Here is a 72,089-nt window from a genome sequence, read left to right on the forward strand (position 1 = left end):
TGGATCTGTGTTCCGTGCTCCTATCTCTTCTAGTCCTAGGCTCCGTGCTCCTGAAGGCCCTCGTCCAGTCCGTGCCTAGTCCAGTCCTATCCGAGTCCTGTTCATTTGCCTTTACCTGTCCTTGTGTCTCGCCCTACCCAGGAATTCCACACCCAAGCCATGTCCAGTCCTGTAGCCTCGTCTTGTTCTCACCTAGTTCTGGAGTCCGAGCCCGAGTCAAGTCCCAGGTTCTGGGTCCTAGCCCAGTCTCTGGCTCGGAGTCCATACTCAAGCCTCAAGACCGAGACCCCAGCCTGCCTCCAAGCTCAAGCTTCAAGACCAAGACCCCAGCCTGCCTCCAAACTCAAGCCTCAAGACCAAGACCCCAGCCTGTCCAGTCATATCCAGTCCTGTAGCCTCGTCTTGTCCTCACCTAGTTCTGGAGTCCGAGCCCGAGTCAAGTCCCAGGTTCTGGGTCCTAGCCCAGTCTCTGGCTCGGAGTCCATACTCAAGCCTCAAGACCAAGCCCCCAGCCTGTCTCCAAGATCAAGCCTCAAGACCAAGACCCCAACCTCAAGTCTCAAGACCTCAAGCCTCAAGACCCCAAACCTGTCTCCAAGCCTAGAGCCTCAAGACCCCAGCCTCCAGTCCTGCAGTCATGTCATGTCCATGCCTGGTTCTGGAGCCCGAGCCCAGGGCAAGACCCAGGTTCTGGATCCTTGTCCAGTCTCTGGCTCGGGGTCCAAGCTCTAGTCTGCATTTTTGTCCCTGCTCCTTGTCTGTATCCTGTCACTTCCCTACTCTAGTCAAGTCCTGTTCCTAGTACTTCAGTGCCTGTGTCTTGCATTTGGGTCCGCCATCAACGCCCCCCATTGTGACATCCACATGCTGAAGTACTTTTTGCTCCCAGTTTAACTATGGTTCAGAGAGATAAAAGTATAAACCTTGAATAAACGACTTGAGCTCCATTGACCTTGGAAAGTTAAAATGTGACTTAATCATGCTTCTTAAAATAATAAAGGAATTGAACTGGGTGGAAACTGAAGTTATCTGCTTTTGTGGAGTGAAATTCAATATTAGGGTCTATATATTGCAGAACACGATTATAAATGCACACAGCAACCTTGGGCATGGACCTACCATTGTGAGGTCAGAAACCCTGATATCTTGGAGCTGAATGTGTCAAAGTGATTTTGCGCATTGTTGAAAACTGACAGTTTTTCCTGAACCAATCAGGCTCTTGGGATATTGCCAGCAGTATCTGGGTTGAATGTGGATTGTGGAGACTGCTGTTGGAAACTCCATGAGAGTTTTGGCAGACAGTGAATGCAGATCAAATAACATGACTAGAATACTGGAGAATACTGATGGACCAGACAATAGTCCATGGCCAAATTAACTGTCACTGATGGTAATGGATTATGCCAATGAAAGAAGGAAGGTTTAGATCTGTGTAAAAGAAAAATGTAGAAAACAAAAAGGTATTACAAGTTGATAGCGACAGTTAGATCCTCACACACCAGCTGCTGAAATTGGAAAATCATTGACAACGTCTTCATGATACGTCCAGTTACAGCACTGAGAATAGTGACTCTAATCTTTTGCATTTATGTGTCCAAAAATTCAACAAGCTAGAGGAACAGGGGGTGAGGAAGAATGGTACTTTGATTACCTTTTACTCGAAGCCAGCTGTATGCTGTAAATGCCCTTAAACAAGGGTAGGTGTTCCATGATTCCCCAAAAACTCTCCATGCCAACTTTTCTGTTGTTGTTACCCCTCCCTAACCCATGCAATTATATATTCCTGAAAGAATAGAGGACATATGAGGGGTAAGTTTTTTACGCAAAGAATGGTGAGTGCATGGAATGGGCTGCCAGTGACGGTGGTGGAGGCGGATACGATACGGTCTTTTAAGAGACCCCTGAACAGATATATGGAGCTCAGAAAAATAGAGGGCTATGGGTAACCTCAGGTAATTTCTAAGGTAAGGACATGTTCAGCATAGCTTTGTGGGCCAAAGGGTCCATATTGTGCTGTAGGTTTTCTATGTTTTCTATGAAGTCTTGCGTTGCTCTGTGCAACAACATCCAGCATTACCCTTGTCCGTCCAGCTTGTTACAAGTGAAAAGTGGGAAGGGTGGTGGAGGACAAGGGTATTGGAGATTCTATAGGAGAAACCCTGGAGAGATGGTACATGTTGTTGGAAATGAATGCTGTTTAATTAATGCAGTGATAAGTTAATTCTATAAAGCAGACGGCTTTGTGCTGGGTGAGGCAGAATCTCTCAACTATTGTTTGTTTTAACCTATCTGGACAGGTGGAAACTACTCCAGTAACTTCAATACACTCAGATTCACTTCATATTTTAATATCCCAAATGGTTTTACAGGAGTATAATTGGGGGGAAATGCTGCTGTGTTGGCAGAAAGGATCTATTAGTTTAGTTGCCCAAACTCTGGACTAATGGAGGATGGGAAGTTGGAGGAGTTTGAACAGAAGGAATGATGAGAGTTAGAGGAACCCTTGGAGAATTGTTTCATGGGAGCAGGTAGTAGAGAAAGGGGAGTGAGGCTAGGGAGGGATTGCAAATTTAAAAATGAGACTGATGTTCTATTGTTGTCCAAGTTATTGATGGGTACAGAATCAAAGCAGGTAAATGGAATGGGTACAGATTCACCTTGATTACATTGAATGGTGGGGCAGGTTCACATAGAACCATAGAACATTACAGCACAGAAACAGGCCTTTTGGCCCTTCTTGGCTGTGCCAAACCATTTTTCTGCCTAGTCCCACTGACCTGCACCTGGGCCATATCCCTCCATACACCTCTCATACCTGTGCCTGTCCAAGTATTTCTTAAATGTTAAAAGTGAAACCGCATTTACCACTTCATCTGGCAGTTCATTCCACACTCCCATCACTCTCTGTGTGAAGAAGCCCCCCCCCCCCGCAATGTGGCCATCAAACTTTACAGCTCGTCCCGTGGAGGGTCAGACACCCTGAGCTAATAGGCTGGTCCTGGACTTATTTCCATTTGGCATAGCTTGCATATTGTTGTTAGATTGTTTGTGGTTTTTGTATTGCTATATTTATGCTCTATTCTTGGTTGGTGTGGCTGTAACGAAACCCAATTTCCCTCGGGATCAATAAAGTGTATCTATCTATCTATCTTAAACTTTTCCCCCTTCACCCTTAACCCTTGTCCTCTGGTTTTTCAACACATGTTGAATAGTTAATGTCTTTCCATATTTAAAAGTTTGGCAGATGTCAAATAAAATTCATAGACAATTGGCTATTCCTAGTTTACCCTTCTGTGCTGCAGAGAGAATGAATGTTTTGTTTTCATACCATGAGAATTGTTCACTATAAACTTCTGTCTCTGTCCTGGGAATTATCAGGTTATCTTGTCTCTGAAGAAAATTTAGAAGCTTTTGTGATAATTTGTCAAACTTGTTTCTACTGCACAAGCATGCCTTTGTGTCAGATATCCTAGGCTTTAATTCAAAGGCTACAGGTGATATACACACCTTCAGTGACCACTTCTCTATTCTAAATCCTCTGGATTATTTATGAAAGATACACATTCACCTCCTTTGTTCTTGGTTGAATTTCAAAGGGAATAGAAAGTGAATTAGAGATCTGCTTCAGTTCCCCGTTACTTCTGACAAAATAGGATGATGGGGGATTATTTTTGTTTCTGACAAGAGTCTTACATTGATCCAGGTTTAGTAGTACTGAGATTCATCAAAGTTTTTTTTAATTAATATTAAACAGGTGTAGGGTAAAATCTGTAAAGACATGTAAAATTAAATTCCATTTCTTATCTGTCATGTTGAGTAAATTGGTTGTGTAATTTATAAACTAAACCAGACTGACTCTGTCATTACATCCAGCATCAGAAGTGGCACATTACGGTTGGATCACCTATCTCTTTTTCATGCTTAGCTTATCTGCCTAGACTCACATCTCAGAGTCCTACAGCTCAACTTGTCCATGGTAACCAAGATGCCCATCTATGCTCGTCCCATTTGCTCGTGTTTGACCATTTTCCTTCTACACCTTTCCCAGCTCTGTAGCTGTCAAAATGTCTTTTAAATGTTATTATTGTACCTGCCTCACACAGATGTACCATGCTCTGTGTGAAAAATATGCCCCTCAGGTTCAATTAAATCTTTTCCCTTTCGCGTTAAACTATGCCCTCTAGTTCTTGATTCCTCAACCCTGGGTAAAAGACTCATCTATGCTCCTCGAAGGATCACAAGGCATAAGAGCAAAATAATACCATTCAGCTTATCAAGTCTGTTGTACCATTCATTCATGCCTGATATTTTTGCAATACCATTCACCTGCTTTCTCCCCATAACTCTTAACCCCCTCACTAATCAATAACCTAACAATCTTAAATATACTAAATGACATGGCATCCACAGTCCTTCGTGGCAACAAATTCCACAGAAATTCTTCTTCATCTCGGTCTTAAAGAGATGTCTCATTATTTTGAGCCTGTATCCTCCGATCCTGGACTCTGCTATTAATGGAAACATCCTCCCTACATCTGCTCTATCCAAACCTCTCAGTTAATGATTGTATACACCTCTATAAGATCACCCACATTCCAAGGAATAAAATGCTAGCCTGCCCAACCTCTCCCATGTTGATGCCTATTTACTTCTAGACTTGATTATTCCAAACTTCTCTTCATCTCTGCATAGATTTTGTTGCCTGTGTTCCAGTTTGTACCATGCTCTACATTTCTAAATGCCTAAAACTCTCTGCCTCTTTGCCCCCTTCCAGCCACTCCTTGTAATGTCCCTCTAATTAAGTTTTGGGTTGCTTGCATACAGCATGTACATTATTTTGTGTCTTGGTGCCTGCACTACTTGATAAATCTTCTGTTTTAATGCAAACTTTTGATATATATCACTTTCCAATAATTACAAGAATCTCTTGTGTCTTATCCAGTAAATTAAATTTGATTTTTTTTTTGACTTCCCGGTTTGTCAGATCATTTGTACGTTAATATCACTTTGTGTTTCATGAGAAACAAAAAGTTGACAAAATTGGCACAAAGGGCACATTGGAACAGAAAAAAACCCAAAGCCAGTTATAATTCAAAGTGGTCAAAAGTGCAGGTCGTGTTGCGAGTGAATGCATAATGTCACCATTACAATGGATAATGAGAGATGCTGGGGCAAAGGCAAGAGATTGTGATGAGTAACAGAAAAAAATAACAAAATGTCACATTTGCTTAAACATCTGGATGCGAAAAGAATCATCAAAATCAAAGCAGTTAAGGCAATTGCTCATCTTTGAAAGCAGGGGCTGAGGTAATGATGCGGTGGAGTTGCAGATGATGGCTGACGGTGAATACCTTCCAACACCTCCTCACAATATTGACAGGGAATTGGAGCACTTCCTTGCATCAGTGAAATCTGGAAATACATACTTGCTCATTCATTTAGATCAGAGGTTCCCAAACTTTTTTAGGTTACTGGCTCCCTTGGGTATGAAACCACAGCAACCCTGCACACCCTCCCTTTCCGTCCATTGCATAAAAACTATAAAGAACTTTGATGTATGATGCACAGTGAAAGAAAATAGGAACTGCAAATTCAAAGCAGTGACAAATAAATTACTCAATTCTATTTAAAGCTACAAGTAAAATTATTTCTTGATTTAATTACAGTAAAAACAATTTTCAACAACAATTTAGAGCATATATTAGTAGTCCAACTATTCACTACTTCATTGCTTTTTCACCTTTCAGTGAGATGGCTGGGCTTGGTGCAGTGATATCAGCTTCTCAACATCAGACTGACTGTCACTCAGAAGGAGTCTCAGATCCCCACATTCAGTAATTTGCAGTCAGTTTTTGTTGCTTTGAAAGAAGTTGGGCAACTGCACTGAAACCATGCTCCACTAAGTATGACATTGGAAAGGCAATAAAGAACATGCAACACACATCAAAGTTGCTGGTGAACGCAGCAGGCCAGGCAGCATCTCTAGGAAGAGCTGCAGTCGACGTTTCAGGCCGAGACCCTTCGTCAGGACTCATTTTGACTTTTTTCTACAGTGGAGTATAGCGTTCAGAAGTTTCTTTCTGCAATATTGATATGATTTTTTGAACCTCGTCATCAGCTCAAAGTCATTTTGTAGTGAGATCAGTTCTTCCTCCATTCTTCCTGTTAATTCCTCATGACAAGTGGTCAGGAATGGATTTATTACCCAATCTGGAATTTGGATCGAGAGAAGATCCTGAAATCTCTCTGACATGCCTTTATGCAGCTCACTCAGATGGACATAGCATAACTGAAGATCATCATCTGGTATTCTTTCTTTCTCCTCCAACTCAGAGAAGCTCAGAAATTGGAAAAGTTCGTGACAGCCAATGTTGCACTTAAATAGAGTAAACTTGGACAGAAATGTGAAGACGACTGATTTGACTTTGATAAAATTTGCATCATTTCTTTGCAATTGAAGATAGGTTTTATGAAACTTTGCAAGTAACTCTGACAAATAAGCAATGTCATGCCTAATATTCTTGGGTAGATTGCTGTATGAAATATTCGAGACTTCAAAGAATTTTATCGTAGTTTCAAAAAGTGCATAGGATTGTCTCAGGCAGTTTCCTTTTGAGAGCCGTTTAATTCTGTGTGCAACAGCAGGCTTTCAAGCTGTTGGTCATTCTCAATACAAAGCTCTCAAAATAGTCAAGAATCGAGAGCATGGGACTTGATTTTACCGCTGTGATAACAGTATTTAATGATTTGTGCAACCAATCTCTTAGATTTTTTGTGACACTATGTTGTCGGTGAATTACACAGTGAATGGTAAGTATGTTAGGAACAACTTTTTTCAAGAAACTAATAACTCCATGGCAGCATCCTGTCATTGATGGTACCACATTTGTTGCACAAGCAAGACTGTTGGTGAATGGAATATCCTTTTCTTTGAAAAATTGTTCAGCAACACAAATTATTGACTCCCTCTTCATATTTGTTTCTCATCCCCTTGCAAATAACAACTCTTGAACCATGCTTTCATCATCTATGAAGCGAACGTAGCCAAGAAGCAAACATTTGTTCCCTGGCAGAGGCATTTCTGTTGTCCTAAGTATGTGGCACAATGTGCATTCCACATATTCAGATATTTCAATAGTTCATCTTTGAACAGAATTGTCACTGAGTAGAATCGCTTTAATTGTTTGACCTGGTGACATATGCTAAACCGTATTCAGAACTTTCTTTACTGCTGGCAGAATCAGTTCTTCTCCAATTGTATGGGGCTTTCTAAATTTAGCAATGAGCAATGAAATGTTGTGTGAAGCACACAAACCATCACTGTTTTGTTGTGAAGTGCTAGCAAACATGTTTTGAAATATGGGCTACTGAAAGGCAGTCAAGACCATTCGAAAGGGCAGATTCTTAACTTTGAACACCATACCCTAACTCACAGGAACTGTGTCATTATGAGATTAGAGTATGGGACTCATACTATCTAACACTAGACTATAGTAGCGAATGGCAGTAACGTGCGGGCCGGGTCCGGAAATTACACGATTTCTTCAGTCCAGTTTTCTGGTATGGCATATATAGAAGTGCCGAATGTTTATAATAAGTAATTCACTTCTTAAATTAAGCCTGTAATACCTCAGCTGCCCCCCTTGCTACCGAACCCCACCTTAGAAACACCCACAAACCCCAGGAGGGGCAGGGCGATATTGCCTACTTTGCGATCCACTGATTTAGATGTTGTCTGTTATCTTCCCACATTGCAATTCATCTGCAATTTAAGTGTGCCCATATATGGCATGAATCATGCTGAGGAACAGAGCAGAGTTTCTGTGCTTTCACAGACCTTTCTATCCTTCACGTTTTGTTCTGCCTTATTCTGCCTGGTTTGTTCTCGCTCTCTCTTCTTCCTGATCCTTGCCTGAGTGAGTTTCTCTTCATTTCCCTTTCACTGTATATATCCCCGTGTTCCTTCCCCCTTTGTACCCCATGTTACTTCCTTGTGGTTTTTTTTCTATTTTTTTGTCTTTATCTCCTTTACTCATTCTCTCTGTTGGTAGGCCACTGTGAGTTGTCCCAAGAGTGTAGGTGAGTGGTAGAATCTGGGGGCAGTTGTTGGGAATGAGGGAAGAATAAAATGAGATTAGTGTAAAAGGAGCCGTACAGGAGCAAGATAGATCAGCTGGTCGAGTGGTGCCGCAACAACAGCCTTGCACTCAGTATCAGCAAGACCAAGGAATTGATTGTGGACTTCAGGAAGAGGGAGTCTGGAGAACCGACACCAGTCCTCGTCGAGGAGTTGGTCGGCAGTGGAAAGGGTGAGCAGCAACAAATTTCTGGGTGTCAACTTCTCAAAGGATGTATCTTGGGCCCAACACTTTGATGCAATCACAAAAAAGGCATGCCAGTGGCTCTACTTCATTAGGAGATTGAGGAGATTTGGCACAGAACACTCTAGCAAACTTTACTGACGCACCGTGTAGAGCATTCTGATGGGTGGCATCACAGCTTGGTGTGGAGGCACTAATGCACAGGATAGAAAGAGTTTGCAGACGATTGTAGATTCAGCCAGCTCCATCAAGGACGCAACCTTCCAACAAGGACACCTTCATTAGGCAGTGCCTCAACTAGGTGGCATGATCATTAAGGAACTTGACCACCAAGGACACGCCCTCTTCTCATTACTATCATCAGGGAGGAGGTGCAGGAGCCTGAAGACCCACTCTCAACATTTTAGGAACAGCTTCTTCCTCTCTGCCATCAGACTTCTGAAGGACCATAAGCCAAACACCACCTTATTATTCCCCTTTCACAATATTTATTTATTTATTTGTTTGTTTGCTTGATGATTCTTTGCAAGCTGTCCCCACCTTATACTCTTCTTACATTAATTATAATAAACCTACTATCTTACTGGGTGGTGGGGTGGAGGTACATCTCTACCAAAGTAGGTGTAAAGTGCTCCTTCCCTCCACTAGCCTGCAGGTCACCCTTGGGCAAGGTGTAGCACCTGCTTAGCCACCCCCCACGATCAGGGTCATGTAAAGCCATGGGGGAAGTAATGGATGGTCATATGAGCAGCCGGTGCACATCACAAATCCTGGTGATGGGACTACTGATGCCAGGCAGACGCTCCCTAAAGAGTATCGTTAATGGCTGGATTTATCTGTCTTGTAAAGGCACTGCCAAGAAGAAGGCAATGGCAAACAAATTCTGTAGAAAAATTTGCCAAGAACAATCATGGTCACGGAAAGACCATGATCGCCCACGTTAGACAACATGGCATATAATAATGATGATGACGATGACTAGTTTATGTCTAAGACTGGCAGAGTTACTAACAAAGTTCTTTTAAATATCAGTAGCACTGCAGCGCTACATAGAGCGGCAGCACTATCTTCTGCATACTGTTTTCTTTTTACTACCTCCTTGCACTTAAGTATGGCGTGATCTGTATGGTTGCATACAAACACACTTGTATCACGTTATATGTGATAATAATAAGCCAGTACCAATGCCAATGCCTTTACTGCTGCTCCTGTGGTTTCTCTCTACATCTTAGGCAGGTGTACTGCCCCACAAGCCCTCCACACGAAGCAAGAAGCTTCAGGACCGAATGCAGCCTGCGTGAGTCTTGGGTACCTGCTCCACATAAAGGTGATGTAAATCCATAACTGAGGTCCCAGTGGTGGGTTTGGGGGCTGGGCCGGGCAGCTATCTCATGTCCAAACCAGCTGCAGCCCAGCCACCCCTCAGATGAAGCTTCTGTACCAGTGATGGGGTGATTGAGTTGCTTTTGAATTTATCCTTCAACCTGCCTAATGTTCCTTTTCTATATGCAGCATTCATTCATTTCCAGAAGCCTCCTGAAAGGAGCCATCAATTTCACTGTTAAAGGTGCTCTAAAATGGCAAGTTGTTTTTCTTGATGACAGGTAACCGGAGAAGAAAGAGAACAAAATGTTTCTCCAATAACTCCAAGCACTCCAAGTGCCTCCACAGGTCAATCCCATGAATGTTGCACTGTACTAATCCCCACAGTCACTGCCATCCTGCACAAGTTCTGTACAACAGTGCAGGCAAGGAGAGTGAGAAACAGAAAAGATCCCACTTCTAATCACAAATTCCTACGCTAATGTGTGTGAGTGTATGTGTGTGTGTGTGTGTGTGTGTGTGTGTGTGTGTGTGTGTCTGTCTGTCTTAGGTATTTGTCTGTGTGTATGTCCATATGTCTGTCTGTATGTATGTTCCTGTGTATGTATATCTGTGGCTGTCTGTCTGGTGTTGATGTATGTGTGTGTGTGTGTGTGTGTGTGTGTGTGTGTGTGCGTGTCTTTATGAACGTGTCTGATTTTTGCATGTGGGTTTGCGTGCGTGTGTGTGCATGCTTTTAAGCCTCTTTGTGTGTGGGGGGGGAAGGGGGAATGGGGTTCAATAAACTCATGAACCCGCATGTTAATGTGTGTGTGGGTCTGTGGGTGATGTAGGATGAGTATGTGTGTATAACTGAAGGTAGGGACATCCTGATGTTCAGTTATTAATCTCCTTGATGAGGTCTGCACAATTATATTGTATTTCAGCTGCTTTCTAGTGGAGTGGAGTAAACGCAATGGTCAATGTGCACTGACGGATTAAACAGGGAAGAGGCAAGTTGACCTTTCGCTTCAATGAGTTCAAAATCCCATCCTCCCTCAGCTCTTTTTTTTTAAATCTCCATAAGATGCCAAGTACCAAATTAGTTTTTCTTTTGCTCTGGCCTTCCTTCCTGGACAATTAATGCCATTATTTTCTGAACCATCACTGCCTGCTGGAAGCTGCTAATGAATGTTGAGCTGCCAGTTCCCATTAGAAGGAGTCCCAGCCAAGCCTGATTGACCTGTCAGAGGGAGTTTGGCATTCTGGTTCTGAGGTAGTTCAAAAAGTTTTGTGCATTTGGTGACTGGCCAGGAGCAATAACTGCCCCCATCCAACAGAAATCTGACTATTGGAATCAAAAATCAGAGGTTTGTCCTTGCCTCGGGAGCGGGTTTGACAAAGTGCATCATGGGCATCTTGGTCATCATGGATGAGTTGGGCAGAAGGGGCTGTTATGATTTTATCTGCCTGAAATAGCCAGAGCATGGAAGGTGAGTTTTAAGGTTGCTCTTTGGCTGTGGAGTGGGAATATGAATGACATAAGTGATCTAAGCTGCACTGGAAAATACGTATGTGTGTGAGGATGTGGAGTGAGGTGTGTTTCACACTCAGACCCAGTTGTCATTACAGCCAGGTCTGCTGCCAATACCCCTACACAAGCTCACACACAAAGTATAGCATGGTGAGTAAACTGTTTAAGTTAATCTGTGAGCCTGGAGCCAGAGGAGGTAGAAAAAAGTATTACCTTTGCTATTCATAGTACCTCTGTTATGCATAGGATTTTCAAGTGCAACTAATAGTGAGTTAAGTATTTTAATAGCCATCAGTGGCCACTTTATTAGGTACACCTGTGCAGCTGCTTGTCAGTGCAAATATCTAATCAGCCAATCATGCAATCATAAAAGCATGCAGAACTGGTCAAGAGGTTCAGTTGCTGTTCAGGCCAGACAGCAGAATGGGAAAGAAATGTGATTTGAATGACTTCGACCATGCAATGATTATTGGTTTGAGTCTCTCAGCAACCGCTGATCTGGGACTTTCATGCACAACAGTCTCTAGAGCAGGAGTTCCCAGCCATTTTTATGCTATGAACTCCTACCATTAACCAAGGGGTCTGTGGACCCCAGATTGGGAACCCCTGCTCTAGAGGTTACAGAGAGTGGTGCGATAAACAAAAAGCATCCAGCGAGCAGCAAATAATAGTGGCCACTTACCAAACACCGCACACATCTTTCGGATGTGGAAGGAAACTGGAGTATCCAGAGGAAACCAACACAGTCACATGGAGAACGTGCAAACTCCACACGGAAAGCACCCGAGGTCATGATTGAACTGGGACTCTGGTGCTGTGAGGAAATGGCTCCACAAGCAATATCATTAAAAAACTTACGCCCAGTGCTGACACTGATCCAGGTCTAGAGAAGTAATGCAACTGGAACTTTCACATGGATGAAACTATCAGCTCTGCCCAGACTTGTCATCAATTAATGACCATTGTTTAAAACATCCCTAATATGGAACAAGGGACAGGATTGTTTATCATGTGCCCTGCCTAGTATATTTTTCACAAACAACATCATTAAAGCAAGCTTTACTGTCACTTTTCTCAGAGCTGTTTGTCGGACTCCACTGAAATTGTCTGTCACATTTCTTGCATTGTCTTGGTGACTATAGTTCAAAAGTGCTTCACTGAGCGGTGCCTAGCCACACAACTGTTTCACTAGGCAGAGCTCAAGCACCATCTACGAACTTGCCGATGACACAACTATTGTTGGCAGAATTTCAGATGGTGATGAGAAGGTGTACAGGAGTGAGACAGGTCAGCTGGTTGAGTGGTGTTACAACAGTATGAGCAAGGAGCTGATTGTGGACTTTAGGAAGGGTAAGTCGGAAGAACATACATTGAGAGATCAGAAGTGGGAAGGGTGAGCAGTTTCAAGTTCCTGAGTGTCAACACCTCTGAAGATCTATCCTGGGCACAACATATCGATGCAATTACAAAGAAGGCACAACAGCGGCTATGTTTCGTTAGAAGTTTAAGAGGCGTGGTGTGTCCCGAAAGCATTCTAATTGTTTGCCTCATCATCTTGTATGGAGGGGCACTGCACAGAATCAGATAAAGCTGCAGAAAGTTATAAACTCAGTCAGCTTGATCATGGGCACGAGCCTCCCCAGCATTGAGGACATCTTCAAAAGGCAGCATCCATCAGTAAGGACCCCCATCACCCAGGGCATGCTCTCTTCTCAGTACTACCATCGAGGAGGAAGTACAGGAGTCTGAAGACACACACTCAACACTTCAGGAACAGCTTCTTCCCCACCACCATCAGATTTCTAAATGGCAATGAACCCATGTATACTACCTCACTATTTTTTTTCTTTTTTATTGTTCTCATTTCCCACTACTTACTTAATTTAACTTTTATATTATATATGTATATATATGCACTGTATGTATGAATATATATGCTGTATACATACAGTACTGTGCAAAAGTCTTAGGCACATACATATAGCTAGGGAGCCCAAGACTTCTGTAATTTTATGTACTGCACTGAACTGCTGCTGCTGCAAAATAACAAATTTCACGACATATGTGAGTGATGATAAACCTCATTTTGATATCGGTCTCTATTTTTGCCTGAGGGTGGGAAAGGGGCAGGGAGAGGAGAATCATGGTTGGGAAAAGGGGAAGGGAGAGGGGAGGGAACGGGAAACACCAGAGGGACATTCTGTAATGATCAATAAACTAATTGTTTGGAATCAAATGACCTTGCCTGGTGTCTCAGGGCTGGGTGTGTCTGCACCTGCACCACCCCCTGCCCCTGACACTCCTTTGCTGCCACCTGTCCCACACCCCTCCCGTGGCACTCCACCCTCACCGTACCAAACATCCTTTGCTCCCACTGGATTTACAAACTTGCTCTCCACTCCACGTTGACAAAGACAGTAAGACAGTACTGTGCAAAAGTCATAGGCACCCAAGCTACAGTATATATATATATATATATGTGTGTGTGCCTAAGACTTTTGCTCAGTCCTGTATATACACCAAGACAGCTTTACTCATAAGCCCTTCAATGTGAATTATTACATTTCTATGGAGTAACATGTTTAAATTGGAAAACTCTTGAGAGGAGTATTTCCTGTTAGATTTACAACCTCCAATAATTCTTGTTATGATGAAGATGGGATGTATACAGAGGAGCCTGAACTTGGTACCAAATAAATGTGCAAGTCAAAATAATCAATGGTGTTATCCCAATCCTAACTTCATTCTGCACTGCATTACGCTCTACAAACCTTAAATCATTCTTCACTACTGCTTTCCCTATTCGACCCTCAGCTTTCCTCAACACCTCACTGTCATCGTCACTGCATCTCAAATTCTTCCGTTTGTTCTGCACATCCCACAGCATACGCTGTTCAATGCAGGCAATCTCCGAGTTACATAAACTTCCCTTTCCACAGAACTGTCCCTGAACTGAGTTTTCAATAAGTCAGAATTGAACAATTACATTGAGGGTCAATTAACATGGACATTTATTAATTCTCTTGTGTACTTACAATGGTACAGGATCAGAATGTTGCACCTTCAATGGCCACTGTCATTGGCCTTAAAGTATCAATCAATGATGCATTGTTTGATAAAGTATCTTACGAGATTATTTATCTATCTGTCTGTCTATTTGTTTATGCATTCATTCATTCATCCATTCATTATATATCTTTCTATTTTTTTTGTCTATTTATCTATTTAGAGATACAGCACGGTAACAGACCCTTCTGGGCTAACGAGCCCTCACTGCCCAATTACACCTAGGTGACCAATTAATCTACTAACCCATACATCTTTGGAATGTGGGCGGAAATTGGAGCACCCGACGAGAATGTACAAATTCTTTACAGACAACGGCAGAATAGAAGTGTCAGTTTCCAAAGCAAATGCCTTATGTGGCCTCCCCTTGTAATCTGGCAGCCTGCGTTCTTAAGGATAATGGTGTGTGTTTGATTACTAGGGGAAGGTTACATGTAAACAGGGTTTAAAAAAAAGACTGGTTGTCTTTTGTTTCAACTAGCTGTTTCCCCTATTTCTTGACTCCTGAAAAATGTTTATATTCCTCCAACTAACTTTCCTATCTTGAAAAATTCTTTGAAATATATGAAAGAACTTGCTTAAAGCTGGAATTTTGTAAGTCAGGTCTTCAGTGACCAGGAGAGCCCCTGCACAATTAGGACACCCCTCACTACAATCCTCACTGCATCCCTCAATATAATCCTCATTACACCCCTCACAGTGCTCCTCTCTGCACTCCTCATTGCAATCCTCAGTGCATTTGTGATTAGACACTTCACTCAACTCCTGACTTTACTCATCACTACAATCTCACACCATTCTTACAACTCTCCTCACTACGGTCCTCACTGCATTCCTCACCACTCTCTTCATTACACTACACAGTGCTCACCGCACTTCTTAGATTCCTCACAGTGCTCTCACTGCTGCCTGCATTTTTCACTTCATTCCTCACAACGCTGCTCACATCCTTCGCCGCGACATAATTCAGTGAACTTACGCTACACTGTCCCCTGCAATTCTCTTTGCATTTCTCACAACACAACTTATGTAGCCTCAACACTGTCCTACAACACTCCTCTCTACACTGCTCGCTATATTTCACATTACGCAGCTGACGATATCCCTCACCATGTTTCTTACTGTCATCCTCATTCTACCTCTCCCCTCATTACCCGCAGCAAATGCTGCTTTGCTTCTCAGTTGTTGCCCTCTCAGAAACTTTCACCATTGCCTGTGTCTGCCCCCAGGAACCCTCTGCCCTCACTACCAGCCTTGAGTGACTGCACTTTCAGGATGAAGAAATATCATCAAACTTCACTAAATTTCCGGAATTAAGATTATCAGATGGTTGCTAGTGACATCAATGTTTGCCTTTTCTTTACATCTTCAAGAGACCTTGCTTCAACATCCATCATTACAGACCTTCACCATCCAGGACATGCCCCCTTCTCATTACTACCATCAGGGTGGAGGAAACGCGGCCTAATAACCTGCACTGAATGATGCAGAAACAATTTCTTCCCCTCCACCATCAGATTTCTGAACGGTCCATGAACCCAAGAACACGATCTCATTCGAGCAACACACACAAAATGCTGGAGGAACTCAGCAGCCGGGCAGCATTTATGGAAAAAAGTACAGTCGGCGCTTCGGGCCGAGACCCTTCGGCAGGGCACTGTCTCATTACTCCTTCGTTGTATTCTTTATTTGTTCTTGTGATTTAGGGTAATTGCTCAACTGTAAAATGACAAATTTCTCATCAGGTTAATCAGTGTTAATAGATCTGATTCTGATCACCTCAACAAGTAACATAGCCCGTGTAACAAGAGTGCCTGCACCTTTAAGAAAGGGAATTAGTAATCACTGTAATAAATAAAATGCAATTAGTTTTCCAGCCATTGCTCCAACAGGTAGTACAAAGCAACAGCCAAGACCAGTTGCTAGTTCCCACTGAACAATCTCCACCCTGCACTGAGCAGTAATTAAAGCTACTTATATTAGTGTCCCAGAGTCCAGACTTGTACTGAAATGCATTTTTAATTTAAATTTCCTTGCTTGGACCTGGAGGAAAGCTTGTGAGTGTCAATTAGAGGACAGCGGGATTCAAGGTCTTTTTTAACATCAACAATATTAGGATTGTAGATCTTGTGAAAGAAGGTGCTGATTAAAGTGGGCCAGGGTGATTTGTTTCCTTTTTAATTAAGACCTGAGTTTGCTTTCCTGCAAGAGTTGGTTTTTTTGTTCTTATCTAATTGCTTGGCAATGCTGCTTGTCTGATTTGGGGGATTGTGCTTCCCTCTTAAGGCTGAAGCCAATCCCCAGACGTTGTGCTTTGTGAAGCAATCGGCACTGAGCAGGGAACAAGCTTTTGCCAACCAGCCCGATGAGCTTTCAAAGATAAGAGTGAATGTATGTGTGTGAGCCCTTGGCAAAACCTTGCTAATCAGATTAACCTGTTACCGTGACAAATCATGGAATGCCTCCTGGGGGAGTGTTCTATGGTGAAGTGGGGGGTGTTGAGGAGTGGTTAAGTAATGCCCTGTTTTGGGTTGGAAGCGCAGTTTACATTTAAAGAAACATCTCACTTGGACAGGGTTGGTCTATACCCCTCAAAAACGTCCGAACTGTGGGACTGTGGTCCTGGGAGGCAATATCAAGCGGTGAGACTCAGACACCCCAATGGGCAGCTGACATTTGGCGCAGAGCAACTTTCACTCAAAACGGACTAATCAAATGGCATTTCATTCATTTGACCTGGCTTCATACCCGCTCACCTAAGGAAACTCGATCAATTCCGACCTTCAGATTTTTTATTGGCCCTCAGCCTGTTTGCGCAGGCGTCTGTGAATTTCCTGTGGCCCTGCATTAAGGCGCTGATGATCTAACTGAATGGTATTGCAGGCTCAGGGGTTGGGGGAGTGGGCAGGCCCTGTTGCATGTCCTACTCCTGTTTTATTTTTCCAAGTGGCTGTTAGAATAGGACTCATGAGTTGTGTTTGCTCAACATAAATCACCTTCATTCCCACTTGCAGACATGAAACCTCCATTCATTCATGACGCAGGCATTTACTATATGAAAGGAATGTATGAATGGAAGTCTTGTTGATCTGGCAAGGAAGGCCATATATGGAGAATAAATATACACTTATTTTGCCACACAGATAAATGAAGGAAAATTATGAATGACTGCCCACATGTAAATGCTAGCTTCCTTAAAGTGAGGTGAGAAACTGTATACAGTTAGTTATTCATATAAAAGAGTTGTGACCGAATTCCTCATCACACAAGGGCTCTCCTGTACCTGGCACTTATTTTTCTGGTGAGAGTTGGCATGGACCCGAAGGGTACGGTTTGCATCAGGTAATGTGCACTTCCGGACCCTGTCTCCTCCGCCCCGGGGATGTGCGGGGATGTGTTTAGCATAAGGGTACTTTAGGTCAAATCTGCTTGCTGCTTCCACTCACATCCTGAAACTTCCTGCTCTCCAATGGCTCACAGAAGCAGCTTTGCTGTGTTTTTTTTTTCTGTTCCCCCCTCCCCACAGCAAGTTCTTCGTTATTCTGTTTTAGTTGTTGATTTTTAGCCTTGTATCACCACACCGGAATAACTCATTCCTCTGTTAATCCTTTGTATGGCCTACTTTGTATAATCAACTCCCAGTTTTAAGGTTTCCTTTACAATACAGCTTCCACTTTCAAATCGAGAAGCCTTTCTCCAGCTCTCATCCTTATACTTCCTGTGTCCTGCTTCTCCCCTCTTCCCCAGAAGATTTGTAGGATTAACAAACCAGATGCTGGAGGAACTCAGCAGGTCAGGTGCCGTCTTTAGAGGGAAATGGGCAGTCAATGTTCCAGGTCGAGGCAACCACTAAGTTTCTCCACCACCTTGTTTGTTGCTTCAGGCTGCAGCATCTTGCATCTCCACTCAACTTTGTAAATTTGTTGCTAGTCTGCTTTAGTTGACAGCTTAATTCATATAGATCGATTCCTGTTTGCTGAAAGTAGATCTGATGATGATTGCTTAGATACTGTAGGCATCCTCTTTGGGCCCTGCTTCTGCTTCTGACTGGTCCAAGAACTGGCGATCGTAAGGGCGGATTCCTGACTAGTGACAGGACCAGATTTTGGTGGCTGTAAGGCTGACTGAAGTAACTACAGGCCCTCAACGTGGGGACTCGAGGACAGAGAGATTAGCTGAGCACCAACAGCTCCTAGTAACCACATACCTTTGTAGTGCTTTCAGGAGTGTAAAGGCTGAAATTTATGTTTGCTAACTATTGGCGAAACAGAAGCCATCTTCCTTAGTCCCTGTCACACATTCCTTGCTATTGTATCCATCTAATACACCCAACCATCTCTCTCCATGGTAACCGATCTATCGACCCATCCCTCTCCCTGTAAACTAGTCCATCCTTCTCCATAGCACCAACCCATTCACCATCCCTCTCCTGAGCAACCAAACCATCTATCCATCTCTCCCCCTGACAACCAATCCATCCCATCCATCCTTCTATGTGGTCATGGTCTGCAACTGCTTACAGTTATGGTATCATATTTCAAGATTCAAGGTTCAAGATTGTTTACTGCCATTCTTCAGTGCATGAGTGTAAAGGAGAATAAAATGATTATTACACTGGATCCAAAGCAGCATTAGAAAAATACAATAAGCATAAAGAACATGATAAAAAAACAAAGATAACACAATAAGTATAAATATAAAAGCAATCCTATAACCCACAAAGTACAAGTAACTGATCATATGTACATAAAGTGATGCTAGGTGATGTGTATGTAGTGCTGGTGGACTGGGTTAATGGGTGGAGGTGTTGATCAAACTAATGGCTTTGGGAAAGCAGCTGTTTTCGAATCTAACGGTCCTGCCGTGGATGCTCTGTAGCCTCTTCCCTGATGGGAGAGAGACGAATGGCCCATGAAGCCTCTCCTGAAACCTTCATCCAGGCCTTTGTTCCATTCAGACATGCTAATTTTAATGTCCTCCTGCTAACCTCACTCGATGTAGTTTCCATAAACTTGAGAGGATCAAAGGTTTTGTTTGCCGTGCTTTATGTCACGCCATTCTGTTTTCCCAGCCTTCTGTATTTGCTTCCAGGTGAAACTATCCTTTAGTTTGTAAATTCTCATCCTTGTTTTCCAAATCCCTCCCTCCCAGGCTGAAAATCCTCAAGGCACTTGCACCTCCTACATAAATTCTTCTCTACCTTTCATCAGTCAACCGTCACACTGTGTTTTTAATTGCCAAGCTCTGGAATTCCCACTCTAAATCCTCCACTTATTGCATTCTCTTTCCACCTTAAAGGCACAATTTAAACGTCTCTTCTCTGACAATGCTGTTGGCCATATATCACTTTATGTCCATTGCATCATTTCTTCATTTGGTAATATTTTAGCAAAGATATTTTTATATCCGCTTGATGGCTCTGGTCCTATACTCACTGGAGTTCAGAGGAAGGATTAAGGATAAAGGATCAACTTTATTCACCATATATACCTACATATATTAGGAATTTGCAGTGGTGTGTTGGCATGCAACAGCAAACAACAGCACTCAACAATAATAAAGAATAAAGATTTATATAAATATAAATTTAAAGGTTAAAGTACAGATATGGAATAAATGTGCATAAATACATAAATACCATAAATACAGAATGAGGAAGGATCTCTTTGAGACATACCGAACAATGAAAGGCCTAGCCAGAATGGTCATGAAGAAGATGTCTTCGACTGTGGGAGAGTCTAGGACCAAAGGGCACAGCCTCAGAATAGAAGGATGTCTCTTCAGAGAACAGAGATTAGAAGCAACTTCTTTAGCCAGAAGGTGATATACCTGTCAAATTCATTGCTGCAGATGACCACGGAGGCCAACTTATTGGATACAGTGCCTATAAAAAGTATTCACACCGCCCCCCTTGGAAGTCTCCATGTTTTATTGTTTAACAACATTGAATCACAGTGGATTTAATTTGGCTTTTTTGACACTGATCAACAGAAAAAGTACTTTCATGTCAAAGTGAAAATAGATCTCTACAAAGTGATCTAAATTAACTACAAATATAAAACATAAGATAATTTGATTGCATAACTACTCACCCCCTTCAATATGATGCACTAAATCATCACTGGTGCAGCCAATTGGTTTTAGAAGTCACATAATTAGTTAAATGGAGATTACTCTGTGTACTCAAGGTGTTTCAATTAACTGTAGTAAAAATACACCTGTATCTGGAAGGTCCAACTGCTGGAGAGACAGTATCCTGGCAAAAACTACACCATGAAGACAAAAGAATACTCCAAGCAACTCTGCGAAAAGGTTATTGAAAAGCACAAGTCTGGAGATGGATACAAGAAAATTTCCAAATCACTGAATATCCCTTGGAGTACAGTTGTCAATCATCAAGAAATGGAAAGTATATGGCACAGCTGTAAATCTGTCTAAAACAGGCTGTACTCAAAAACTGAGTGACTGTGCAAGAAGGGGACGAGTGACGGAGGCTACCAAGAGACCTATGACAACTCTGGAGGAGTTACAAGCTTCAGTGGCTGAGATGGGAGAGACTGCACATACAACTGTTGCCCGGGCGCTTCATCAGTTGCAGCTTTATGGGAGAGTGGCAAAGAGAAAGCCACTGTTTAAAAATCTCACATGAAATCTCAGCTAGAGTTTGTCAGAAGGTATGTGGGAGACTCTGAAGTCAGCTGGAAGAAGGTTCTATGGTCTGATGAAATCAAAATGAGCTTTTTGGCCATCAGACTAAACACTATGTTTGGTGTAAGCCAAACACCGTACATCATCAAAAACACACCATCCCTACCGTGAAGCATGGTGGTGGCTGCATCATACTGTGGGGATGTTTCACTGCAGCAGGCCCTGGAAGGCTTGTGAAGGTTGAGGGTAAAATGAATGCAGGAAAATACAGGGAAATCCTGGCGGAAAACCTGATGCAGTCTGCAATAGAACTGCCACTTGGGAGAAGATTTGTTTTCCAGCAAGACAATGACCCCAAGCATAAAGTCAAAGATACACAGGAGTGGCTTAAAAACAGCAAAGTTAATATCCTGGAGTGGCCAAGTCCGAGTCTAGACTTATATCCATTTGAGAAATTGTGGCTGGACTTGAAAAGGGCTGTTCACTCACGATCCCCATGCAATCTGTCAGAGCTTGAGTGGTTTTGTAAAGAAGAATGGGGAAAAATTGCAGTGACCAGGTGTGCAAAGCTGATAGAGACCTATCCACATTGACTCAAGGCTGTAATTGCTGCCAAAGGTGCATCTACTAAATACTCAAACACAAGGAATTCTGCAGATGCTGGAAACTCAAGCGACACTCATCAAATTTGCTGGTGAATGCAGCAGGCCAGGCAGCATCTCTAGGAAGAGGTACAGTCGACGTTTCGGGCTGAGACCCTTCATCAGGACTAACTGAAAGAAGAGCTAGTAAGAGATTTGACGAAGGATAGATTGGAAGAATGGGCAGAGAAGTGGCAAATGAAGTACAATGTTGGAAAGTGTATGGTTATGCACTTTGGCAGAAAAAATAAACGGGCAGATTATTATTTAAATGGGGAAAGAATTCAAAGTTCTGAGATGCAACGGGACTTGGGAGTCCTCGTACAGGATACCCTTAAGGTTAACCTCCAGGTTGAGTCAGTGGTGAAGAAGGCGAATGCAATGTTGGCATTCATTTCTAGAGGAGTAGAGGATAGGAGCAGGGATGTGATGTTGAGGCTCTATAAGGCGCTGGTGAGACCTCACTTGGAGTACTGTGGGCAGTTTTGGTCTCCATATTTAAGAAAGGATGTGCTGACGTTGGAGAGGGTACAGAGAAGATTCACGAGAATGATTCCGGGAATGAGAGGGTTAACATATGAGGAACGTTTGTCCGCTCTTGGACTGTATTCCTTGGAGTTTAGAAGAATGAGGGGAGACCTCATAGAAACATTTCGAATGTTAAAAGGCATGGACAGAGTGGATGTGGCAAAGTTGTTTCCCATGATGGGGGAGTCCAGTACGAGAGGGCATGACTTCAGGATTGAAGAGCGCCCTTTCAGAACAGAAATGCAAAGAATTTTTTTTAGTCAGAGGGTGGTGAATCTATGGAATTTGTTGCCACGGCAGCAGTGGAGGCCAAGTCATTGGGTGTATCTAAGGGAGCGATTGATAGGTATCTGAGTAGCCAGGGTATCAAAGGTTATGGTGAGAAGGCGGGGCAGTGGGACTAAATAGGATAAAATGGATCAGCTCATGATAAAATGGTGGAGCAGACTCGATGGGCCGAATGGCCTACTTCTGCTCCTTTGTCTTATGGTCTTATGGTCTTATATTTGTAATTCATTTACATCACTTTGGCACAAAAGAGCCTTTTTCTGTTGATCAGTGTCAAAAAAGCCAAATTAAATCTATTATGATTCAATGTTGTTAAACGATAAAACATAAAAGCTTCCGGCGGTGGCGGGGGGGGGGGGTGAATGCTTTTTATAGGCACTGTATATTTAAAGTGAAGGTTGATAGTTTCCTGATTAGTAAGTGGATCAAAGTTTACGGGGAGAAAGCTGGAGAATTGGGTTGAAAGGGACCCTTATCGATGGGCTGAATGGCCTACTTCTGTGACCTTGTCCTGTGGTCTTAGATTTACTGCGCTGAAGATGAAAATTGTTGTTCTTGAGTGCACAAGACGTTTGCCTATTCAGTGCAGGAAGCTACAGCTAACAAGGGGTTAAGTGCATGTGGAACTAATCCTTTGCAGACAGTAATGGATTTCTTTTACCTGATTACACCAAACAGCATGTCAGGAAATGAGACAGCTTGTTGTCTGCACATGTGGAGTTCACATGAAACAAACTTGTGCTTTCCTGAAGATTAGGACTGTTGAGAGATATATGATTAATTAGTGTGGAATCTTTGATGCAGATACTAGAAATCTGATTCATTATCCAGGTCTCAAATTCTTTAGGAGGTTTTCTGGTCCATTAACATCAAATATTTGGTATATTAATTTGGAAATGTTGATTCATTGATGAGGATTTTTGATTTGTGAAGAATATTTAATCCTTTGGCAATGAATCTATAATTCATTTTTGAATGTTTGATTTATTCGAAGATTCCTTTATGTCATTGTTGAGGAATCTTTCCTTCATGACAAACAATATTTCATTAATTTGCAATATGGGAAATTATTAATTCCTTGTGGGGAATATATGTTTCTTTGGCATGAAATCTTTGATTCGTTGGCACAGTTTATTATTAGGCTAATTTGGAGAAATTACTATTTTATTGACAGTTAATCTTTGATTTATTGGTAATTCAGTGGCTGGAATCTTTGATACAATTGCAGAAAATCTCCCATTCATTCATTCATTAAAATCCACAATATCTAGGTATATTTGCTCCACCTGTGTGGAATCATGTCTTCATTCTTGAATAATCTTTGATTCATTGTCAATGCGTCAATGATTCCCTGATGAGAAATCATAGTTTCACTGGCGACTAGTCCTTGATTTTTCTTTGTTGAAAAATTCATCAATTGATTGCTTGGAACCTTGGATTTAATGGCATTAAGTCTTTCATTCGCTGGAAAAACATTGTTTAATTTTTAAAGAGTTTTCTGATTCATTGGTGAGGAACCTGCAATAGATTTATGATGTACCTTTGCATACTTAGTGAAGGTTTTCTCATTCACTAACAAGGAATGCTTATCCGTTGATGTGTTGTATTTCCAAGTTAAATAGAAGGGGTCCAGGTACAATCTCCATAAAGCAATCTCATGTGTGACCAAATGTGAATCACAGAAGGATGCTCGACAGCTGTGGCAGGGCTTGAATGCTAGCTCCACTTACAAAGTGAAACTCAGTGACATATGTGACAACAAGGTTTCACTCACAGATGAGCTCAATGCCTTCTATGCTCACTTTGACTGTCAAAACATGGAGGCTCCTTCACAAACTCCCATAGTTCCCCAACAACTCAGAGGCTAGCATGAGGGCATCCTTCAGGAGGGTGAACCCATGGAAAACATCTGGCCCATATGGACTATGATTATGAAGACACATAGTCCCATTTTATTGTCATTTAGTAATGCATGCATTAAGAAATGATATAATATTTCCTCCGGTGTGATATCACAAAACACAGGACAAACCAAGACTGAAAAACTGACAAAACCACATAATTATAACATATAGTTACAAACAGTGTAACAATACCATAACTTGATGAAGAAGTCCATGAGCACAGTAAAGTTCAAAATTTCTCAAATGTCCCACATCTCACGCAGACGGGAGAAGGAAGAAAAACTCTCCCTGCCATGCCGACCACAATCCGACTCTGAGTCATCCGAAAACTTCGAGCTCTGATCAGCTCTCTGACACCGAGTACTGAGCGCCATCTTTGTCCGAACAATTCAACCTCCTTCTCGGCCGCCAAAAACAGGTAAGGCTGGGGATTTTGAGGCCTACCCTCCGAAAGATTCCCGACCACACAGTAACGACAGCAGCGAATGGGCGTTTCAGAAATATCTCCAGATGTTCCTCTGTGCTTTCACGTCCATTCTCCACCAAATCAGAATTGTCCACGGCCCCTTTTTAACAGATACAATATCATTTTTCACCGGAGGGTAGCGCACACGCAGGCGCGCCGCCATCTTCTCCTCCCACGAAATACTAAAGGCCTGTGCTGATCAACTGGCTGGAGTTTTCACCAATATCTTTAACTTTTCGATTCAGCAGTCTTGAGGTACCCACCTGCTTCAATTATACTGGCGCTCAAGAAGAACATGGTTATCTGCCTCAATACCTATCATCCAGTAGCACTTACATCCGTGTGATGAAATGCTTGAGGGGTTGGTGATGAAACATATTAACTCTTGTCTGAGAAATGACTTGGATCCACTCCAATTTGCCTACCTTCATAACAGGCCAACAGCAAATGCTATTTCATTGGCTATTCACTCAGTCCTGGAACATTTGGACAGCAAAGTTGCATACATCAGGATGCTCTTCATTGACTACAGTTTGGCATTCAATACTATCACCTCAAAACTAATCAATAAGCTTCAAGTCCTAGTCCTCAATACCTGCTTGTGCAAATGCCTCCATCAGCACAGATACACCACAAGGCTGTGTGCTTAGCCCCCGCCCCACTTGCTTTATAAGTTATGACTGTGAGGCTAAGCACAGCTCCAATGTCATACTTAAGTTTGCCGATGACACCACTGTCATTATCTGAATCGGGAGTGGTGATAACTAGTCAGTATACAGGAGGGAGACGGAAAATCTGGCTGAGTGGTGCCACAACAACCACCTCTCACTCGATGTCAGCAAAACCAAGGAGCTGATTATTGACGTCAGGAGGAGAAAACCAGGGGTCCATCAGCCAGTTATCATCAATGGATCAGAGGTGGAGAGGGTCAGCAACTTTATATTCCTTTGTACTATCTTTTCTGAGGATCTGTCCTGGGTCCAGCACTAAAGTTCCATTATGAAGACAGCATGGCAGCTATGCTCTCTTCCCTTCTCACTGCTGCCATCAGGAAGAAGGTACAGGAGCCTCAGGACCCACATAACCAGGTTCTGGAACAATTATTACCCTCAACCATCAGGCTCTTGAACCAGAGGGAATAACTTCATTTGCCCCATCACTCACCCTATCACTGAACTATTCCCACTGAACTGGACTCACTTTCAAGAACTCTTCGTCTCATGTTTTCAATATTTATTGCTTACATATTTATCATTATTGTTTTTTTTTGCACTTGGGTTGTCGTCCTCCTGTTGGGTGTGATCTTTTATTGGTCCTATTTGTTCCCTGTATTTACTATGATTGCCTCAAGAAAAGGAATCTCAGGGTTGTACTGTGTATGGTGACATATATGTACTTTGAAAATAAATTAACTTTGAACATTGAACTTTGGTGAGAAATCTTTGAATTATTGCCAAGGAATCCTTGATTCAATTTCAATGAGTTCATGAATCAGTTGTAAGAAAGTATTACTGAGAAATATTTGAATCATTAGTGAAGAGTCTTTGCTGATTTACTGAGGTATCTTGGATCTGTTATTCAGGAATTCCTGTATCACTAGCAAGGAAACTGATTGGGAAAATGACAACAGTTTAATGAAGAATCTTTACTTTGTTGATGAAGAATCTTTCAACCTTTGGAGAAAAAAATCACTGACTAACCTGGTGTAATTCTATAAATCACTTGTGAAGAATATGATTAATTGGGAGAGCACATCAATTCTTTTAAGGGGAATATTTAATTCAGAGGTGAGCATTTATGTGATATCTCCAATTAAGGTAATTCTTTGATTAAGGCTTGATAATTTCTTGATTAAGGTTGGAGGAATATATAATCCATTGGCAAGAAGTTTTAATACATTGGTGAGAAACCTTTGATTGAAAAGGCAGTGAATCTTTTATTCAATGTCAAAGAATTAATGTTTTGGTAAGGATTTGTAGACAGGCCATCTTTAATTTGATGAAGATGACTGATTAGTTCAGTGATGATGAATTTTTTAGGTAAATTTGATTCATTGATGAAACCTTTGATGCATAGAATAATTTCCATTGATTAATTTGAATGCACTCATGAGGGATTATAACTTCCTTTTTGGGGAACAACTAATTCATTGGTGAATGGCCTTTGATTGATAGAACAGGAATCCTTATTTAATGGTGACGAAATCATGACTCTTTGCTTAGCAAACTTTATGGAATCATTGGCCCTAAATGTTCGATTGGGAAGGTCTTATCAAAACTGGCAAGAACCTTTAATTTTCTTTTGGTGAATAATCTTTGGTTGATAGATGAAGCATCTCTGAGTTGTTAGAAGATGATTCATTTGCTTGGAATATTTCATTTGTTGGTGAGGAATTTTAGATTCATTTTGAGGTATCTTTAATAGCTTGGTGAAACCTCTTAAGTCAATAGTGAGAAATATTGTTTGATATGTGAGGATTCTTTGATTCAGTGAAGTGCAGTATCTGACTAGTTGGTGAAGAGCCTTTCAGGGGGAATCTTTAGTTTATTAGTGAGTAATGATTCATATATTAATGAGGACTGTTAGAATAATTCCAGATAGTTATTTTATTCAGAGATTTGAATCATTGCTGGAGAACCTTTGAAGGAAGGGGAAAAAAGATTATGAGAGAAAACTGGCAGGGAACATAAAAACGGACTGTAAAAGCTTTTATAGATATGTAAAAAGGAAAAGACTGGTAAAGACAAATGTAGGTCCCCTGCAGACAGAAACAGGTGAATTGATTATGGGGAGCAAGGACATGGCAGACCAATTGAATAATTACTTTGGTTCTGTCTTCACTAAGGAGGACATAAATAATCTTCCAGAAATAGTAGGGGACAGAGGGTCCAGTGGGATGGAGGAACTGAGCAAAATACATGTTAGTAGGGAAGTGGTGTTAGGTAAATTGAAGGGATTGAAGGCAGATAAATCCCCAGAGCCAGATGGTCTGCATCCTAGAGTGCTTAAGGAAGTAGCCCAAGAAATAGTGGATGCATTAGTGATAATTTTTCAAAACTCGTTAGATTCTGGACTAGTTCCTGAGGATTGGAGGGTGGCTAATGTAACTCCACTTTTTAAAAAAGGAGGGAGAGAGAAACCGGGGAATTATAGACCAGTTAGCCTAACGTCGGTGGTGGGGAAACTGCTGGAGTCAGTTATCAAGGATGTGATAACAGCACATTTGGAAAGCGGTGAAATGATCAGACAAAGTCAGCATGGATTTGTGAAAGGAAAATCATGTCTGACGAATCTCATAGAATTTTTTGAGGATGTAACTAGTAGAGTGGATAGGGGAGAACCAGTGGATGTGGTATATTTGGATTTTCAAAAGGCTTTTGACAAGGTCCCACACAGGATATTAGTGTGCAAACTTAAAACATACAGTATTGGGGGTAAGGTATTGGTGTGGGTGGAGAATTGGTTAGCAGACAGGAAGCAAAGAGTGGGAATAAACGGGTCCTTTTCAGAATGGCAGGCGGTGACTAGTGGGGTACCGCAAGGCTCAGTGCTGGGACCCCAGTTGTTTACAATATATATTAATGACTTGGATGAGGGAATTAAATGCAGCATCTCCAAGTTTGCGGATGACACGAAGCTGGGTGGCAGTGTTACCTGTGAGGAGGATGCTAAGAGGATGCAGGGTGACTTGGATAGGTTGGGTGAGTGGGCAAATTCATGGCAGATGCAATTTAATGTGGATAAATGTGAAGTTATCCACTTTGGTGGCAAAAATAGGAAAACAGATTATTATCTGAATGGTGGCCGATTAGGAAAAGGGGAGGTGCAACGAGACCTGGGTGTCGTTATACACCAGTCATTGAAAGTGGGCATGCAGGTACAGCAGGTGGTGAAAAAGGTGAATGGTATGCTGGCATTTATAGCGAGAGGATTTGAGTACAGGAGCAGGGAGGTACTACTGCAGTTGTACAAGGCCTTGGTGAGACCACACCTGGAGTATTGTGTGCAGTTTTGGTCCCCTAATCTAAGGAAAGACATCCTTGCCATAGAGGGAGTACAAAGAAGGTTCACCAGATTGAGATCTGGGATGGCAGGACTTTCATATGAAGAAAGACTAGATGAACTGGGCTTGTACTTGTTGGAATTTAGAAGATTGAGGGGGGATCTGATTGAAACGTATAAAATCCTAAAGGGATTGGACAGGCTAGATGCAGGAAGATTGTTCCCGATGTTGGGGAAGTCCAGAACGAGGGGTCACAGTTTGAGGATAGAGGGGAAGCCTTTTAGGACCGAGATTAGGAAAAACTTCTTCACACAGAGAGTGGTGAATCTGTTGAATTCTCTGCCACAGGAAACAGTTGAGGCCAGTTCATTGGCTATATTTAAGAGGGAGTTAGATATGGCCCTTGTGGCTACGGGGGTCAGGGGATATGGAGGGATGGCTGGGGTGGGGTTCTGAGTTGGACGATCAGCCATGATCATAATAAATGGCGGTGCAGACTCGAAGGGCCGAATGGCCTACTCCTGCACCTATTTTCTATGTTTCTATATCTTTAATTCCATAGTGATGAGAGATTTATCTAGGAGAATCTTTATTTCATTAACAATCCATTATGTATTTCTGTGAAAACTTTGAACCATCAGAGAATCTGATTCATTGACAAGGACTTTTTAATTCACTGGTTAGGAATCTTTGATTGGAGAAGAAAAAGAAATTCTTCTGGAGGAGTTTTGATTGACCAGTAACATTTGCTTCAATCATTGGTTTCTTTGATTTTTGTAAAGTCTTTAGTTCATTAGTAAGAATTGTTTCAAAACAATCAACCATTGTTTCATTGGTAAGGAATCTTTGATTCCTTCAGTGTTACTTTGGTGCATTTTCTCTCTGGTAGTTTTCAATTATTGATAAATTTACCTTTTCCAGTAAAGGCTAACTACTATGCATACTGTTTATTGAGGGCAGTTCATTGAGTCTGGCAACATTATAAGAGCTTGGGAAATACTACTTCTTTACATTATTATTTTTAATGCAGTTGTATTCAAAGAAATAGAGAAGCTTCCATTTCAGGTGCCCAGCGCCAGCACCCTTCACTCAGAACAGGTAGAAAGTAGGAATAAAGGAAGATAACAAGAAGAAACCATTTGGCCCCTGGTGCATTATCCACTATTTAATCATATTATAGCTTATTTTATTTTACCACATTGATCCACAGTCTCACTTAATATTAAAGATCTATTGCATTGAAACAATATTAAGCATGTTTCCACAGACCTCCTAGGATTCCAGAAGGCGATGAATTCCAAAGATTCACTATCCTCTGGTTGAAGAAATTTCTTCTGGTCTAACTCCCAAATATCCGTCTCTTATTTGAGTCTATGACCCTAATTCTAGACACTCCAACCAGGGGAAAGACCATCCTACCAACTAGCATGTAAAGCTTCATAAAAATTTTGTATGCTTCAACATTTCTCTGTTCTAAACTCCAGAGTAAAGGGTCTGATTACTTAATTTTTCCCTATAGCACAATCCTGCCATCCCATAATCTAATGAATCCTGTGTTGTAAACCTATCTTCATTAGGAAGTAAACCCAATCCTAAACTCAACAATCCGGGTGCGTCTCACCACTCCTCACCCCCATATCATTCTAGTATTTTGTCCTTCCTCTTGTATTCAAAATTTCTTCAAATAATACTCAAAACACTGCATTTTCCTAATCCTTGCTCTACTTGCACAATAACTTTCAAGGATTCATGAGTGAGGACTTGCAATTCCTCATATCACTAATGTTTTTTCCATCTGTCACTAAACAGTAATGGCTCTGCCATTGCTATTAATTAGTGATATATTGTTGCAGTGTTCCTAATAATCAGGTTAACTGGTCTGTAAATTTCCACTTTCCATCCCTCACCTTTCTCAGAGTAAGGTTACATTTGCCGCCTTCTAATCTGTGGGAAATGTCCCAGAATGTAGAAATGTTTAATTGATGACAAGTACATCCATTAACTCACCTGCCACCTCCTCCAGAACCTTGAACTGTTCACCTTGACTTTTTTTCTAACTAATGCTGATTTCTTTTAACTCCTCATTCACTGTGCACTTGTTGTTCTCTGCTTCTTCTGAGAAGTTTCCTGAGTTTTCTTTTATGAAAACAGGCACAACATATTTCTTTAGTTTTTCTGCCACATTCTTATTCCCCAATATATAATCTCTTGTCTGTATGGGAACCACATTTGCCTTCATTTACCTTTAGATATCTCCAGAAGCATCCATCTACTCTCTGCTTTTATGTTACTCAATAGAAGGCTCCCATATTCAACTTTCTATTTCATTGACAGTTCCTTTGTTTTAATAGACAATAGGTGCCGGAGTAGGCCATTCGGCCCTTCGAGTCAGCACCGCCATTCACTGTGATCATGGTTGATCATTCACTATCAGTATCCAGTTCCTGCCTTATCCCCATAACCTTTGATTCCGCTATCTTTAAGAGCTCTATCCATCTCTTTTTTGAAAGCATCCAGAGACTTGGCCTCCACAGCCTTCTGGGGCAGAGCATTCCATATATCCACCACTCTCTGGGTGAAAAAGTTTTTCCTCAACTCCATTCTAAATGGCCTACCCCTAATTCTTAAACTGTGGCCTCTGGTTCTGGACTCACCCATCAGCGGGAACATGCTTTCTGCCTCCAGCGTGTCCAATCCTTTAATAATCTTATATGTTTCAATAAGATCCCCTCTCAGCCTTCTAAATTCCAAACTTAGGGTTACTGATCTTTTTGGCCACATTATAAGATTTTTCCTTTGATCGGTTTCAATCTTTAACTTCTGTTCTATACAGCTGAACCACTTCTCCAGTTGGATTTTGTACCTTAAAGATGTACACATACACTCTGGCCACTTTATTAGGTACACCTGTACACCTGCTCATTAATGCAAATATTTAATCTGCCAATCACGTGGCAGCAACATAATGCATAAAAGCATACAGACATGGTCAAGAGGTTCAGTTGTTGTTCAGATCAAACATCAGAACTGGGATAGTTGGTACCATCAGAGAGTTTGAATATCTCAGAAGCTGCTTATCTCCTGGGTTTTTCATGCACGATAGAGAGGATTTACAAAGGATGGTGCAAAAAATAAACAAAGAAAACACATCCGGAAAGAAAACACATCCGGTGAGCAGCAGTTCCGTGGGCAAAAATGCCTTGTTAATGAGAGAGGTCAGAGGAGAAAGGCCAGACTGGTTCAAGCTTACAGGAAGGTGACAGTAACACAAATAACCATGTGTTAAACAGCAGAAGAGCATCTCTGAATGCACAATATGTCGAACCTTGAAGTGGTTGGACTACAGGTGCAGAAGACCCCAAACGTACACCCAGTGGCCACTTTACGTGCAGGAGGTACCTAATAAAGTGACCATTGAGTGTATATTGTAAATTACGTAAGTTAGCTGTGATCATTTACTATTGTTTTTAATATGGTTTCCTCAACTACCATGGACAACTCATTTCTCACATCCCTGTTTAGATACAGAGTAAATCTCCTTCCACTGAGCCTCTTAGTTCTAGATACCTCTATGAGGAGAAACATCCTCTTGGTATTGACTCTGTAAAGTTCCATCAAAATCTTATGTCTCAATATGATCAACTCTCTTTCCTCTAAACTCCAATGAGCAAAGATTTAATTTGCCTGACCTTTCCTTTTGTCCTATCCCTTTACCACAGGAGTCAACCAAATTAACCTGCTATAAAATACCTCTTTGTAGCTATAATCCTCCTTTAGATAGAAAAAAAAATCAGTTTCCATTTATAAATAGCACCACTAATTGCTCTCCTCTTGGTTCTTTGATCCCCTCCACCCATCTGGAAGAAATCTATTACTCTGCACTTGGTGTGTGCCAACTGGATTTACCACGTGACATCCCATTTCCAACTTAACAGAATCCATCTGAAAGGAATCCTCATTGGTCCTTTGGATAATTCTCTTGAATAATTTCATGCCACAATTCCTTGTGCTTTCCCCTAGGTTTCCTTACAGGTTGTCCTGGTGATTAATTTTTAATTCTTGGATTTTTGCAGCCAAGTGCTGGAGAGTGTACTTAATATCAGCTCACTCTAGACTGAATCAAACTCAGGGTTTCTCCCTGGCATTGAAGTAGTGACAAATTCCATCATCCAGGGAGGTGGAGGTGGGATCAACTTCTAGTGAGGCAGCAGTCTGCAGTCAATGGCAAACAGAAACCATGCCCAAAACCATTGTATTTTTACTAAAAAAAAACGGTATCCATCAATGATAAAAACAGAAAACGTTGGAAACACTCAGGCAGCATCTGAGGAAAGAGAAACGGTTAATACTTCAGTCAGAGACTCCAGACAAAATCACTTCTCTGAAACGTTAACTCTGTTTCTCTTTCCACAGGTGCTGCCTGACCCATTGAGCATTTTATGTTATATTTCAAATTTCTAGCATCTGCACTTGTTTGACTAACTCAATGCAATGAGAGAAGGATAATTACAGCATACATATTATGTGTACTAAATCAATCCCAGTATTGGCTGCAGGTGTGATTGACGGGGAATTACATCATCATTCCAGCTGGGAATAGGCCACTAATTATAGGCTGCAGCGCTGCCCTAAGATCTTGATGGTTTCGGGGAGTTAAAAGATTCACTGTGGAGAATGATTAGGTGCCAACTGATTAACTGTGGCAAAGTGCAGTGCCAGGGGGCTGCATCCAAAATGGAAAAGAACCACATCAAGTTATTTTAATTAAAAATCTATTTTAACCCACCCTAGGCAGTTTTACAATAAAAGATTATTGTGCTATTTGACTTGCACAGTCTGGGCAGGAGGCCAATCCAAATGAAGCCTCCACCATACGTCAGGGACCCATAATGTGCGTCTGGCAACGTTGTTATAGGATGGTCTTTTAAGTGTTGCTTTTGCCTTTCCATCTTTGGTGGTTTTTATGGGAAGGGCTTGTATAGATCTATGTTGCTGTTCTGCTCCTCACTTCCAGCTTGGCTCTCAAGAGTACTATCTCTACTGTTTCATTCCTGTAACCCCTCCCTCCACAAACCTCAGCACATCCCAGACTTCCATCCCACACCAAGATTTTTGCTTTAACTAAACACCCCTAGAAGGACGCAGTCCTGGGTGTAAGGAGGTGAGGTGCCATTGAAGAATCTTTCAACCACACTCTGTCACAGTCTTCCTCCAGTGATCCTGGACATGCACTGGAAGTCAGTGAGGTCCTCCTGGAAGTGTGGATAATGTCGCAACAATCTTACCACATCTGAGGTTGGCAGACTGAGGTGGATTAGGGAATGGTTTCCTATCAGTCCGACTGGCACAGGATTGTGAACCACAACATCCTCTGTGGCTTCCCTTGGGATCAAGGTTGATTGACATTCACCTTGACTTCTGTGATTTCTGGGTTGGCTGGTGAGACCAATGATGGAACAGCAGACTCTCACCAATTGGGCTGAGTGGTGGATGGACCATTCCTTCTGCTTACCTGGGGCCACTGTCAGCCAGATTCGTGGTTCTCACTGCCCTCCCCAATGCTCATTGTCCACTTTGAGTGGTCATGCACAGACTTTTCTGTCAGTCAGTAAGGATGTTGCATTTCTTCAACAAGGCTTTGCACACACCCTTGAATCTTTTCCTCTGCTAATCTCTCTCCATAACTGCGCTGGAAAAGAGCATTTTTTTCATGATTCTGAACAATATATGGATGTTCTTGGTCTTGGGAAACTGACTGTGTTAGACCAAGCATGCTCATATCTTCTCTCACCTACACTGTGAGCAAGGAAGTGTGTGCATACATTTCTAATGCCACCAGCTTCAAGAATATCAAATTCTCAAAGTAAGCAAGTTTAATTCAGTTGCAATCATTCACGTGGGGGATTTCTCATCAAGCCAATCTTGCATCTTCTTAACAGAGAAATCAAAAATCTCTCTATAGTTGCCATTGATGGTGAACATCAGGGCAGCTGATAGGCGATGTACACCCCGTAGCTCCTGCAAACTGGGAGCTAATGGTTTCCTACCAGCAACACACATCAAAGTTATTGGTGAACACAGCAGGCCAGGCAGCATCTCTAGGAAGAGGTACAGTCGAAGTTTCGGGCGGAGACCCTTCGTCAGGACTAACTGAAGGAAAAGTCAGTAAGAGATTTGAAAGTGTGAGGGGGAGGGGGAGGGGGAGATCCAAAATGATAGGAGAAGACAGGAGGGGGAGGGATGGAGCCAAGAGCTGGACAGGTGATTGGCAAAAGGGATATGAGAGGATCATGGGACAGGAGGCCTAGGGAGAAAGAAAAGGGGCAGGGGGGGAGACAAAAAAACCCAGAGGATGGGCAAGGGGTATAGTCAGAGGGACAGAGGGAGAAAAAAGAGAGAGAGAAGGAATGTGTGTATATAAATAAATAACAGATGGGGTACGAGGGGGAGGTGGGGCATTAGCAGAAGTTAGAGAAGTCAATGTTCATGCCATCAGGTTGGAGGCTACCCAGATGGAATATAAGGTGTTGTTCCTCCAACCTGAGTGTGGCTTCATCTTTACAGTAGAGGAGGCCATGGATAGGCATATCAGACTGGGAATGGGATGTGGAATTAAAATGTGTGGCCACTGGGAGAGCCTGCTTTCTCTGGCAGACACAGCGTAGATGTTCAGCAAAACGATCTCCCAGTCTGCGTCGGGTCTCGCCAATATATAAAAGGCCACATCGGGAGCACCGGACGCAGTATATCACCCCAGCCAACTCACAGGTGAAGTGTCGCCTCACCTGGAAGGATTGTCTGGGGCCCTGAATGGTGGTAAGGGAGGAAGTGTAAGGGCATGTGTAGCACTTGTTCTGCTTACAAGTATAAGTGCCAGGAGGGAGATCAGTGGGGAGGGATGGGGAGACGAATGGACAAGGGAGTCGCGTAGGGAGCGATCCCTGTGGAAAGCGGGGGGGGGGAGGGAAAGATGTGGTGGTTGGATCCCGTTGGAGGTGGTGGAAGTTACGGAGAATAATATGTTGGACCCGGAGGCTACTGGTTTCCTACCAGGTTTTGTCTGCAAAGCATCCGTTGTGTGGACTTTGAGTTCTTCCAAGCTGATCTTGCCTCATTAACCTCTGTTAATATTTTTAGGGCAGGTTAATGGATATCATAGATCAGGCTTGATGATTAAGTGCCAGTTTCATATTAGAGTGAGCAGAACAAATCAGATGTAATGCCTCAGTTCACAGTTGTGTATATAGGGAAATAAGATACTCCATTGGATGATGTATTTATTCCTGCTTACAGTATGATTGGGAATATTTTCAGGTGGAGGCTAAAATATTACTCGAACAAATGGGATTTTGGTGTGCTTGGCAGACAGGAAGATGTGAGTGTGTGCACATAAATCTCCTCCTAAGGCAGTTCCTTGGGATCAAAGATGATTTAGTGCCTCTCTGGTTTTAGTGTATTCTGAGGAAGCTGAACGTTCCAGTTCAGGAACCACTGTTAGGGGCAGGAAGTGGGTGGCTGGTTAGATAGTTTACTTCTGCCACTTACCTCATGGACCAAAGAAAAACAGAGGTAAAATGGCTTTGATTTTTTAACCTTTTCCAATGGCCACTTGACCCACATCAGGGCTCAGAACAGCTGTCTGTTTTGGGAATCTGATGTGAAGCAGACGAACATCTTGCCCTACCCAATGGCTGAGTATAACTTGGGCATCTGTACTGGGGGTGTTGATCCAGGAGAGAACAGTAATGTTTGTTCACTTGCCCTTCCAGTGATAGCATTGGTGATGCTTGCTGTAGGTAGTCCAGCAGGGATCAATGCTGTTCACTGCCAGGTCTCAGATATTGATCTTAGCACTTTCCTTGAATCTAAATAAGGTTTTCCTGGTGCATTGCAAAGAGTGCAGGGGAGATTCACCAGGCTGTTGTCTGGATTGGAGGAATTGAGTTATGGGGAGAAGCTATGCTTGTTTTCACTGGAGCAATGGAGGTTGTTAGAAGTATGCAAGATTTGAGAGGCATAAATGGAGACAGAGGGTAGAGTCATTGAGTAACACCGCATGGAAATGGGTCTATGCCTCCCTGCTAGCCCCAATTGTCCTCATTCAGCTATGGTCTGTGGTTTATGATCACGATGTTTAGGAAGCAGTTAGACCAACCACGGCCTCCTCTACTGTCGAGATGAAGCCACACTCAGGTTGGAGGAACAACACCTTGTATTCCGTCTGGCTAGCCTCCAACCTGATGGCATGAACATTGACTTCTCAAACTTCCGCTAATGCCCCACCTCCCCCTCGTACCCCATCCGTTATTTATTTATATATACACATTCTTTTCCTCTCTCTCCTTTTTCTCCCTCTGTCTCTCTCACAAAACCCCTTGCCCATCCTCTGGGCTTTCTCCCCCCTCCCACTTTTCTTTCCCCCGAGGCCTCCTGTCCCATGATCCTCTCATATCCCTTCTGCCAATCACCTGTCCAGCTCTTGGCTCCATCCCCCCCCCCTCCTGTCTTCTCCTATCATTTCGGAGCTCTCCCCCCCCCCTCACTTTCAAAACTCTTACTAGCTCTTCCTTCAGTTAGTCCTGACAAAGGGTCTCGGCCCGAAACGTTGACTGTACCTCTTCCTAGAGATGCTGCCTGGCCTGCTGCGTTCACCAGCAACTTTTATGTGTGTTGCCTGAAATTCCAGTATCTGCAGATTTCCTCGTGATGGCGATATTTGATTTTTTTTTTATGCCATGGACCAATACGATTAAGCAAGAGGTTTGAGGACCCCAGGTTGGGAACCCCTGCCATAGATAGTGATGGTCAGAAAGTTAATTTCTATGCTGTACAACACTACATTCCTATGAAATAGCTTATGATTAAATTAATATTCAATATCTACCTTTGCCAAAAGGTGGTTTCTGAGATACAGTTCACATTTTCCAATGTTTCACCATAAGCCTTCATTGTCAGAAGGCAGTGTGGCATGGCAGGAGCAGGTTGTTAGAGGACCTTGGTCTTGCAGATGTTGAGTGCAGGGGCCATCCTGTACGAACATGCTGATGACTGCTTGGAGCTCTGCCCTAGAACTTCTGTAAATACAGATATCTGCATGTTTCTACTGAGATTTGTGAATCTTGGTTGTACATTGAACAAATTTCCTTTAGTTATACCTGTAGGATGTTTGTTGGAGAGAGATGTAGCATTTCTGTGGGGAACATTGAAAAAAATGTTGAGGCAGTGAGGCAGACATTTTCACTGAGATTGTTTGTGCTATTGACTCGTCAAAGCTTGAATGTCATTATGCCAGCATAAGATGAGGATAAATTTCTGTCAGAATCAGAATGAAGGAGTTGTTCCATAGTCCCACTTAACTGCTGGTGTCCAAGGCTTGAGAGAAGCTATGCGCAGTGGTTGGTGTGGCTCCCAGCATTTCTCTTGGAGTTGCCATCAGGTGAAGATGTTCACAGTATTTCTGCATGGACAATTTCCTCAGAATGGTTTGGGGAACAGCTCTTCACAAACTGTAGGGAGGACCCTGGTGATGACCTTGTTGTGGCAGAGGACAGGGAGAACTGCCTTCAATACTTTGGTTGGACCTGACTTCTCCCTTGAAGATTATGATTATAGCAACTGCTTGGCCCCCAGAATATCTTTGGGCTGATTAGGATTGTGAATTTTTGATTGATGCTCTTCACTGCTAAGTTTTAAAGTTTCCTCCCAAGACCTTGTTATTTTCCAGTTGGGATATTGCTTCTTGTTAGTTAGGAATGGCAACAAGGCTGTCTAGATAGGCGTGTGTGAGATGGAGTCGAGGACAAAGTGAAGGTTGAGAGGCCTTCAATAAGGCACTTCCATTGGATACACACATTGTAAGGGCGCTGGAGCAGGGATCCAATCGCAGACCCAGTACTGTGCACACAGTGATATTAATTGAGTAACAAATCCCGAGGTGCAAATAAAGTCAGCGTCAAAGTTCAGGCAGAGATCAAAGCATCCACAGAAATCCAAAAACCAGAATCAGTAAACAGACAGAGTACAGATACAAATGCTGGAAAAGCTCAGGAAAACTCACTGGCACAATCTGGCAACAAACAGGTGAAACACAGGACTAAAATACACTGAGCAATAAACAGAGAGGCAGATGATAGGTGGAGCACAATGAGACACAGGTGGCAGCAATACAGGTAATAATGAGAAACAGGTGAGAGACGGAGTACTCAGTAATACAGGGGCCGGAGTAGAGCAGGAGTGGGGACAGGAGCACATGTCAATACAAAACCACAGACTGACAGCTAGGGGGAAAACACACAAAAAGACAGAGTTCAGCTGGAGGTACTGACACACATACAAAATGCTGAAGGAACATCAGATCAGACAGTGTAAATAGTCAGTGTTTCAGGCCAAGAACCTTCCATTGGATGTTGACTAGCTCCATCTCTTGAGTTCACTCCTATTTTAGCTCTCACTGGGTGGAACCTTGAGTGTGGGGGCTGTAGATGGCTTTAATTGTGCTGGACTGTGAGTTGCTGAAATTCCAGAAATCAGTCCATCACTTACTGTTCCATAGCTCCTCAGTTTTCTGCTGGTCCTCCCCTTCATGAACCTGTTGAGCTGCATCACTTCCATTGAATCAAGCTAGAACTTCCTGTCCAGGAATTTTTTTTCTTTTAGAGTCATAGCGCACTCAGCACAGAAACAGACCCTTCGGCTCACATAGCCCATGCCAACTATTCTGCCTAGCCCACCTAGCACTGGGACCATCTCCTCCATGCCCCTCCCATCCAAGTATCTATCCAAACCTCTTAAATATTGACATCGAACCCGTATCCACCACTTCCACTGGCAGCTCATTCCTTCCTCTCACCACCCTCTGAATAAAGAAGTTCCACCTCATATTTGCCTTCAATATTTCACCTTTTACCTTTAACCTATGACACCTGGTTCTAGTCTCACCAAATTCAATGGAAAAGATTGCTTGCATTTATCCTATTTATATGCATCATAATGTTTTATTCTTGTTGATATCTTTCCTGTAGGTAGGTGCTATAATTGCGCACAATACTCCAAATTTGGCCTCGCATCTTGGACAACTTCAACATAACATCCCCACTCCTGTACTTGATATCTTGATTTATGAAGCCCAATATGCCAAAAGCTCTCTTTATGATTCTATCTACCCTATCTAACTGTGGTTGCACTTTCAAGGAATTATGGATCTGTACATCCAGATCCCTTTGTTCTATCACACTCCTTGGTGCCGTACCGTTCACTGTGCAAGTCCTACCCTGGTTGGTCCTACTGAAGTGCAACACCTCACACTTGTCTACATTAAATTCCATCTGCCATTTTTTTGCAGCGGGACCAGATCCCATTGCAAGCTTTGATAGTCTTCCTCACTGTTTGCTACATCCCTGATCTTGGTGTCATCCACATATTTCCTGATTTCAATTTATCACATTATCATCCAGATTGTTGATATAGATGACAAACAACGATGGACCCATCACCGATCCCTGTGGCACTCCACTAGTCACAGGCCTCCAGTCAGAGAGGCAACCATCTACTACCACTCTCTGGCTTCTCCCTCAAAACCAATGTTGAATCTGGTTTACCACCTCAGCCTAAATTGCCAGTGACTGAACCTTCTTGATCAGCCTCCCAAATGGGACCTTGTCAAAGGCCTTGCTAAAGTCCATGTAGACAACATCCACTGCCTTTCCTTCATCAACTTTCTGGTAACCTTCTCAGAAGGACCTTACACATATTTTAAGGGAACTGCCTGTAATAACCAGACCGTTACTGACACATTGGAACTAAGGAGACAGGATAAGCAAGTATCTCAAGACTTTATCTGGTCTTTAGTCAGATCACATAGACTGCCTCATGAGACATGTGGCCTGATAACAGGAAATGGGGGGTTCTTACAGATACTAGTGGTCACCTGTGAGGTAACCAGATCATGGAAATGAACTGTGAATTGCACCAAAGTACTGATTTTGAACATGACATGTTTTCTGACGTGGGAAACACAATTTCAGGGAGCGAGACCTGGTTCTAAATTGTTGAGATATTGACACACCCACCACAGAGAAAAAATTAGATGGGGTTCAATAATTACTCCAGTTGGAGGGATTTTGGAGCAGATAAAAATAGAGAGAAACAAAATGACAATTGAAAGCTAAAGAGAACTGATGGCTTGCAGTCGGCTGTGGGTGAATAAAATGAAAAAGGAGTACCAGAGGGATTTATATCCATATTGGGATTGTGTGCCTAACTAGATGTTTCAGTTTGTGAGTTATTATGCTATATTTCCAATGCATTGTAAACTTTTGAATCTCTCATATGCAGTAATCTTTGAAACTGTGGCTTGTGCCTCACAATATTACATTAGTCTTCAGCAACAAGCAATCTGGCAAAAATCAAAGGGTCAAGCAGCATTAGACTTGGGGAGATGTTTCTGAGATAAGATCTTTAACATTAACTAATTAACACAGGAGTGCCAATTAATTAATATTCTGGAATCACGGTAATGTAGCAGCTGGTGCAACTATCTTTAATTGGCCCTCCGAGCTTGGATATATATGTATGCTCCTTCCTTGTCACTGGGTCAAAATCCTGGAAATCTCTACCTAACAGCATCAGGAGTACTTTCAACAATAGGTCTGGCATCCCAAAGTTCTGGCTTGTTTGGTCGCACATAAACTAAAGTCCATTCAGTGAGGTAATGCTAAGAGTTCCAACTAACAAGATGCTACGCTGCAGTGAATGTGGTGAGTTTTTAATTGAGACAGGTATTGAGAGATCTCTCTTGCTTCATTTGGTTATGCCATGAATTGTTTCTAACTTCTGCAGGGAAAGGGTTTACTTTCTCCACCAGCTTCACCTAGATTATGTACTGAAGTCCTGAGCCGGGGCACAAAACCCAGCCTTGCTCTAAGCCTTACAGGTGTGCTGATTAGGACATTGTAGAAACAGATTAAATTCTTCCAGCAACTTTCATGTTCACATTTTACAGTTGCTGAAAAAAATACATAAAATAGTCTCAGAAATGTCCACCCTCACTGATTTTTAAAAAGTACATTTCAGTTTGTGCATTCCTGTTTGCGTTGAGCCACAGCCTTCTCTCTGACCTGGTGATGGAGTTCATACTTCCCTCTAATAGGAAAACAATGTCTCATTATGTTTCTCGTACAGCCTTACCCCCAAAGTAAGCAAAGGAAGCTGCTGAGCAATTAAAACCAGGCTCTATTTTAATGCAAAGCCTTCGGGCCATCTGGTTTCCAGACTGGACACAATGGCTGAACATTCTTGAACTGATGCTTTCAGCTGATGAAGAATGATCCAGGAGATGCACAAGACACATCCTTTGTTCATTGTTTTCCTTCCCAGATGTAGTTTCTTTTTATGGTGCTTGACACGCTTCAAAAAGAAATTCTGTCTCCATGAAGAAATCTGTGGTTGATTCTTCCTGATATCTCTGTATTTATCAGCCACTCCCTCTCAATCCATTTTCATCACTCCATTACCGTGACCCTTGCCCTTGTCGTACTAACAAGGTCAGCAGAAGCTGACAGTGGCCTTTCTTCTAGAGAAGCTGATCCAACAGTGACGATGCCAGGGACTGATGATGAAATGACATCAATTAGAGGGAGGTGATGGTGTTCCTATACACACTGCATGTCACTCTGAATGTGGATGTTGCCCATTAGAAACCCTGGTCAGTTTTAGCAATGCATATTTTATATATTACACTATTAGCACAGTGGAACAGAGGAAGATAATAAAGAGAGAAGATGTTTAAGCCTTTTTTATGTCCATTTTTGGGCTCTGGGCATCACTGGCAAAGCCAGCACTTAATGTCCGTTGGGAAGGTGCTGAGCCATCTTCTTGAACCTCTGCAGCATTTCTGGAGAAGTTACATGCTGTTGAGTAGGGTGGTACAGGATAGAGCCAGCGAGAGTGAAGGAGCAGGGATATATTTCCAAATCAGGGTGGTTTGTGCTTTTGCAGGGGGGGTGGAACCCATAGGCAATGGTGTTCCCACAAACTTGTTCCCCTTGCTCTTCATTGTGATGGATATTGCTGGTTTAAGAGGTACCGTCCGAGTAGCCTGTGCAAAGAATTGTAGTGGACTTTATCAATGGTACACACAACAGCCACGATGAACCAGTGGTGGACAGTGTGAAAACTTAGGATGATTAAAGTGGTCCAATCAAGTAGGCTGCCCAATCTGGGATGGCATTGATGTTCTTTAACAGTTGTTCGTGCTGAACTCATCCAGGTAAATGGAGAGTGCTCCATCACAAAACTGGTGAATGAAGTGACAATTAAACAAAATTGTTTAGTCCAGGATGGCATCAGACTTCTTGAGTGCTGCAGGTGCACCTATTCATATGAGTGGAACGTATTCCATCAACTTCCTGATGAGTCTAAAGGGGATGGAGAGAATATGAGGCAGTGTGATGCCTGCTGCAGACAACCCTGCCTCTGACTCCACACTATCGTTAGTCCAGTTGAGGAGAAGGCGCTAGGGAGATTTTCATTGCAAAGCACCTTTGAAATGCCTTCTGAACATTACATTTCTGTGAGCCTTTGCTAATCTTGGAGACCTGAGTTATAAATTAGTCAACAAGCAAGATGGATAAACTTTACGCAAAGCTTGTCTCAGAAGAGTTTGCAATAATACAATATCCATGAGCACTCATAATCACTCATAAAGGTATAAGAACATAACAAATGGGAGCAGAAGTGGGTCATTTGGTCTCTTGTGCCTTCTCTGCCATTGGAAACAATGGCTGCTCTTTTACCTTAGTGTCACTCTCCTATAGTTTTTGCCCCTCCCCCAGGATCTCTAATTCCCTCCGATGTCCTGTTCACTGGTCATTCTTGCTTATAAGACCTGCCAATGAGAAATAAACTCCACCATGGACAGTCACAAGCCCAGCTGCAAAATGGAGGCGGAGTTAAGATGGCGCTAAATGGCGACTCCTTTGCTTGCATCTTCGGAAAAAGCTCTATTTCCATCTTTAATATCTTTACTTTTCCCTTTCAGGGTTCTTTTGAAGACCCTGACCTGGAGTTACACGCAGACTTTGGTTCTTTGCAGGAATGGGACCCGTTCTCAGGGTTTCAGGACCGGCCGTTATTCGACATGCCAAGGGTTCAGACTGAGAGTCGGCCTAGTGTTCGGAAGCCTAAGATCACGGGGCTCTGGAGACGGGCGGATCAAGGGTCGGTGTCACAGCAGCAGACTCGTGTGTCGTCAGGGAGGCCAGAAAATCTTTCGCTGTGGGCCCGAAGACCCGAGATCTTTGCGATCTTCGGGCACAGTTAAAAGCAACAAAACGGACTACTTTTTAACATCATAAACCAGCGGGTTGTTGTTATGTCTCCTGCTCGCTGTAAAAATGGAGGACGCCTCCCTCTCCCTTATTAGGGAGAGAGAGAACCTGTGGGTTGTTGAATGCCAGATGAAATACAATAGTCTTTGGGGTAACTGCAAGGTCTGTGTCTTTGCTATCACCTAGCTCACGCTTGTGCTTGGTAGTGGGTGTGCTTTTTTTCGCCGGGGGGTGTAGGGTATCATTGCTTGCTGCCGCTTACATACAGGAGGGGGGAGTTGGGGGGGGACTTTGGAGTTCTCATGTTTAACTGTCGTTCACTCTTTGGGGCACTTCTCTGGTTTTTGTGGATGTTTGTGAAGAAAAAGCATTTCAGAATGTATATTGTATACATTTCTCTGACATTAAATTGGACCTTTGAACCTTTGAAAAGGAGGAGGGTTGGGCATGGGACTAGCAACTCTATCCAGCAAAAACCCAGAGCTACAGAAATGCCAACAGAAGCTCCAAAGACGTAACAACAGTCAAGACAGAAGGCAAGACAATTTGATATGAGAAAGTAAATTAAGTTTCAAGGAAACATTTCCAGTACACAAACCTCCCTGAGACTCGAGGTTCGGTGGGCTTTGAATATCTCAGACTGCAATGAAATGTTTGTTTGTAGATCTTTACGGTCATTTAAATGGAAAATGGGAAGATTGTCCACACAAAGAGGAAACCTGTTCAATCTCTAGTCCTGACAGGAAATAATCTCTCTGGAAGTTCTCTACAACATCATCATAGATTTACTAGATTTTACCTTATACTCTCAGGTTAAGAGTCTGAGTTGGTTCAAAACCCTACAAAATCAACATCTTTATGCCAATGAGGTGCTATATGTCACAGTGATCTGAATATTTATAATAAATCAACTGAAATATTGTTTTTAAGGAATGGATCAATAACTTGATCTACTATTTCAATAAGAAATGATACCAAAATATAAACGATGGGACCTGAGAGTTTGTTGTTGCTGAACTATGAAGAGTTTGTAAGAAAATATGTTGGGTTACGAATGGGGTGCTGTTTCTAGTAAACAAAAAAAAAGCCATCTTTAGGAGCCAGCCAATATTCCCAGGAAAATTAAGAAACATCCGTCTGTATCTCATTTCAGAGAATGGAATTACCCTTGTGGCTTCAACCTTCTAAAGGAATCTACAGGGAACATTGAGCATGAATTGTGCCCTTTGACCTGCCAGTCTTATGGCTCCTGCAGTTGCAAGCAGCAATTCATCAATGTCAAACAGGCCTCGGGGATCATATTCTTCCTTGCCATTGCTCCCTGTGTATTAATAAGAGACTAGCAGGATTCTGCTATCCCCCAGGGCCTGTGTTATTGAATGTGGTGCCAGGTATTATAGGGTTAAATCTAGTCAGGGGTTCTTAGTGGCCAGCGAAGGGATTAGGGAACTACTTTGGCATGATACGTCAAAATGCAGCGACCAGCTTTGTTGGGTGACTCCCTCTTTGTACAACGTGTAGTGGGAGGAAAGTTTCTTCCTCAGCAAACAACATGGGAACACTGCAAATGTCTTGTCCTGTCCAAGCTATCCAAAGGCCTAAGATGGAATTCAGATGTTGAGGGAGGTTTGGATGCATTTAGTAAGACCTAGAGTCATCGAGCACTGGAATGGACCCTTCAGCTAATTGAGTCTGTGCTGATATTTTTCCCCATCTACACTAATCCCATTTGTCTGCCTTAGGCCCATATAAATGTTTGTATAAATGTCTCTTAAGCTTTGCAATTGTGTCTGACTACATCGCCTCCTTTGGAAGCATATTCCAGATATCAGCTGTCCTGTGTCAAAAATACTTTCCCCTCAGATCCCCTTTAAATCTCTTCCTTCTCACTTTAAGAGCAAGCCTTCTAGTTTTAACACCCTCCCATGAAGAAAGGATTTTGATCATCTGTGCTGTCCATGTCACACATTATATAAAGCTAGTCAGTTCACCCCTGAGCATCCTTCATTTCAGCCTCTCCAATCTCTCTCCAGAACTGAAGTCTGCTGGCCCTGATAAAATGCTGGTGAATCTCCTTGGCACTCTCTCCAGTCAATCCCATCCTTAAAGGCATTAGCAGCTCTCATTCATCAGAAGGGGGGGGGGGGGAAGCAAATACTTGTACCAGACAATAAGTTCAAGGTGGGGTTGGGACCCACTGTGGGTGCAGAGTGAACATTCTATTTACTCATTAAACCATCAAACTATTTAACCAGACTCTCCACAAAGAACAGCAAGCAACACCCAAACCCTCAATGAAAGTCAGGTTACCGCTCCAGTAAGGTCAGTGACCTGAAACATTAAATTGTTTAGCCTTCCACATACGCTGTCTAACGTGCTGACTATTCGCAGCATTCCCCATTTTAACTCAGATTTCCAACATCTGCGGGTTTATTGAAATTGGTTTATTTACTTGTTTTATTTTATTTAGCGATACAGCATGGTATGTCTTTGGACTGCGGGAGGAAACTGGAGCACCCAGGGAAGACCCATGCATTCCACAGGGAGGACGTACAAACTCTTCACAGAACGCCGTCGGAACTGAACTCCAAACTCCGGAACGCCTCGCGTTGCAATAGCGTTGCGCTAACCGCTATTGTCACATGTACCAAGACAAAGTGAAAAGCTTGTATGGACATACTGCATACTTCATTACAGATCAAATCATTGCACATTGAAGTAGAACGAGGTAAAACAATAACAGAATGCGGAATAAAGTGTAAAAGCTCCAGAGAAAGTGCATTGCAAGTAAACAATAAAGTGCAAGAACATAATAAGGTCGGTTATAAGATCAAGGGTCCACCTTATCATGCAAGAGATCTGTTCAAGAGTCTGATTTCAGCCGTATAGAAGCTGTCCTTGACCCTGATAATACATGCTTTTTGTTTTCTTCTCCATCAAATTGCAGGGTGAAGGAAGATCACATAATTCTACCCTTCCATTATTGTCACTTTAGCACTTCTTTTTGAACTACTACAGTATACTTTGCATCTTTCTGTTGTTTTGCGCTGGTTGCTGTATTTATTGGTGTATTCATCATTACCATGCATACTGTTCACTCAGTGAGCTTCATGGGAGCAAGAAATTTTATTTCACCCTAGTCCAAGTAACAATAAATTAATCTGAATCTGTATCTAATGTGAAGTCTGTACAAAATATCAAACCAACCGATTAAAGCTCTAGTGGGGAGATTCCAATTAATGTTCTATCATCCGCATTGTGGTTAGAATCTTGGGTGTTGTTCATTCAATCAATGCAATGCCTTCCAAAAGGCATCACCCCACCTGTCCTCCCCCACCAAGCAACGCCGCTCCATGCTTTCTGTAACACCTCCCACATTATACCCAGTGACACAACCTGGCAACACAGGTTCTCTTTTCCCCATCCAGTGCCCTCCCCAACTTCTCTACTACCCAGACTAACCTGTTTCTCTCTTTCCCAGTTCTGAAAATGAAGCTTTTGGTGGTGGGTCAACAACTGATATGGTCAGTGGCCCAATCTGTACTCTCATTAAGGTGCACTATTATTTCTGAGCAATATTTGAAAGTATTTTCACAGACAAACTCCATTATACTTGTTACCTAGGGCATTGTGTTCAGGGTCAATTACATGCTGAACAATTTTTGTGGTTGGTTGCTTCATATACTGCGTGGTTGTCTTGAAGAGATAATTTTGCATAATTTTGTCTTTACTCAGCATAACTATTAAAACTGTGGTAAACTTTGTTTTTAAGGTATGGTTTTCTTTAGCACTTTTACCTTGAAGACTTAACCCTTCATTGGGTATAATTTGGCTGAAAGAAGATCTAGTTTGGAGCTTAACATCCAAGGATACACATTGTGTCAAAATGCCAGGCAGGTAGGCAAGGGCACAGCCTCAAAATTGAGGGGTGACCTTTTAGAACGAGGTAAGAAGCAATTTTATTTTAACCAAAGAGCAGTGAATCTGTGGAATGCTCTGCCACAGACTGCAGTGAAGGCCAAGTCCATGGGTGGAATTTGATCATCTCTTGATCAGTCAGGGCATCAGCGGAAATGGCGCAGAGGCAGGTGTATAGGGTGAGCGTGATCTGGGATCAGCCGTGATGGAATGGTAGAGCAGGCTTGATGGGCTGAATGGCCTAATTCTGCTCCTATGTCTTATGGTCTGATGGTTCCTGACCTGTAACGTTATTTGCTTTTCTCTCCGTGGATGCTGCCTGACCTGCAGAGAGTTTCAGCATTTTCTGACACAACATAGAAAATGTTCTGATCTGTGCCCGGAGGTGTCATGCTTTCTAAATGCCAGGAGCACGTTAGACATTTAGAAGGAGGAAAGACTAAACTGTTGAAAAATAAATAGTTCTGTTAGATTCAATGGTATCAGTTCACCCCAACCTGACACTTGGGCGTGCTTCCACACAGCCTTTCCCCACTCTACTCCTTGCTCTGTAGGTCCACACCACACACGCATGTGCGGTGGAAGTTCTGTAGTTTGTCAACCTCTTACCTGCTGCACCTTTCTGAAAATATGACCTTACCAAGATACAGTTATTTGACTAACCAGCCACTGCCTACAAAGTACATATTGCCTCTGGTACAATCTTATTTTTTAAACTATGCAAACGATAAGGATAACAGACTAAGGCTGCTCTGACCACACAGTTGCAAATCACTTGGCCCGACTTGTCAGTGACAATCACAAGAGTTGATGCTATCTATGGGACATGCAAATAGGTTTAAAAAATGTGATAGAGTGGTTTGGATTCAGTGTGGAATTTCACCTATTGGTATTGGTTCCATTATTGTCACATGTACAGAGATACATGGGCAGTAGCGTAGTGGTCAGCATAACGCTTTACAGTGCCAACGACCCAGGTTCACCACTATCTGTAAGGAATTTGTATGTTCTCCCCGTGACCGTATGGGTTCCCTCCGGTTGGTTAGTTAATTGTCACTGTAAATTGTCCCGCGATTAGGCTGGGGTTAAGTCGGGGATTGCTGGGTGGCTCAGCTCGAAGGGCTGGAAGGGCCTTTTCCACGCTGTCTCTCAATAAGTAAATAAAAAATAAAAATACAGTGAAAAGTCTTTGTTGTGGATGCCATCCAGGAAGATTGTGCTATTCAATATTGAGGTAGTCAGAAGTAAAACAAAATGCAGAATATAGTGCTGGAGCTACAGAGAATGTGCAGTGCAGGTAATCAAATGAAGTGCAAAGGCCAAACTGAGGTCAACTGGGAGATCAAAATATACTGTACCTTTCGCATAAAGAGTTCCATTCAAGAGTCAAATAACAGTGGGAACTGTAATTGGTGGAAACATAGGCATAATTCACTACCACCGACATTGAGTTGGGGTTCACTTTAAGAAGCTGGTCTGATGTAATGATGTGAAATTTTTACTGTGCTTTATGTTCTGTATTTGGTGGACAATAAAGGAGTTGTTACGGTTTCCTTAAACATAAAATGTCTCTGCCGTTTTATTTACAAAAACCTACAGGATAAAAGCTGTCCTTGTGCCTGTTTGTACATGCTTTCAAGATCTTGTATCTTCTGCCTGACGAGAGGAAGAAGAGAGAATGAACAGGGTGGGAGGGGTCCCTGATTATGTTGACTGCTTACCTGAGGTACTGAGAAATGTTGACAGTCAATGGAGGGGAGGCTGGTTTTAGTGATGGACTGAGCTGTGTTCACAACTCACTGCAATTCTTTGCAGTCTTGGGCAGAGCAGTTGCCATGTCAAGCTGTGATGCCACTGGATAGGACACTTTCTGTGGTGCATCTGCAAAAACTGGTAAGAGTCATCGGAGATATCAGAATCAGAATCAGGTTTATTATCACCGGCATGTGACGTGAAATTTGTTAACTTAGCAGCAGCAGTTCAATGCAATACATAATGTAGCAGAGAGAGAAATAATAATAATAATAAATAAAATCAAATAATAATTAATAATAATAAACAAGTAAATCAATTATGTATATTGAATAGATTCTTTTAAAATGTGCAAAAACAGAAGTACTGTACATTAAAAAAAGTGAGTTAGTGCCTAAAGCTTCAATGTCCATTTAGGAATCGGATGGCAGAGGGGAAGAAGCTGTTTCTGAATCGCTGAGTGTGTGCCTTCAGGCTTCTGTATCTCCTACCTGATGGTAACAGTGAGAAAAGGGCATGCCCTGAGTGCTGGAGGTCTTTAATAATGAACGCTGTCTTTCTGAGACACCGTTCCCTAAAGATGTCCTGGATACTTTGTAGGCTAGTACCCAAGATGGAGCTGACTAGATTTACAACCTTCTGCAGCTTCTTTCGGTCCTGTGCAGTAGCCCCTCCATACCAGACAGTGATGCAGTCTGTCAGAATGCTCTCCACAGTACAACTATAAAAGTTTTTGAGCGTATTTGTTGACGTGCCAAATCTCTTCAAACTCCTAATAACATATAGCTGCTGTCTTGCCTTCTTTATAACTGCATCGATATGTTGGGACCAGGTTAGATCCTCAGAGATCTTGACACCCAGGAACTTGAAGCTGCTCACTTTCTCCACTTCTGATCCCTCTGTGAGGATTGGTATGTGTTCCTTTGTCTTATCCTTCCTGAAGTCCACAATCAGCTCTTTTGTCTTACTGACGTTGAGTGCCAGGTTGTTGCTGCGGCACCACTCCATTAGTTGGCATATCTCACTCCCGTATGCCCTCTTGTCACCACCTGAGATTCTACCAACAATGGTTTTATCATCAGCAAATTTATAGATGGTATTTGAGCTATGCCTAGCCACACAGTCATGTGTATATAGAGAGTAGAGCAGTGGGCTAAGCACACACCGCTGAGGTGTGCCAGTGTTGATTGTCAGCAAGGAGGAGATATTATCACCAATCCACACAGTCAGTCATGGATATATAGAGAGTAGAACAGTGGGCTAAACACACACCCCTGAGGTGCGCCAGTGTTGATCGTCAGCGAGGAGGAGATATTATCACCAACCTGCACAGATTGTTGTCTTCCAGTTAGGAAGTTGAGGATCCAATTACAGAGGGAGATACAGAGGCACAGATTTTGCAACTTCTCAGTCAGGATTGTGGGAATGATGGTATTAAATGCTGAGCTATAGTCGATGAACAACATCCTGACGTAAGTGTTTGTGTTGTCTAGGTGGTCTAAAGCCGTGTGGAGAGCCATGGAGATTGCGTCTGCCGTTGACCTGTTGTGACAATAGGCAAACTGCAATGGGTCCAGGTCCTTGCTGAGGCAGGAGTTCAGTCTAGTCATGACCAACCTCTTAAATCATTTCATCACTGCCGATGTGAGTGTTACTGGGCGATAGTCGTTAAGGCAGCCCACGTTATTCTTCTTTGGCACTGGCATAATTGTTGCCTTTTTAAAGCAAGTGGGAACTTCTGCCTGGAGCAGTGAAAGGTTGAAAATGTCCTTGAATACTCCTGCTAGTTGGTTGGCACAGGTTTTCAGAGCCTTACCAGATACTCCATTGGGACCTTCTGCCTTGCGAGGGTTCACTCTCTAACATCAGCCTCTGAGAGGGATATCACAGGGTCATCAGGTGCAGCAGGAATCTTCACAGCTGTAGTTGTGTTCTCCCTTTCAGAGCATGCATAGAAGGAGTTGAGTTCATCTGGTAGTGAAGCATCACTGCCATTCATACTATTGGGTTTCGCTTTGTAGGAAGTAATGTCTTGCAGTCCCTGCCAGAGTTGCCATGCATCCAATGTTGCCTCCAACCTCGTTCAAAATTGTCTCTTTGCCCTTGAAATAGCCCTCTAAAAATCATACCTGGTTTTCTGGTACAGGCCTGGGTTGCCGGACTTGAATGCCACAGATCTCGCCTTCAGCAGATGCCTCCTGGTTCATCCACGGCTTTTGGTTTGCGAATGTACAGTAGGTCTTTGTAGGCACACACTCATCCACACAGGTTTTAATGAGTCGGTAACAAATGCAGCAAATTCATCCAGGTTCAAAGATGAATCCCTGAATACAGTCCAGTCCACCAATTCAAAGCAATCCTATAGGTGCTCCTGTGCTTCCCTTGTCCAAACCTTCTTGGTCCTCACTACTGGTGCTGCAGTCTTCCGTTTCTGCCTATACGCAGGGAGTAGAAGTACAGCCAGGTGATCAGACTTCCCGAAGTGAGGGCGTGGAATAACACGGTAGGCATTCTTGATGGTGGTGTAGCAATGGTTCAGTGTGTTGTTTCCTCTGGTATTGCAAGTGAGCTGTTGATGTTAATTGCCTTAGCAATTTGCAATATCACTAAGGAAGTAGGGGTATTCGTGCATGCTTTCTTGGCTGTAGAGTCCCAGGCTGGACCAGGAGAAATTGTTGGCATTCCTATGAGTGCTACTTGGCAGAGTAATAGTGTGTAGAGGCTTCAGTTGCCCGTGGATAAGTCTCAGCTCAGACTCCCACACCCCAACTTGCCTCTCAGTGTCATGGTTGCCCTACACCTTCAACTCCAAGCTGAAAACTACCCAAGGATTCTCACTGTCATGCTTTGCTCTTAAGATCCAAAACATATGCACCTTTGAAGTCTCTCCTGGTTCCTTAAGGTTGTTATAGCCAGGGGTGCTAATGGGGACAAGCTCCCACTACCTATTAAATGCTCCCAATGGTGTGCATTCCAAATCGCCTCTGATAACCAAGTCCAGCTCCTGGCCTTCACGTGTGGCTTAGTACTGAGCCCAGCGGAACTGTTTGGACTAACAGGAAAGAAGGCAAAGGCATATTACTGGTGCCTTAATACCAGTTGCTTCGGGCAGATGGGGCTGTCAGCCGTGGTTGGAGAAGGAAAACTCTGATCTCAAGCCTCTGCTGCCTTGTGCTTATACCCACTCATGGGGAAGGCTTTGGGAGTAAACTCCAAGGAGATCCTAAGGCAGTCCTACGTTGAGTTTAACACGGACTGGCAACCCCTGCGATGCTGCTGGTGCCAAACTGTATCAATCTCTGCTGTTCCTTTGGATTCATCAGCTGCATGGAGATGGAGAACCTGCCACATGGGAAACAGCTTGCTCTCCACAACGTATTGCTGTGGCTTGCATATAACAGCTGGGACGTAACATCCATGATTGACCCCAATCAACAGAGGGCCTCTATAACCTTCATAAAACTGATGACCTTGCAGGAAGCAGGCACTGCATTGTGCCTTTCAAATGAGGAGTAAAACATGGTGCCCCCAGCCTCTTGGCTGGATGTATCAGACGTGGCAACAGCCTCTCTGGAACAGAGTCCATGAGATCTTTTCAAGACCCTGTCTGTTTTGTAATTCTCGAAAAATTAGATTAGCATATGGCCATTTGGGAGCTACATGTCTATAAATTGTCTCTCGTGTTTCCTGCCTCAAGAGAAACATATGTACATCATTGGCAGTAAAATGATTTGGAACACACTGAGGTCAGGTAAGTGCAAGCCTTTAGCCACTTTCTTGTAATCCTTAGGCTTGGGGCTGTTCCATCACTTGCCCCGAATCCATTTTTTTTTTACCTGAGTCGAGTTTCAGTCTTCCCAAGTCAATTGCCAATAACACAAAAATGCAAACAACAGAGAAGCTTGCCAAGGAATCTTGCACTTTCAGAGAAGCGAGATTTGAAATCTGGAAATACTTTCTTTCATTTCACCAGCCACTCAGACCATATGGGGAAGAGAAACTGATGGAGGACTTAGTTCCTCATTCTCACAACAGCATAATCACCACTGCCTGAATCAGAGAGCTTAGATTTTGTGTTTAGATCTCAATTTTCCCATGGTAATCACTCTTCTAAAAGACCAGGAGCAAATTTAGCCCATTGAATCTGCTCCATTGTTCAATCATGAATAATTATATTTTTCAACCTTCTTCTCCCACTCCTCCTGTAATCTTTAATCCCCTTACCAATTAGGAACATGTCAATCTTGCCTTTAGTACACCAATGACTTGGCCTAGATAGCCATTTGTGGCAACAAATTCCACAGATTCACCACGCTCCTCAACTCAGTCCCAAAGGATCATTCATCCTTTTATCCTGAGGCTGTGCCCTTGGATCCTAGGTTCTTATAGTAACAGAAATAACTTACATCTTCTCTATCAGAAGACCAAGAGACCATAAGATGCAGCAACGGAATTAGGAGATTTGGCCAATGGAGTCTGCTCTGTCATTCCACCATGGCTGATTTATTGTCCTTTTCAACCCCATTCTCCTGCTTTCTCCCCATAACCTTTGATGCCCTGACTAATCAAGAGCCTATCAATCTCCACTTTAAATATACCCAATGACTTGGCCTCCACTGCAGTCTACAATGAATTCCATCTATTCTGCACCTTCCCACTAAAGAAATTCCTCCTCATCTCTGTTCTAAAAGGACGTCCCTCTATATTGAGGCTGTGTCTGGTCCTCGACTCTCCCACTATGAGAAACATGCTCTCCAAATCCACTCTATCGAAGCCTTTCAACATTTGATAAGTTTCAATGAGATCCCGCCCCTCATGTTTCTAAATTCCAGTGAGTACAGACTCTGAGCCATCAGAGACTCCTCATACGATAACCTTTTTGTTCCCAGATCATTCTTGTGAACTTCCTCTGAATCCTCCACAATGTCAGCACATCCTTTCTTAGATAAGGGCCCCAAAACTGCTCACAATACTCCTAGTGAGGCCTCACCAGTGCATTATAAAGCCTCAACATCACATCATTCCTTTTATATTCTAGTCCTCTCAAAATGAATGATAACACTGCATTTGCCTTCCTCACCACCGACTCGACCTGAAAGTTTACCTTTAGGGAATCCTGCATGAGGACCCCCAAGTCTCTTTGCACATCAGATTTCTGAATTTTCTTCCCATTTAGAAAATAATCTATGCTTTCATTCCTTCTACCAAAGTACATAACCATACACTTCCTGACACTGCCATTTCTTTGCCCATTCTCCTAATCTGTAAAAGTCCTTCTGCAGACCCCCTACTTTCTCAACACTATCCTCCCCTCCACCTATCTTCATATTCACAAACTTGGCCACAAAGGCATCGATTCCATCATCCAAATCATTGAGATACACCATGAAAAGTGGTCCTGACACTGACCCCTGTGGAACCCCACTAGTCACTGGCAGCCAATCAGAAAAGGTTCCCTTTATTCCCACTCTTTGCCTCCTGCCAATCAGCCAGTCCTCCATCCATGTGAGTATCCTTCCTGTAACACCACGGGCTCTTACCTTGTTAAGCAGCCTCGGGTGTGGCACCTTGCCAAAGTCCTACTGAAAATCCAAGTAAACAATATCCACTGACTCTCCTTTGTCTATACTGCTGTTATTTCTTCAAAGAATTCCAACTGATTTGTCAGGCAAGATTTCCCATTAATGAAACCATGGCCTATTTTATCATGTACCTCCAAGTATCCTGGAACCTCAGCCTTAATAACGGTCTCCAACATCTTCCCAACCACAGAAGCCAGGTTAATTGGTCCATAATTTCCTCCCTCACTTCATAAAGAGTGGAGTGACTTTTACAATTTTCCAGTTCTCTGGAACCATTCCAGAATCTATTGATTCTTGAAAGATCATTACTAATGCTTCCACAATCTCTTCCACTACCTCGTTCAGAACCCTGGGGTGTAGTCCATCTGCTCCAGGTGACTTACCTTCCTTCAGACCTTTCAGCTTCCCAAACACCTTCTCCTTAGTAATGGAAACTGCACTCACTTCTGCCCCCGATACTTTAGAATTCCTGGCATACTTTAGTATTTCAAAGTGAAGACTGATGCAAAATACTTATTAAGTTTCTGTATCCCCTATTACTACCTCTTCAGCATCATTTTCCAGCAGTCCAATGTCTACACTCACCTCCCTTTTACTCTTTATCTGTATATCTGAAAAAAAAACCTTTGTTATCCTCCTATTCAGGTCTTTCAGGAGGTTTCAATGAAATCTCCCTTCATCCTTTTGAACTCTGTCAAATTCAGGCCTAAAGACATCAAACACGCTTCATACATTAGGCCTTTCATTCTGGGTTTCATTCTTGTGAGCCACATTTGGATCCTCCCCAGAGCCACCACTTCCTTCTTTAGATTTGGGTCCAAATTCTACTGATGCTGATACTGACAATTCTACACTAACCTTCTCATGTGCACTTGATCTTCCCATGGGCCTACCAGCAAATATCTCACAGCATGTGATATAAAGCCACAAATATAAATAAGTCCTTGGATTTATACAGCAAAATTAAAGCAATGCATGACCAAGTGAATAGGTCCTGTCCATGCATCTAGTGACCCACAGTATTTAAGATCTTGAACAAGGCTATAAACATGAGCTTACTTTCAATAATCCTTTACTAAGTGTAACTAAACATGACACTGTCAAACTGTCCAGTCACTCCGTCAGGTTGGGTCTGTAACATTGGGTTTAGAAGAGTGGGCAATGATTTCATTGAAACATACAAGATCCTAAGTGGGCATGACAGGATAGATTCTGAGATGTTTTCAACTTGAGGGAGTCTCAAACAAGGAGACAGAATTATGAGATGATAAATGAAATCAAGGTGTGTATAAATTACTTGTTACAGAGGATAGTGAAACTTTGGAGTTCTCTTTTCCTGATATTTGTGGAGACTGGATTATTTGAACTATTTGCAGTGGAAGTCCAATATATATATATTCGAGGACTAAGGGCTCTCTGGGAAACTGGTAGAAAAATAGAGATGAGGCCAGCAACGATCAATTACAATCATACTGAATGGTGGGGCAGGTCTAAGGAGCCTAGTCACCATCCCTACTTTTATTTTCACTTGTTCTTATGTGTTATTGTGTGTTCTTGTGCTCTATCCTAGACTCTAATTACTTCCCTATACAGATATTTGCCGAGCTGGTGACGGGTCAACTGTTTACAATTGACCTAGCTAAAGAACACAAAGAGTCGACTGAGCCTAGTTATTCTGCGCCATGGTGGAGGTCCTTGCTTCACCTGAGTACAGACTCTGCACCAACACTTCATCATGGGCTGTGATGTTCCAAGCACTGTCTTCCCAGTGAGATGAGACTCAGGACTTTCTCTACTTCAGATAGATGTCTGGCATCTCGACAGTCTTTAAGGATCAGAAAGTGCTCCCGGTGCCCTGGGCACAGTGGCTTCCTCTTCAAATTAGCAAACAAAACAATTAGGCGGCCATGTTATTTCCTGAGTTTTGGATTTTGCTGTGTGTAAATTGGCAGCTGAGTCTTTGTGACAGTGGCAGTGTCCGGTGAGGGACGTTGGTGCAGGTTGCTACGTGAATGTGAGTTACAGCTTTTTGTCTCATAAGCTGCAAACCCTTGATTGTTCTCTTTTACCTCAAGTCGACATGTTTGAACTGTATAGGATTGGCATCTTTAAAGTAACAGAAGGCTAAAAAAACAAGATCTGATGAGCAAATCCTGTTCCTCTAACCCCGTTCAGAGTTCCGTGCAAAGGGGCAACAGAATTTGACCAGCTCTAAAAACTTCCTCTTTCCTCCTGGCAATATGGATAATAATTTTACTTTCTGTTTTTGAAATATCCAGCAGAGCAATGTACCAGATGCTTCCTGCATATCCTTAGAATTATTGGACTCTCATTCCCTTTAAAGTTATTTTAAACTAAAACACACTTTCTCCTCCCAATGATGGTTCACTGAATGAGCAGATGCTTCGTGCTATTTATGGGAGGTGTGGAGTAAAAGGGATATGAAGGGTGACTTGAGACAATGGGGTCTCCTTTCAAAACTGTGGTGATCCGGCAGAGGATATTGAAACATTACAAAAGCCAAATGATTCAAATCATAGATGCAAACACACCCACTGACCATCTATGAGCAAGATCAAATTGTGAAAACATCAAAAGAAACTTAGAAATAATCTTCTCACACAGAAGGGTGACTAAAATTGTGGTCCATAAATGGCTTCTTTAAGGAATAAATAAATATTGTATGGCTCTGGAAAGATATTAAAGAGGATATGAAAAGAGCAGCAAAGAGAGACTAGGCTCTGAGGGCACAGTGGAGATCTCTACCTGGCTACTCCTGCTAGAAGTGAAAGGATTGGAGATATTTCAAGGACTGAGACTAATTTAAATCAAATTAAACCTGATATCCCAACACAGCTGGCCAAATTTAGGAGGTCTTCTCAGTGGGAAGAACTTGGAGTGACAATGACCACAGTAGATTAGGGGTTTTCATGAGTACCTCTTGGGAAGGGGAAAAACCAAGTAAATAAGTGCCAGTTACTTTAACCTGCTGGTTCCAGCTTAAGGATTTCAAAGATTTCAAAGTAAATATACTATCAAAGTTCAAAGTAAAGTTTATTATCAGAGTACATACGTCACCACATACAACCCTGGGATTCTTTTTCTGCGGGCATACTTAGCAAATCTATAGAACAGTAACTGTAAACAGGATCAATGAACAACAAACTGTGCAAGTGCAGATATAAATAAATTGCAATAAATAACGAGACTGTAAAATAACAAGATAAAGAGTCCTTAACGTAAGACCAATTGTTGCGGGAACACCAGAAATAGAATGAGTGTAGTTATCTCCCTTTGTTCAAGAGCCTGATTGTTGAGGGGTAGTAACTGTTCTTGAACCTGGTGGTGTGAGCCTTGGGGCACTTGTACCTTCTACCTGATGCCAGCAGTGGGAAAGGAGCATGGCCTGGATAGTGGAGATCTTTGACAATGGATGCTACATATATGTCATCATATACAACTCTGAGATTCATTTTCTTGCAGGCATGCACAGTAAATTCAAGAACCACAATAGAATCAATGAAAGACCACACCCGAAAGGACAGACAAACCAACCAATGTGCAATGCAAGACCGCTAGCCCTATGCCTTGACCAATGGACACTTGATTTATGCTCCGAATTCTCCTTCCCAGCTGTTGCATTGCTGTTATGTTTCCCACACCCCCCTTGATTAGCATCAGCAAAGCTCCATGCAAGGGTATACGTCTCCTCCAATTTAAATTGAACCTGTCTTTCTCCTGCAGGTTCAACCTATCCCAGAAATGGTCCCAATTATCTATAGCCAAAGTCCTCCGCCCTCTACCTGTTCTTTAGGAATGAGTTTATCTACACATCGGGTTTAAGGTGGCACTACCAATGATGTGCAACAGCTTACTGGTAGTTTGAAAGCAAAGGAATCCTATTAAAAATATTCTTACCTTTTGTTTAATTGAGTTCTTTTGGGTTCCTTGCTTTGTGGCTACCTGTAAGCAAACAAATCTCAAGGTTGTGTAATTTATACATTCTGTGATAATAAATGTACTTTGAATGTTTGAATTTCTACATTCACTAGCACAGGTCACAGAGAATAATCCTGAGATTATGACCCCAGTGGTTTTGGCTTCTAACTTTCTTCCTATCTTCCCAAAACGTACTGTATGGGATCTCCTGCAACACACACAAAATGCTGGAGGAACTCAGCAGGTCAGGCAGCATCTATGGTGGCCAACCATTTTAATCCCACTCTCCATTCCCATTCTGAAATGTCGGTCCATGGCCTCCTCTACTGACATAATGAGAGCACTTTCAGGTTGGAGGAGCAACACCTCATATTCTGTCTGGGTAGTCTCCAACCTGACAGTATGAACATCAATTTCTCTAACCTCTGGTAATTTCTTTCCACCCCACTCCCCTCTTTTTCCATTCCCCATTCTGGCTCCCTTCTTATCCCTTCTCTTCTCCTCACTTTCTTCTCCATGGATTGTCACCTTGTTGCGGTGGAGAAGCTTGTGTGGTCCTGTGATCCTAAGAGTGATGCCATCTGGAGCTATGCTCCTGGTAGGGTCACCCGTGGCGGTAAGGTCGAGGGTGAGGTCCCTGACAAAGAACAATCCAACCAAGACCTCAACAGTGGAACAGGCGGATGAAGTTACTTTGAACTCAATAGCTGTGAAGGCGGATGAAGGCTGCAACAAATCCATCAGCTCCAATCGTCCTGGTTTCCATGCCATTGGAATCAGTTGGTTGATTTGTGAAGTATCGTGTGCTTCTTGGAGTGCAACATCAAGTACACATTAAACAATTACATGCACAGGCGTCTTCGCTCTGTGGGCCACTTCTTCAGAACGAAGACCATCATCCCTGACCTCGAGGGATAGCCACGACAATGACCTCACTTGCCCATCACCTCCCTCTGGTGCATCACCTCTTTCTCTTCCTCCCAACATCCACTTTCCTCTCCTATCACATTCCTTCTTCTTCAACCCTTTACCCCTTCCATCTATCACCTCCCTGCTTCTCACTTCATCCCCCTCCCCCACCCACCTACCTTCCCCCTCATCTGGCTTCAGCGATCACCCGCCAGTTTGTACTCCTTCCCTTTCTCCCACTTTCTTACTCTGGCTTCTCCCCACTTTCTTTCGGGTCCTAACGAAGGGTTTCGACACGAAACTTCGACTGTTTATTCCCTTCCATCAATGCTACCTGACCTGCTGAGTTCCTCCAGCAGTTTGTATGTTACTCTGGATTTCCAGCATCTGCAGAATCTCTTGGTTTTATGACATGTGAGATCTCATTTCCTTTTCTATCTATGACATTAGTTCCAATACGTGCTACAGCTTCTGGCTGTTCTACCTCCCCTTGAAGAAGGCAGACCACTCTGGGGTCTTGCTTTTGACCGCTGAAATGCCTGTGTTCTCCTCACGACTGCATCTCCTACCGTTAGATCTTGATAAGAATACACCCCCCGCCACTGTGCATCACAGCCACAAACATGGCTACTGTTGCCGTTTTCCATTATAGAACACCTCCCCTTCAGGGTCCTACCTAGCGCACCTGTTTGAGAAGGAAATGAATAGTGGGGCTCCTACACTACCTGCCTCCCCTTAATGTCCTTTCTGGTGATCAACACCTCCTCTCTTCCTGTACCTGTGGTGTGACTAATTCACTAAAGATTTACATTTTCTGCATCCCAGATACTCCTCAGAGAGTTCAACCACAGCTCCAGCAGCTCTATGCAGGCTAACAGGAGCTGCAGCTGGACACAATTCCCGCAGGACACCGGAAATGTCCCTGACCTCCACGCCTTGCAGGAGGAACTTTCCACAGGTCGAGTTCCCATATCTTTTATTCCTAATCACTTCTAGAAAAAACAGAGAAACATGGAAACATTGAAAACCTACAGCACAATACAGGCCCTTCAGCCCACAAAGCTGTGCCGAACATGTCCTTACCTTAGAAATTACCTAGGGCTACCCATAGCCCTCTATTTTTCTGAGCTCCATGTACCTGTCCAGGAGTCTCTTAAAAGACCCTATCGTTTCCGCCTCCACCACCGTCACCGGCAGCCCATTCCACGCACTCACCATTCTCTGCGTAAAAAACTTACCCCTGATATCTCCTCTGTACCTGCTCCCAAGCACCTTAAACCTGTGTCCTCTTGTGTTAGCCATTTCAGCCCTGGGAAAAAGCCTCTGACTATCCACACGATCAATGCCTCTCATCATCTTATACACAGAAGAAGGAACTGTTACCTTCTCATTACTCACTGAGCCCACACTTTCACAGCCCTGAACAAACAGGACTCTTCCAGGATGGCTACTCACACTATACCTGCCTTATTTTATATCACTTGCACTACCACCTCTGCACTTTACCTCATGGCCACAGCTGAACCTGAAGGAGACCACACACGGCTACCTCTAGGTACGCAGCATCATGTGTACATGAATCCAAATATACTGTCACTGGGTCCAGAGGACACTGCACTGGCATGTCACTGGATCCAGAGGAAACTGGACCTGTCTGCCGCTGGGTCCAAATGACACTATACCAATGTGTCACTGGGTCCAGGGGGCACTGCACCAGTGTGATACTGGATCCCAAGGATACTGTCACTGAGTCCACATAAATGACTATCAGAATGACAAGTACAAATGCAGTGACTATCCCAGCTGACAGCACCAGACTGCTGGTTCCCAATGCTCTCTGCCAGCATCCAGGGAATGCTTTCAGTTCCCTCTGTCTGATGTTGGCCTCTCCTTCCAGCTGGAGAGGATACCTCAGCCACCAGCCCATCGCCATGTGTGTATTCATTGTGAATGCACATCTGTTTTTGCACAGTCATTAGGGTTCAAATCACCATGTCTAAACAGATTGCAGAGTGCCAGGGGGCTGAGCGATAATAACTATCAAACCCTGGGGCTGTGATGTAAATAGAGCTCCATGGGTTTCAAAAGCCTATTATTCAAAATATTGAAACTAGACAAATTGAATAATTGATCTACTTCCCATCACTAAGAAGTTTATTTAGAAATGTTTAAACTCATTTACTTCGACAGTTTATTATTATTCTGCTGTTATGTGGATGCTCCGCTGATTTATCACCTTCCTGTCTAAATGATTCCTCACACAGTTTGTGAGCAGATCTACACCAGCCGTATTTGTCTCCGCTGTCTGTTCTACCACTGGTCTTGATGGGCTTCCTCACGAACTGCCAGGGACTGCTCGTGGGCTCTGAGTTCTTCCTGAAAGTGGCTCAAGTAACCAACAGACAATCCACAGCACATCCAATGGCCATGAGGCAGGATGCAAAGGGGATTGCCTCTTGTCTGTCCCTCGACTTGCACTGGTGCTAAGATAATTCCCAACCTCCCTCTTACCCTCCTATTTTGGACAGTATTGTGGCACTGCAGGTAGTGCAGCTGCCTCTCAGCTCCAGCAACCTGGGTTCAATCCTGACCCCCTGGAGCTGTCTGGAGTTTGCATGTTCACCCTGTGGCTATATGGGTTTCCTGCAAGTGGTCTGGTTTCCTCCCAAATCCCAATGGGTGCGTGTGGTAGGATTGTCTTAGAGAATAGGTTACAGGGAAATAAGGCGGCAGGAAGAGATTGATGGGATTCTTCTGTGAGTCCGAATAGACATGATGGGCTGAATGGTCGCCTTGATTGTTGTAAGGAAATCATGAAATGGTACACAGATTGCCATGAAGGATCTGCCAGCTCACGAACAATATCACATGGCAGTTTGATTTCTCTTTCCACAGATTTACAAGCAGTTTAATTGAAAGAGGGTGCACTTAGTAAGTTGACAATCCATCATTATTTGTCGAGCATCGGCATCAAAGTTGAATTTAAACCTTAACTAATGCAGTTCACCTGAAGGCTTCAACATCGAAATATCCCTCAAAGCAAACCCTTTCCCAGGTCCTTGAGGGTGAAAATGAGGTCATTTACTTCCTTCACATTTCGTTAACATTCCTTTGTCCAACTGCCCCAGGGCAACTAAGTCCCCCTGAGCATAAGGACACTATTTTGCCTGGTCCTACCTCCTCCTCTTCTCTCTTTCCAGGTTTCTGAGTGTGCTTAGGCCACAGAAGGGTTTGAGCACTGCATTGGCACCTTATGCTCCTGCTGGGTCCTTCAGCCATGAACAAGAGGCAGGTAGTGACAACACCCTGGGCTATGAATAGCTGCTTTGGACTGGTGAGACTCAGATCTTCTCAACTCTTTGATGTCCAATTAGTTGAGGAGACTGGCTACTCAAATAAAGCCAATATTGAGGAGTGGCCCTGTATACATAACAAAATAGAGGCCTCTTCCCCTGACACAATTCATTTGCAAATTCAGCCTGCTGTTACCCATGGGTTTTGAGATAGCAATGGTTAGAACTGGAAATACCAACAATTAAATCCACTGATATCTAGATTAAACAAAATTGGTGGCCTTACTTCAAGCAGCACAGTGCGACACAGTGGCGCAGCTAACAGGCCCGTTGCCTCACAACTCCAGAGAATCAGGTTCGATCCTGACCTCAGCTTTGTCTGTGTGGAATCTGCACATTCTTGCACATTTCCTTTGGCTGTTCCAGCTTACTTCCACATCCCAAAGACATGCTGGTTGGTGATTAATTGGCCTCTACAAATTGCCTTTGATGTGTAGGTGAGTGGTAGACTCCAGGGGGAGGATGAGTTAGAATCATAGAGTTAAATGGCATGGATACAGGCCCTTCAGCCCTACTCGTCCATGTTGTCTATTTGAGCTAGCTCCTAGCTCCATTTCCATGTGATTGACCCATACAGTATGATCTAAACATTTCCTATCCACGTCTAAATGTCCTTTAAACCTTATAATTGTACCTTCCTCTACCACTTTCCTGCTTGTTCCACAAACCCACTGCCCTCTGTGTGAAAAATTGCCCCTCAGATTCCTTTAAAACCTATCCCCTCTCATCTTAAGTCTGTGCACTCTAGTATTAAAACCCCCCACCCTGAGAAAAAGACTATGAGCATTCAACTTATCTACATCCCTCATAATTTTATAAACATTTAAGGTCACCACTCAGCCTTTTCCATGCACTCCAGGGAAAAATATCCCAACCTATTTAGTCTCTCCATACAGCTCCAGTGTGTGGCGCGGGGCCAAGTGGTTAGGGCGTTGGACTAGCGATCTGAAGGTCGTAGGTTCGAGCCTCGGCCGAGACAGTGTGTGTGTCCTTGAGCAAGGCACTTAACCACACAATGCTTCAGTTTACCTGCAAAAGTGCTGGGGGTTAACCTCACGATAGACTGGTATCCTATCCAGGGTGGTGGGGGGGGGGGTGGAGGAGGAGTCTCGTACTACACGCCACGGAAACCGGCATAAGCACCGGCCTGGTGGGCCACAAGGTTCAGGACAGACTTTAATACAGCTCCAGCCATTCTGCCCCAGTAACATCCTTGTGTATCTCTTCTGCATGGAAATGTGGGTAGAATAAAATGGGACTTGTGTAGGATTAGCATAAAATAGGTGCTCATTGGAACTAAAATAAAGCGCAAGTAGCATTTTTGCAGACAGTCACAAATCAGTGCTGCCAGGTCAATCCCCACCACCCCAAATGCTCAAAATTTAGATTTGTACACATAGCTGTACTTTGATGAAATTTGATAATTTGATCACCTTGAGCTCTCTACACCAGGAGCTCTCTACAGTTAACTGATGAGGTAACCATAGCCTTTAGCCAGGAGCAGATGTTGTCAGGTTGTGCCTAACCTTCATAGAGTGCTTTGATCCTTAACCACTACACTCTCCAGTTGCTGGGTCAGCAATGGAGGCCAAGTCACTACCCATCTGCTCCTGACTTCCAGCTCAACTCTTCCCCCCTGCTCCATATCCAGCAAGAGGCTCTTTCTACTTCCTCACCCATCCTGTGAGCTGCTTGGTCCTTGCTCTTTTCATCAAGGCCTAGCGCAGACAGTAACCTCCATGCTGACCTTGCCGGGAACTCTCTACAGCCAATCTCCATGGGGAATAGCCACGTCAGACATCTTTTCTCCCTGGACTCCTGGACCAAGAACCGGTACTTCAGTGACTTCCTCTCGTGAGCCTCCTCACATCCTTCTTCCCATGGTACTGTGAGCTCCACCAGGATGATTTTCTTGTCTTCGGTGGACTGCAGTATGATGTCTGGTCGAAGTGTGGTGTGTACCACCTCTGGGAACTGCAGCTTCCTCCCCACATTGAGCCTCATCTCCCATGACTTGGAGTTTGCAGCAGTCTGGATTTAGGCCTCTTTGATATGACTGGCGTGGCCCTCTCCTTGATGAAAATGACTGCTCTGTTTTCCTCTCTGCCAGCTGGTCTCTTTTTACACCTCCCCGCTCCAGCGTGTCAGCAAGGGACAGCTGGACCTTGTTGTGGTGCCACCTACACCATCCCTGCGTTAAAGCTGTTTTGCATCCTGACAGTACGTGTGCCTGTGAACCCTGCAGACCACAAAGCTTGCAGTTAGGGTCCTCTCTCAGCCCCCATGTGTCATACATGGACCACAGGAGGAAAGAAATGTGGAAGGGCTCCAGTCTCCAAAGCTCTGCCCAAGTGATCTTGGGCTTGGGAAGATCCCATTTCGTCCAGGCGCCCTGTAACCCCAGCTCTACTGCCTTTGATACCCGCCTTTCCTCCTCGCAGTTCCGTATACCTCTGCCTGGACCATGTCGTGCCTACCCCTTCAAAAAGAAACTATCCCAGAAAACTGTTGATTAAATAGGATCTAACTTCTTCAGCCTATAGCAGTGTACCCAATGTCAGCAATTCTACAGCTAGAACCCAGTACAACAGAGAGAAGCTTTCAACTTCTCATGACTGGCACTAGGAGAGAACTACTAATTATGTATCTATTTTACACAGCTCATAAAAGTGGCCTTAAATTTCAGCAGTCAGTTGCTGCAGGAACCATCATTGCCTTAATGGATTGCTGAACTGGAGATGAGAAGCAGGGATGTTTTTAATTTTGGTGGAGTGTAAACTCTCAGCTCACGGGCAGGCTGTGATAGATGCCTTGTGTAATGTTATTCTTAACAATTACACAGGATTTGAAGAAAAGATAAACCTGAGCTCTGTGATTTGTGTTTGCTATTGAAGCTGTAAATCGAAACAAGAAAAACAAACTGGAGGGGAATTGTTCCTGTAATTCTTTAACTTCTCTGTGAGCGCTTAGCAGAAAACATTGAGAGCAAAGTGGTAGAATTTGATGAAGGAGTGAAATTATCAATGTATGTGTCCTATTGTCCATAAACAGCATAATCATTGTCCCATAAAAGGTACTCATGGATGATCAGCTCTAATTAATAAGTGTCCATCTCATCTTGTGCCATACTGCCAAAAGTGTAGGTTTCCGAATCAACTTTTACAGAACTATTAAAAAAGAGAGTTGCGCTGCCCTTTAATTGACCCCTGGATCTGCTGTAACAATGTTAGAAACTGGAATTCGACCTTGTTGCACCAGTTCCCCAGGCTGAAAGTTGAAGCCAAAGGAACCCAGTTTCACGGTGCAGTGTCTCACGCAGGGTTAGAATGCCATGTGTATGCATGCATTGCCATATTGACAAAGGGAATATGGAGAGTGTTCTGGCTGACTGCCAAAATCAGTTACTCATTTTCCAAATGTTAATTAAAGGTCCAGCAATGGTTGGAAGAGCTGACTGCTCAGCCTGTTAAAGAATAGTTTCTCACGATATAATCTTTATAATTTGTCCCTCAAACTTCTCCCTTAGTTAACAACCCCACTTCAGCAACCATACCCTCACACCATCTATCCCCATGACTAGCCCACCTCCGCCAACCTTACCAGTTTTTCTATAGTGCATGCATGAATATTTGTGTGTGTGGATGTACTTAGATCCTACTGACACGGGGGACATAATCGATTGCAAAGCCACAATGACACTGACCGAAACACATAGTCTGTAGCTGAAGCATGGAGACACAACATATGCAGTTGTTAAATAATCTATAACACTGCATAAAATGAGATTGGTAGCATTTCTGAAAAAATTATATCATCCACCGCAGCAACTTCTTCCCATCCCATATTCTTCTCAGTAACTTCACCCACACTCATTTTGATAAATTCTTCCCCAAGCAAACCAGTTCAGTAAATCTTCCCTGACACTCTGTCAGTAACTCTTCTGCCAGTCTCTCCATTTCAATAACCATTCTCTTACGTTATCTCTTGGTAACTATTTCCCCATGCTGTTCACCTCACTGCAGTCTCATACCATACAAATGGTCACACTGATTTAAGGGTTAAGTTGACATGATTCAAAGCCGTCCCATGAATAAAGAGAAGACAATCTCAGAAGATCTGTAAGGATTTAATAATAGAATCACAGAGACAAATCTCCAGAAGCAGGCTTTTCATCATCAAGTCCATACTGAGTATCAGGACTAAACCTTATATTAAACCTACCTTACTAAATTCATTCTACCTACTTCCCAGTCACCTCCCCAGATTCTACTCTCACCTACACACTAGAGGCAACTTACAGTGGTTAAATAAGCTACCAACCCACATGTTTATGGGATAGAGTTATAGAGTCATATAGCACAGAAACAGGCCCTTCAGCCCAACTGGTATATGCTGACCAAAATTCCTCATCCAAACTAATCCTGTTTGCCAGCATTCAGCCCATAACCTTCTAAACCTTTCCAACTATACCTGGCCAGCTAGGTTATACCTGTCCAACTGTCTTTGAAAAGTTGTATTGTACCTGACCCAACCACTTCCTCTGGCAGCTTGTTCCACATAAATACCACGCTTTGAGTAAAAAAGTTGACTTTTCAGTTCACCATAAATGTTTCCCCTCTCTTCCTAAACTTATGCCCTCTAGTTCTTGATTCCTGCATTGACAAGGAGAGCGTACAAACCATACACTCAGGATCAAACCCAGGTTACTCCAGAGAAGTATGTCTGAGAACTCAAAACATTCAACTGTTCCCTCGCTAAAGTTCCCTCTGCTATTAGATCAGAAGTGGCAACGTTCAGGTGTTTAGAGATGAGTACACAATGTTCGCATCTTCTCCAACAACAGCAGTGGTAATCAGCTTGTAATACTGGTGCCCAGTAGTCTCCAAAAAGAGAATCAAGCCAGTTACCCTTTATATTCAAGAACATGGTCATCGCCATCAAAATCCTGAGGGTCACCATTGACTAGAAGTTTAATTGAATGCACTGTGGTGGTCACATCGAGAGAAGGTACCACCGTTAATCACCTAGGCTACTCTGATAGCACAGCCCAAGCCTCTAATCTTCATCACTAAGAAGGATATAGGCACTCCCTAGGTCCCCACCTCCTTCCCTTTCTCCTAAGGTCCACCTTCCTCTCCTATCGGATTCCTTCCTCTCCAGCCCATGACCTTTCCCACCCACCTGGCTTCACTTATCACCTTCCAGATAGACTTCTTCTCCTCCCCTCACCTTTTTTATTCTGGAATCTTGCCCCTTCCTTCTCAGTCCTGAAGAAGGGTCTTGGCCCGAAATGTCAATTCTCTATTCACTTCCATAGATGCTGCTTGACCTGCTGAGTTCCTCCAGAATTTTGTGTGTGTTACTATTGTTTTTAAGTTTCCCATGTCATACAACATCTTGATTTTGGTAGAGTATCTCTGTTCCTTCATCAGATCTGAATCTTGGAACTCCCTCCCTTCAACTGAATGATTGTAGCAGTTTAAGGTGGCATCTCAGCCCCCAACCACTCATGGACAATTAGGTGAGCAGTAAATGCTAAGCTTTGCAGTGCTGCTTTCCAATATAAAACACATGTAACTCTTCACCCTCACTTCAACACTCCATCATACTGAAAGTGAGACTTCCTCTGGTTCATTTACAGTGTTGGTGTCAAATGAAACTGCTGGATGTCAAGATCTCACAGACTGATGCCAGCAGTGAGGGCTCCAATTTGATTAAGCACAGCCCCACATACCCTTAACAAAGACCTCACAACAAAGGAGAGCCTGTAACCTTATTAATGCATGAAGAACCATCAGCTCAATCCAGTGATAAGGACTGTGAAGTATGTGCAGCTGGGTTATGGATTAATTACCCAACATTCTGCTGTAATTACGTCCATTAAACAATGTCCCACTTGGGGCTTTTTCACTTCAAAATATGTATTTAATGTTGTAACTCTATAAGTAAGGAGAAGAAAGAGGAATGTTGTTCAAAGGACCAGATTAGAAGCGGGATTTTTCCAGCAAACAGCTGCTCAAGTCAATGTGGAAATGGTTCAGATTTCTGGCTTCTCAAGTGAGGCTCCGGACAAATCACTAACATTGCCACCGTCTCAGAATTGATGCATTTCTGTTTTGCATCTGCTCTGTTAATCTGATACTGTCAACTCCACGACTTTTAAATAGGTTTCTCAGTTCTTTGCAGATTCCTTCTGGAATTCACTCAGAGGTTTGCAGAGCTCAACTTCCTTTCCTGGTGCCCTTTGTTGGTGCCCCGTGAGGGATCCTAGGCAATGAGGATGCAGGATGACCTGGTTTACATACACTGTTGATATTTTATTCAGAGATCTCTGTGGACTCTGGCTATTTCTCAATTCTGGAAACTCCAAAGCTTTGGATAATTTAGGGGGAAAAAAATCCGTGCTTCTGGGAACATTGGGTGAATCCAGGGTTTCTCTAATGTTCTCTTCTGCTTTAAGAATTGAGTGCCTTCACTAAGGACCCAAAACAGAGGAGAGTTCCACACACTGCTCCTTGCATTTAGTATGAAATATTTTGATTGTAAAATCATTTGTGTCTTTGTTTTACTTACATACATGCTTAAACATAGTTGAAAAAACTTGACTATATATATAAATATAATAATTATGATACCTTATATTTTATGAATATATAAAATGATTAATAATGGATCTACTTCAGTGAGGATAAGTTGCAGCAGCTTTGGCAGGGGTATCTCCATATTATCCATCAGCTGAACAATTTCCACACACAGCTTGAATTGCAATGAGTGAACATACAGATCACCATTTTAGCCAGAGAATCAAATGAAACAGGCCCTTTGGCCCATCATGCCCATGCTGACAAAACAAGTATCCTTCTCATATCTCCTCTAAATCATCTACCCCTTATCCTAATCCGACACCCACACCGACTTCTGTGGATAAAGGTGGGATCAAGGGTACCAGCAAACCCTGTGTAATGGTTGCTTGGGTAATGGAGACTTGCCCTAACAGAGTTCTCAAATCACTATCTGGAAATCTGAGATATGAAAGTCAATATGTTCTTATGGAATTTACTTGAAAAAAGAATATAAATAAATAAACAAATGTTATTTTTCTTCAACTCACATTTCTTGATACCTGCACAGATGGCATGGCTTTGTATTATGGGAATCATGATTCTGGGAATGCAGTTGCACCTCCTCACTCCCATAACAGTGAGGTCGCCTGTATAAAAAAACTGTTTTCAACATCTGTGCACTGCCTGTTCCCAGTCATAAGGTTCTGCTCATAACTGGATATCTGGGAATGGCCTGGGTTTGCCCACCTCCCTTCTCTGGACTGTTGAAGACGCTGTGTCAATGGACCATTACCACCTTGTCCTGTGGTCATGAAAAAAGTGAACACTACCAAAGTTGAGGGCAGGAATTCCCATGAACTTTAAGGCAAACTGGACTGATCTAAGGATCTGAGGTGTGGAGGAGAGTTGCTCCTCTGAGTGTATCTGCACAGAATTTATTAAAGGCAGATTCGCATTGCTCTCCAGGCTAGTGTACTGCATCGATGGGATGTGAGGTGGACTTGATGCCTGTATGTACAAGAACCCAGAGGGCTAGACGAGCAGTGGAGATCACGCACAAGGAAGTGCAGGTGTGACTGAGGGAAAATATCTTTATAACAATGACAGCAGGATGCCAAAGTTCCATGTACCAATTATCATTCCATCCAGTAAGGGGGAGACAAGGCACAGAAGCAGACCCTTCAGCCCATCAAGACTGCACCATCAATCTATGGTTTGAATACACTGATCCTGTTTTAACACTGCTCACGTTCACATCAGCTCCCACCTGACTGTACAGCTCGCCTGCACACCAGGAGCAATTTACATCAGGCAATTAACCCGTTATCCTACACACCTTTAGGGTGTGGGAGGAAACCAGATCATCCAGGGTAAACCTGCACAGTCTCAGACAGAACAAGCAAACTCCTCTCGGCCCGAAACGTCGACTGTACCTCTTCCTAGAGATGCTGCCTGGCCTGCTGCGTTCACTAGCAACTATTACGTGTGTTGCTTGAAGCTCGATGCAGATAACTCTGGAGGTTAGAACTGATCACAGGTCACCAGAGCTGTGAAGCAAGTATCCTACACATTGCGTCACAGTGCCTCTGAGATCTGGGTTCAATTACTACATGATTATGTGGCTCCACAATTACCAACCCTCAGTCCATCTGATGTAGTCCTGTCTATTTGCAAAAGAATTGCAAAATCCAAATTTCTGCCCTGACTGCCTATTTTCCCTTCCCAATCCCCAGCGTAATTTTATGAGTCATTTGCTCTGAAGCTGTATTTTCCATGACAGCAGCCAGGAGGCAGACACTGCAATGAGACAAGTTCTGTTGGATTTGCTTGATGGCTTCCAGCAACATTCATTTAACTAGCTTAACATCAATTCACCTACTGCTAAGCTGCTCGCTGGACTGCTTGCTCAGATATCCATCTTCAAAACTATTCCACTTGGAACTCTATGTGGTTTGGGCCTCCTTAACAATGCTGCCCTGAATTTAAAACATGGCTGGGTGCCCAGTATCGCTGGAAGTTGTCATCTGGTCCTACTTTTCTGTAATC

At 43.0% G+C, this 72,089-nt stretch overlaps 1 long non-coding RNA gene across 1 annotated transcript; it reads left to right on the plus strand.

Annotated features, from left to right (window-relative positions):
• The first annotated feature begins 26,285 nt into the window (after positions 1-26,285).
• LOC134340790 (uncharacterized) lies at positions 26,286-49,511 on the plus strand. Its single transcript, XR_010016637.1, has 2 exons — positions 26,286-26,485; positions 46,498-49,511. It is a non-coding gene; the product is annotated as an uncharacterized LOC134340790 (long non-coding RNA).
• The last annotated feature ends 22,578 nt before the right edge of the window (positions 49,512-72,089 follow it).

Source organism: Mobula hypostoma, chromosome X2 (genome assembly GCF_963921235.1).
Source record: "Mobula hypostoma chromosome X2, sMobHyp1.1, whole genome shotgun sequence".
Lineage (NCBI taxonomy): Eukaryota > Metazoa > Chordata > Chondrichthyes > Myliobatiformes > Myliobatidae > Mobula > Mobula hypostoma.